The sequence below is a fragment of the Pogoniulus pusillus genome, chromosome 13 (genome assembly GCF_015220805.1).
Source record: "Pogoniulus pusillus isolate bPogPus1 chromosome 13, bPogPus1.pri, whole genome shotgun sequence".
Taxonomy (NCBI): Eukaryota; Metazoa; Chordata; class Aves; order Piciformes; family Lybiidae; genus Pogoniulus; species Pogoniulus pusillus.
The window spans coordinates 6,559,937-6,632,025 of NC_087276.1; the positions used below are offsets into that span (position 1 = coordinate 6,559,937).

The following is a 72,089-nucleotide window of genomic DNA, read 5'->3' on the forward strand; positions in this document are numbered from 1 at the left end:
CTGTGACAAGCAATGATCCAGTTGATGCTTACTGTTTGCTTCTGTAAATCCTAAATTCACTGGATCAATAAAAGCTCCATCTAAATGTTGCCTGAGTAAGACACTTTGCAGTTTAACACAAAACTGAGCAACTTCAGTTTAGTAATAGTTTTCTACATATAAATATCTGCCTCAACCACATTCTTCACATTTTTTGCCTTCCAAATCCTTTTTCTTCTGTACACTAAAATAAGATTGTACCACAGAATATCCAAAATCTGGTCACTGGCTTCTATAGTAGCTGAAGATACTGGACCAGCTGCAACAACACAAAGCATATTGGATCAAGGACAGCAATTTCCCTTCTGTTTTCTCTTTTGAGGATGTTTGTTTTGTGTTTTACTTTTATGAAGACAAGAAGATGCTTTTTTGCATTCTGAGAATGTCTGTACAAACATGCAATTCTGTCTGTACAAACATTTCCCTTGTCCTGAACTAAAAATAAAATGATTTTACATGAAAGCTTGGGAAAAAATGTGAATCAAAGTGAACCATGTGCCATAGTGCTCTTTGGAAATACAAGGCTAAATTCCCTGCTGGTATAAACTCATGCAGGTCTATTGAGCTCAGTACAGCTATTCTAGCCCACACTAGCAGTAAATTATGGAGCAGCTTGGATTTGCTACATAGACTAATGTGTACTAGATAATTAGAACTGCCAATTAAATTATGGACTGTGTATGTGATTCCTGTGAATACATAGGGTTGAGTATATACCATCAGAGATTACTTTTATGTTTCTGCTATAATATTCTGGAGGGACAAATAACACCTTGAGTCTTTGCAGCAATGGGAAGGTGTTCCATAAGGGCTGACAACAGCTCCAAAGACAACATCTATATCTTCAATATTTGTGTCTCAAACCCTATGAATCATGCAGTATTCAGACTCAGCTAAAGCAGTGTAATCCTTTATTGGCATAAAACTTGCATTTTCCTGCTACAGAAGGGGAAGAAAAGGACATCCTGGAAACAGCCTGAGAATTAGATTAAAGGATCCAACCTGCAAAGACACTGTAGGCAGGGCAAACAGTTTTCAGATTGTTATTTGAACTTCAGGAATTCCTCTCTTTTAAAAATTCCTATGCTCTACTCTGTGTTCAAAAAAAGTCTCATGTTAGAGATTGTGCTAGTTTGAAGCTAGCTAGAATGTTTTGGTGAGAAGGATTAGATTACAGGCTGCGAAAGGGAAACAAAGGTGGTGTCTACTTCACTCATAGGCTTGCTGAGATGTATAAGAACAAGAATCCATAGCTAAAGGAGTCACTCTTTGTTTGGGCTGTGGGCTGCATTTCTCTCTAACCTCACCCTCCACCTCTCTGATTAATCCACTTGCTTCCTAACCCCCCTGGCCGATCCTCCGTTCTTCCTTGGGGCACAAGGCAACATCTGGGCTAAGGTAGAGGGGTGGGAGGAAGGCAGGAGGGCAGTTGGTAGCCCCTGCTGGGGACTCAGGTTTCTGGGAGGGCTGCTGTGTTTCTGTATTACTTCTTAACTTGTATATTTCTGTCATAGCTGTATCTATTGTAAATAGCTGCTTGTATATTGTGCTAGGCTGTAAATATAAGCTTCACTTAAATTTCCAGAGCCAGCTGAGTCTAGTCTGGGTGATTTCCAAAGTGTGGGGGGAGCAGGTAACACCCAAACCACTACAGAGACTGAAAGCCTTTTGCTGTCCTCAATGTAAGGAAAGATATAATCAACCTTACTTTACAGCTACATCTGGCTTGTGAGCATAACTACATATCCCAGTAAACATTGGGAAAGCAAAGAAAAATGAGCTCTCTGTTCTTGTCTTCAACTCTCACTAGGGCAGAGACCTGAATCCCTCAGTATCTTGATTGATAAATGTGCCTTTCCATGGCTACTTGAGACAGTCAAGTGGAAAATCAGTGCAAATGATGCATGTTTAATTGGGCCACTACCAGAAACCCTGCATATCTGTCAACCTCTCTGGAAGACATTTGAATCTGCTTTGAAAGTCAACCAACAGTTTCTGGCAGAGCCAGAGACACCTAAGTCTATGAGAGTAAATAAGTAACATGCTCAATGGCTAGAGAAAATGTGAGCCATTCAAATTGCTTCAGGTCCTGTAAAGATATGGTGAAGAAAATATTAATTTACATATAGTTCAAATAGAGATTGGTAAAATTCATTCTTTGTTGTGAATAAATCAGCAACGACCACGTAACAATCACAGCCTAAGTCTGCTAATGGCATAGGTTGTGTTCATTTTGCTGCCCACTGAGAAACTGATTTCACAAACTCTTTCCTTGTGTCCCTCTTTGTGAATGCAACAGGCAAGGAGTTTATGCTTCCTTACTTTTCAACTCTGAGCCAGAGTCGCTGAGGAGAGATAAAAGCAAGTCCAGGTGTTGTAAAAATTGAAGCAGATGAAAGATATTTTGTATTGCTGAGTATGTCACACGTGTGGAATGATCCATCGCTTTTTTAAAGCAGTATTCTCAGAGAAAAGGATAGTAGCAAAATTGATTTTTGGAGTCATGTGGAGAAGGGTGATGAAGCTGGTGAGAGGCCTGGAACACAGACCCTATGAGGAGAGGCTGAGAGAGCTGGGGGTGTGCAGCCTGGAGAAGAGGAGGCTCAGGGGTGACCTCATTGCTGTCTGCAACTACCTGAAGGGAGGTTGTAGCCAGGTGGGGGTTGGTCTGTTCTGCCCAGTAAGCAGCAACAGAACAAGGGGACACAGTCTCAAGTTGTGCCAGGGGAGGTCTAGGCTGACTGTTAGGAAGAAGTTCTTCCCAGAGAGAGTAATTGGCATTGGAATGGACTGCCCAGGAAGGTGGTGGAGTCACCGTTGCTGGAGGTGTTTAAGTGCCTCATCCAGTCTTTTCTTGCTGCCATGGTCTAGTTGACTGGCTAGGGCTGGGTGCTAGGTTGGACTGGATGATCTTGTAGGTCTTTGCCAACCTTTTTGATTCTATGATTCTATGATTCTATTCTAAAACCCTACTGATCATTGTGCACCTGCTCAGTTTGGAGGACAGTAGCTCTTTGCAAATGAATTAACTATAGGTGAACTCTTTCAAGCAACCATATCACTTCACACAGGAGCAAAATACCAGTCAGAGAAAGCAAATATTATACAATCCGATCTCAAATAATATCATGCTATGGTCATGAAGTGTCAAGTATTTCAGCAAACAGACACAGTGACACCTTTTGTGCTACAAAGGTTCTCAGAAGCCATACCAACAAGGCTATGTCCCCACTCGAGTGTATTTCATCACTGAGATAGTCGTGTGCCTATTAAAAATACATTTCTATTTCTAGACAACTTGTGGCAACAGGTAAAGACATTTATGGCTAGGAGGAGCTGCTTGTTTGCTGAGCCTGTCAGAACACTTTTGTGTCAGTAGAGAAAATATATGTGCACAGCACTAATGGGGATCCCTTTATTGTAGCACCTTGTCATTCCCAGAGCGCCTTGCCCTCCATGCCCTGCGAGTATTTTTTACAGTCAAAATCAACATGCCTGAGTTCTTGTTTCCAACTTTCAGTAATGTTTATTATTGTTTGTCAGCAACTCAGCTCTGCTGGAAAAACCTCCTTTGGTGAATAATGAAGTCATTCCCACAGCGACTGCTGGGTTCCAAAATTTTCAGTGCTCTACCTATGGCTATTTAGCTGTACACGAGAGGCGCAGAAAATCTTACTTTTCATGGCCCATAAATAAACACTCAATCCAACACTTCAGCACATTTCTAATTGTAATGCAGCGTGTAATGTTTCAGTGCACAATACAGATGTTTCCAGTTATTACAAGAAGAGGAGACAATGATGGTTAAGTATGTGTTTGCATTATAGTCACGGCATGAAATCATTATGTTCAACTTTCCTGATCATTTTCTTCATAGAAAAAAAAATAAAATTCTGTTCAGCCATGATTCATTACCACATAGAACAAGTTGCAAAAAGTCAGATATTCACTTATAGCTCACTTGCTTATAGCAAAATAAAGCTCTGTTTAAACATTGGACTCTTTCTGTCCCTCTCCGTAACCATATAGCTGAAATGAACTCAAGGGGTAATAGGATATAAGCAAGGGTAGAGTTGTCCTGTGGGATTTTTATCCTCTGTGATAACAGCCTGATCAGCCATCTCCCTTGGTCCATCTCTGCTGAGGGTTTAAGAATCAATTGTCCTCAGTGAAACACCAAATTGCTCTCTTGCGAACACTGGGATACTACCAAGGCTAGCTCTTTGATATTGGTTCTCATTAGCTTTTGTCTGCTCTCAGTCCATCCATCTGTCCGTCCTTTCTTCCTTCCTTCCTTCCTTTCTTTCTTTCTTCCTTCCTTCCTTTCTTTCTTTCTTTCTTTCTTTCTTTCTTTCTTTCTTTCTTTCTTTCTTTCTTTCTTTCTTTCTTTCTTTCTTTCTTTCTTTCTTTCTTTCTTTCTTTCTTTCTTTCTCTCTTTCTTTCTCTCTTTCTTTCTCTCTTTCTTTCTCCTTCCTTCCTTCCTTCCTTCCTTCCTTCCTTCCTTCCTTCCTTCCTTCCTTCCTTCCTTCCTTCCTTCCTTCCTTCCTTCCTTCCTTCCTTCCTTCCTTCCTTCCTTCCTTCCTTTTTTCTTCCTTTCTTTCTCCCTCATCCTTCCTGACCATCCATCTCAGCAGTCTTTTGTAAAGTTAAACAACTACCCAACTAGACTTTCTGCTCTCATTTCCCTTCCTATTCTAGAGCTATCTCCCTTTATATCTAACTCCAGTAAAATATTACTTGATGAGAATAACTCATTAGCTCACTTATGAAAAAGCTTGTCTTCACAAACAGATCTTTTTTGTGTTCTATCTGTAAGCACAAGTTACTATTTTGGTTATGTGAACAAGCCACATGGATACACATAGACAGTAAATATCTGGGCAACTCCAGACCACAACTTGAGACCATTTTAACTTTAGAAAAATAAAACTTTAAATGGCAAAATTGTTTGATATTCCTAGATTGGCAGGGTTGGGTTTGTCTCTTCAAGAAGACATAGTATTAAATCATCTGTGATGTACACAACATAGAATCATGTTGGTTCAAAAAGACCTTTAAGATCACTAAGTCCAACCATTACCTAACTTCATCAAGTCTGGTGAAAAACTCAGCACTGCACTGATGCATCCTTTAAACATCTCCAGGGATGGTTATTCAGCCATCTCCCTGAGGAGCCTATTCCAGTGTTTGACAACCCTTTGCATGAAAAGTTTCTTCTAATACCCAATCTAAATCTTCCCTGGTGCAATTTGCCATTTCCTCTTGTCCTATCACTTATTACTAGCCAGAAGAGGCCAAAATCCACCTTGCTCCAACCTCCTTTCAGATAGTTGTAGAGAGAGAGAACATCTCCCCTCAGCCACCTTTTCTCTGGACTAAACAACCCCAGTTCCTTCAGCCACTCCTCACAGGAAGTGTTCTCCAGACTTTTCACCAGTTTCATTGTCCTCCTCTAGACCCACTCCAGCACCTCAATGTCTTACTTGTAGACAGAGGCTCAAAACTGAATCCCAGTACTCAAAGTGTGGCCTCACCAGTGCTGAGTGCAGGGAAACAGTCATTTTCCTGGTCCTGCTGCTCACACCACGCCTGACACAAGCCAGCATGCTGCTGGCCTTCTTAGCCACCTGGGCTCACTGCTGGCTCATGCTCAGCCAGCCATCAACCAACACTTCCAGGTCCTTTTCTGTCAGGCAGCTTCTAAGCCACTCTTCCCCAGGCCTGTAGTGTTGCACAGTGTTGGTGTGACCCAAGTACGGGACCTGCCACTTGTTGAATTCCATACAACTGGCCTTGACTCATCAATTGATTCTCTCCAGAATCCTCTGTAGAGCCTTCCTAACCTCAGGCAGATCAACATCACCCCCAAGCTTACTGTAATCAGCAGAGTTACTGAGGATGTGCTCAATCCCTTTGTCCACACCACAAATACAGATACTAAAGAGAACTGGCCCAAATACTGAGCCCTGGAGAACACCACTTGTGACTGGTCACCATGATGGTTTGGGAGTTACCTGCCCCTCCCCCCCCCCCAGAATCACCCAGACTACACTCAGTCAAGTTGGAACTTAAGGAATGAAGCTCTATTTACAGCTTAGCACAATTTACAAGCAGATATATACACAATATTCACAGTTATCTATAAGTTAAGAGTAACACAGAAACACAATACCCCTCCCAGAGCAATCAGAGTCCCCAGGAGGCTCCTGACCCAAACCTCCTCCCCCCTGCCTCTTTGCCTCTCTTCAGAAATAACCAGATCAATCTCCATATATCTCACATGATAAATCTGAAGATCTGAGGTAAGATGTCAAAGAGATGACAAGGAGGTTGGAGGAAAAAGGGTTAGGTCAGATTAAAGAGTTAAGGCAGAGGCAACCACACAGACCAGACCATCAGAGAGAAGGAACAGAAGTGAGAGCTGATGGAGAAGTGTGTGAGAAGTGAGCATCTTATCCATTCTTTGACTAGCTGTGTTTCTCAACAGAAGAATTAATGATACAGTCTACTGGGTTGTTTGGGTTTTTTCCCTTCTCACAGCTAAGGATTTAATTTCCCTCAACAAAATCTTCTAATTAGCCTCAAACCAGAACAGACACCAACTGAATTCACCTCCATTCACCACCACTCTTTGAGCCTGGCCACTGAGACAGTTTTTTACCCAGCAAAGCTTCCAGCCACCCAAGCCCTGAGCAGCCAGTTTCTCCAGAAGAATGCTGTTGGAGACAGCACTAAATGCTTTACTAAAGCCCAAGTAAACAACATCCACACCCTTCCCTCTCCCACTGAGGGAAAGCCCTTCATGAACCTGTGTTAACTGGGCTGATCACCTCTTTGCCTTGCACATGCTGCATAATGGCACTTGAGGTGATCTGCTCCATGGCCTTCACTGGCACTGTGGTTAGACTAAAAGGTCTGACTCACCCTCTGTAGCTTCCAGGATCTTCCTTCCAGCTCTTCTTGTAGAAAAGTGTCTCTTTTGTCAATCTCCACTCAACTGGGATCTCCTTCTTTAGCCAGGACTGCTGATAAATGATGAAAAGGGTGTTGGTGAGCACCTCTCTGCCAGCTCTCGGTATCCTCGGCTGTACGTCATGCAGCCCCATAGACTTGCGTGTGTCTAAGCAGTGCAGCAGGCTGCTAACCAGCTCCTCTTGGATTATGGGGCTTCATTCTGACCCACAGCCCTACCTTCCAGCTCAGGGGCTGGGGATCAAGCAAACAGCTTATCCTACTACTGCAATCTGAGGCAAAGGAGGTGCTGAGTACCTCAGCCTCTTCCTCGCCCTTGACCATCATGTTCCCGCCCTGCATCCAACAAAGGACAGAGCTTCTCCTGAGTCCTCCTTCTGTGGCTAACATATTTGTAGCAGCAATTCTTGTTGCCTTTAACAGCTGAAGTCAATTTCCAGCTTTTAGGTAGAATCATAGAATCATAGAATCAGTCAGGGTTGGAAGGGACCACAAGGATCAGCCAGTTCTAACTCCCCTGCCATAGGCAGGGACACCCTACCCTAGATCAGGCTGCCAACAGCCTCAGCCAGCCTGGCCTGAAACACCTCCAGGGATGGGGCCTCAACCACCTCCCTGGGCAACCCATTCCAGGCTCTCACCACTCTCATGGTGAAGATCTTCCTCCTCAAGTCCAGTCTGAATCTACCCACCTCCAGCTTTGCTTCATCCCACCTAGTCCTGTCACTCCCTGATAGTGTATCTCTCAAAATGATTTCCTACCCATTCTTCTTTCCATATGAATCCTGACCTTTAGTTTGTTCTCTAACAGTTTTCACTATTGAAAATATGTATAAAGTATTTCCCATGACTCTTATTCTACATGAACCAAAGCACACTTAGTGAATGCAATTTAAATTGGAAATAAATGGATTAATTGATAATGTCAGTGGATGTTACACAGTTCTACACAAGAGGCAAACTGCTTTCAGAAGACAGAAAACTAAAAGTGAGTATCTTCCCCACTGGCTGAAAATAAAAGAGGAAAAAATCCACCTTTGCCTCTCTAGGTGTCTGTGATGAATTCCCTTTGGCTTTGCCCTTCCCAGCTTCCTTTCTGCGTGGCCTCACAACAATGTCCGCTCCTTCTGAGAGGCCTGCGACCTCTTCCAAAGACCATAAGCTCTCATGTTCAACCTCAGCTGCAACCAAATGTCTCCACTCAGGCAGGCCAGCCTTCCCCTCCAACTGTCCTTGCCCCTTCAAGGCTTCCCTCTTAGAGAATGCCCAGCCTGCCTCAACTCCCAGCCCCTTCAGGACTGCCTCCCCAAGCCGATCTGTCAGATACCTTCCAAAACAGGCCAAAGTCTGCCCCTTGGGAGTCCAAGGGCCAGTTCTGCTGGCCACCCTCACTGCACTTGCAACAGTCAAGAAGAGCTCTATCATTTCATGATTGTTGTGCCCCAGACAGTCTACAACTGTCCCATCAATCACAAGTCCTCCTCTGTCCCCAGAGAGAAGGCCAGCAGGGAGCCTTCACTAGTAGGCCCTGTCAGCCTCAACTCCCAGGCCCTTCAGGACTGTGTCCTCCACGCAGTCTAGGAACCCCCAGGCCTGTTCCCTCTTTGCTGGAACCCCAAGCAGTGCTACAGGCTGGGGACTGAGTGGCTGAGAGCAGCCAGGAAGAAAGGGACCTGAGGGTGCTGGTAGATAGTAGCTGAAGATGAGCCAGCAGTGTGCCCAGGTGGCCAAGAGAGCCAATGGCATCCTGGCCTGGATCAGGAACAGTGTGGCCAGTAGGACAAGGGAGGTTATTCTGCCCCTGTACTCACCACTGGTCACACCACACCTTGAGTGCTGTGTCCAGTTCTGGGTCCCTCGATTCAAGAGAGATACTGAGGTGCTGGAACATGTCCAGAGAAGGGCAAGGAAGCTGGTGAGGGGCCTGGAGCACAGCCCTGTGAGGAGAGGCTGAGGGAGCTGGGGGTGTGCAGCCTGCAGAAGATGAGGCTCAGGGATGACCTCATTGCTGTCTACAACTACCTGAAGGGAGGCTGTAGCCAGGTGGGGTTGGTCTCTTCTCCCAGGCAACCAGCAACAGAACAAGGGGACACAGTCTCAAGTTGTGCTGGGGGAGGTCTAGGCTGGATGTTAGGAGGAAGTTGTTGTCAGAGTGATTGGCATTGGAATGGGCTGCCCAGGGAGGTGGTGGAGTCGCTGTCCCTGGAGGTGTTCCAAAAGAGCCTGGCTGAGGCACTTAGTGCCATGGTCTAGTTGCTTGGACAGGGCTGGGTGCTAGGTTGGACTGGGTGATGTTGGAGGTCTCTTCCAGCCTGGTTGATTTTATGACTCTATGAAAAGTACTCAGCCTTTCTAATTCAATAAAAGTTATTGCTGAAGTCAGGCTTTGGGCTCAATCTGGTATGCTGATATTGAAGTATAACAACTATCCTCATTAAGGCTTTCAACAAATTAGTCAAGTCCATTTATAATGTAAAGGGTTGGACTTGATGATCTGTGAGGTCTCTTCCAATCCTAATAATACTGTGATACTGTGATACTGTAATACTGCAATTCCAAAATAAAAATGGAACAGACTGACAAGGCAACACCTTTCTCAGAAGCAAACTGCTGGAAATAAGAGAAGTAATTTTATACTTTATGCTAACATATCTAGCCAAAATACATTAGTAGTTCAAGCATCAAAATACCTTAATCATAACTAAAATGTCTTTTTATTTGAACATGCAAATTGCTGGTGAGTTAAGGCTACATTACAGAGTGAGAATTCCTCACGATCAACAACTAACAACAATATTTTTTTGCCAAACCTGGAGAAAAGCAGCCAAACCATCTGACAAAGCCTAGGGCAGATGTAACCCCATCACTACAAATGACTGCAGAGCTTACAAAACAAGCCAGATGCTGCTTCTGGAAGGATTTCATCTATAATACCCGAACGGCATGACAGCCTATCACAACTCATGCTTGGCCTAAAGGTGTGCAGCGCTGGTGGAGCAGGCAAATAATGAGAGGAAACAGGAGTGGAGCCTTAATCCTAAATAAAGAGTGGGGAGAGGAGGGGGGAGAGGGATTGTTGTGTTTTGGTTTGGGGTGTTTTCATTTTAAAATTGCATTTTCAGACACTGGCACAGATAATGATTCTACAATGCACTGTTGTAATAAACTAGCTGTTTGCAGTGCTGCATTCATGTCCATATTCACGTGCAATTAGAATCATAGAATGGCTTAGGTTGGAAGGGACCTCAAAGATCATCCAGCTCCAACCCCCTGCCATAGGCAGCAACACCTCCCACTAGAACAGGTTGCTCAAGGCCTCATCTATCCTGGCCTTGAATACCTCCAGGTAGGGAGCAGCCACAACCTCCCTGGGCAACCTGTGCCAGTGTGTCACCACCCTCACTGCAAAGAATCCTTTCCTAACATCTACTTTAAATCTCCCCTCTGCCAGTTTAAACTCATTACCCTTCATCCTGTCATTATGAGACCTTGTCAATAGTCCCTCCCCAGCCTTCCTGTAGGTCCTCTTCATATACTGGAAGGCCACTCTAAGGTCTCCTCAAAGCCTTCTCTTCTCCAGGCTGCAGAGCCCCAACTCTTGTAGCCTGTCCTCATAGCAGAGCTGCTCCAGTCCTCTGAGCATCTTCGTGGCCCTCCTCTGGATTCACTGTAACAGTTCCATGTTCTTCTTGTGTTGGGGTCTCCAGAACTGCACAGTACTCCAGGTGGGGTCTGGTGAGAGCAGAGTAAAAGGAACCACCTTCCTTGCCCTGCTTCTCTTGATGCAGCAGAGCACACAGGTGAGTCTTCTATAGTGTCACTCAGGATTGGATCAAATGTAGAGAAGATGAGTGTCTCCTTGATGCATAATTCAGACTGGACATGAGGAGGAAGTTGTTCACCATGAGAGTGGTGAGAGCCTGGAATGGGTTGCCCAGGGAGGTGGTTGAGGCCCCACCCCTGGAGGTGTTTAAGGCCAGGCTGGATGAAGCTCTGGCCAGCCTGATTTGGGGTAGGATGTCCCTGCCCATGACAGGGGTGTTGGAATTAGATGGTCCTTGTGGTCTCTTCCAACACTGACTGATTCTATGATTCTATAATGAAGAAATTTGCCCCGAAGCTCTCTAGCAGGTGCAGCACCTGAGTTCTTAACCTCCTTCCTCAGGCAGTCATGTAGCTGCAAAGTGCAGCAACTGCTGAATAAATAGATTTTACAAAAAGGTTGAAAATGTGCACTAAGATCCAAGGATATTGATAAGGGTTGCACAATCCATCGATTCTGCGTTCATTTTCCCTTCTTGATTCCTTTGCAATGAGGCCACTAAGCAAGGCTGGAGACAGTCACCTAAAACTGCCCCCTGGTACTGAGATTTTAAGCAGAGAGATTTACTAGTTCCTGAGTTTGCTCCCTTGTTGCTTCTGACTGAGCATCCTGAAGTTATCTTTATGATAATCTTTCCTCACTGAGCAGTCATGGCTGTGTCTACCTTCAGCTTAGTCTTTCCACCAACTTGTATCACACTCTCAACATGCATTAAATGATACTTAGGAGGATTATTTGCATTTTGTTCAATTATTTTGCTGGTTTGTGGCTTCAGATTTCTCTAATCAGAAAAAAAATCACTGTGATTCCTAAAGGTAAACAAAACCTTCCCCTCTTTGTGACATTTAGGAAAGCTACTTCACCTCAACATTTATTAGCATAAGTTTATCACCATCAGGAATATTCTTAAATATGTCTGTGTTGCCTCTTGAGAAGCAAAATGAGTCATAAAAGATTTAATCCAAGAGACTTGCAGAACATCACAGGCAGGAAACGGCAGAAGAAACCATCATCTACTATAAAGTTGGGCTGTTCTGGGAACTTTAGGAACAGGGAATTGTGCTACAATTCCCCACACACACACATACACTTTTCTTTCTTTGTGCTCTTTCCTCTTTTTTTTCAGCCAAGAGATCTGTAAGCCCCTGCTAATAATGAAAGTTCTTGATGAAGAATCAGTCCCCCACATGGTATTCCACCCTCAGCTCATAGCAGCACACACATGCCCAGTCTCAATAAGAACTCCCATGAAAGATCTCCAACTTGCAGGTGGACACAGCAACAAATGATTCCTTCAAAAGGAGAATTCCTGTCTTGACTTTACTGATTACCTGAGAGGGAAACAAAGTACCAGTGGAGGATCTGGTCTTTCTACAATGATAGTTTAATGCAATTAGGCAACTCAGGGAAGTCAGAGAAGGTATGAATTTCCCATTACAAACAGCTTTCCACTGGATTATTTCACTTGCTCATACCCCAGAATAGACAATGCCTAAAATGACTGGAACTATTCCCTCTGAATCACAGGTATCATAGAAGAGGACTCATAGAATCAATCAGGTTGGAAGAGACCTCCAAGATCATCCACTCCAACCTAGCACCCAGTCCAATCCAGTCAACTAGACCATGGCACTAAGTGCCTCATCCAGGCTTTTCTTCAACACCTCCAGGGACAAATACACACTGAAATAAATACTTGAATTAAGAAAAGCCTGCCAGCTACATCTTATCCTCTAGTACAAAAGGTAATTAGTGAAACACAACCTGTAGGGTGAGGACACCATTACATAGATGCTATCTTTGGATAAGGAAATAACCTAGCAACAAGCAAGCATTGTGCAATATTCAGACCATGGAAAAAATCAAGGCCTTAATCAGCTGGAATCTGTGTCCTGCTGCAATTTGTAAAGACTCCATCTCTTGGTTATTGCCCTTTTTAGGTAGGTCCCAAAATCCTCAGGAATCAATGTGAGATGAGACTCTGCTGTCTGTCCATTCCTGACCATTACCCTAGTTGTGACCAGAAAAGGAAGAGGAGGACCTCTCACATCAGAAGAATATTTCAGATAGGAATCTGCACTGAGTTTTGAAGGTATCAGTTGGAATTAGTTGCCTTCTTGGATCGTAATCCAGAAGTTCAGCCCTTAAAAGTGAATACCCTTATTCAGCCCTGACTATGCAACTACACAGACACACCCTCGTGTGGATCAACTCGGCTCTGATCACAAACTTCATCCTTTCTAAAGCCAGGAAAGCCAAGAAAGCCTCAGCAGGCTGCATGTGGATGTGACATCAAGGAACACCACAAGCCTGCAGTAGAAATACCTTCCAGTCAGAACAATTTTTGTGCGTACTGGTAAAACCTTTCCTAATGGTTCCAACACCATTCAGTCTTTCTCAATTAGGATACTATATAATCACTGTCTTTTTACACAGTGTTTTCTGAAGAGGTTGGCTTGTACAGCATATAGCCAATGTGGCAAAAATAAGGAAAAGGGTAAAGTTATCAGGTGTCAGTGACATATCCCTGAAGAAGTTTTACAGTTTCTCTATACTCTACAAAGCAACAAAGTGAGATAGACCAAACATTTTGTAATGTCTGGCTCCTTCAAAACTCCTCATCTTTGCTATATAAAATCAAAGAATAATTAATGTTGGGAGGAACTTCTGGGAGGGATTTCTATGCATTTCTGCCCCTGTCAATTTTTTGTCAGAGGATACCATGTCTTTTAGTGCCAGCAACCACAGCAGGACTACTGCTAAACACGAACAGCCAGTTAGCTGGATAGCTATTAATCAGGTATTCTTAACTTATTCTTGACTGGGATGATCAGAGGGCTGGAGCACCTCTGCTATGAGGACAGAGTTGGGGATGTTCAGTCGGGAGAAGAGGAGGCTCCCAGGTGACCTTCTTGTGGCCTTCCAGTGTCTGAAGGGGGCCTACAAAAAAGCTGGGGAGGGACTTTTCAGGATATCAGGTAGCAACGGGACTAGGGGGAATGGAGTGAAGCTGGAGATGGGTAGGTTCAGACTGGATGTGAGGAGGAAGTTGTTCAGCATGAGAGTGGTGAGAGCCTGGACTGGGTTGCCCAGGGAGGTGGTTGAGGCCCCATGGCTGGAGGTGTTTAAGGCCAGGCTGGCTGAGGCTGTGTTCAGCCTGATCTGGGGTAGGGTGTCCCTACCCATGGCAGAGGGGTTGGAACTAGATGATCCTTGTGGTCCCCTCCAGCCCTGACTGATTCTATGATTTTAACTCGTGGGCATCATGTCAGACATTGATACAGAAGATCAGAGAGTTAAACCAAAATTACCACAGAGCATAAAGATGACTCACAGACTCTGCAGCTGCTTGTTTTCTCTGTGAAACAGCAAGGCATAGGGATCACTGCAATCGTGTACATCTTCTGTCCTGTAGATGTTTGCTAATAAAGACCTCAGCACATATGCAAAGAAGGGCCCAAACCAAGTAAATTGGGTTTTCACAATTTTCAAACTGCTTAAGGAACCCTTTCCATGTGAAAAGCAATTTTAGGCAAAGGAATTATGTCAATAGATACTCCCTGACTTCATCTTACCTGTTCTACTAAAATACAACGCCTATAATGCATGCACACATGTCGGCTCAGGGTTGTTTGTTATTCACTCTTTTCATGTACTGCCTGATGCATCTCTGTCATGATTCATTATTCTTAACAGCTATATCAAATGTTGCAATTACTGCACAACGCAGATTTAAGCCTATAATATTTCTAGGATGGAGAGAGAAAAATAATTTATTAAGTGCTTTTGATATCTTTATGTATAAGTTTGAGAATCATTAAATAGCTGTCACTCTTCCTTCCTCCTCGGCATCAATTACTCCACTCTGGTTTTACTTACTCCACTCTGTATAATGAGTCCCTAGAGCATGTTTCATTGCAGGAGAATGAACACATTCTTCACTTGCGGTCAGTGGGATGTGGTTAATTTGAAATCACTTAAACTATTATATCTGTCAAGCGTGGGTATTTTATTTTCAATTCACATCAGTGCTTTAGTATGCATGTTGGTTACTGGGTTAAACTGGCAGATTAATTTCCAAGCATTCTGTTGCAATGCTCTTCATCACTGTCTTTATATGTAGAATCCTGTTGAAAGCTAATATGTTCCCCTTAAAATTTACTTCAGAGATATCCTGGAAAAGAGGAGGCTCAGGGGTGATCTTATTACTGTCTACAACTACCTGAAGGGACATTGTAGCCAGGTGGGGGGTGGCCTCTTCTCCCAGGCAACCAGCAATAGAACAAGGGGACACAGTCTCAAGTTGTGCCAGGGTAGGTATAGGCTGGATATTAGGAAGAAGTTCTTCACAGAGAGAGTGATTTGCCATTGGAATGGGCTGCCCAGGGAGGTGGTGGAGGCACCGTCCCTGAGGGTCTTCAAGAAAAGACTGGATGAGGCACTTAGTGCCATGGTCTAGTTGATTGGTTAGGGCTGGGTGCTAGGTTGGACTGGCTGATCTTGGAGGTCTCTTCCAACCTGGTTGATTCTATGATTCTATGCTGAATATAAACAGTCACATGAGAAACACTCAGTAGTGAATCACAGAATCATAGAATGGTTTAGGTTGGAAGCGACCTCAAGGATCGTCCAGTTCCAACCCCACACTGTAGGCAAGGACACCTCCCACTAGAGCAGGTTGCTCAAGGTCTCATCCAACCTGGCCTTAAACACCTCCAGCAGGGAGCAGCCACAGCATCCCTGGGCAACCTGTGCCACTATCTCACTTTGCACCCTCACTGCAAAGAACTTCCTCCTAACACCAACTTCCCCTCTTCCAGTGTAAACCCATTCCCCCTTGTCCTGTCATCACAGATCTTGTCAATTGTCCCTCTCCAGCCTTCCTGTAGGTCCCCTTCAGATACTGGAATGCTGATGCTGATCTTGGAGGTCTCTTCCAACCTGGTTGATTCTATGATTCTACTGGAATGGGCTGCTCGGGGAGGTGGTGGAGTCGCCGTCCCTGGAGCTGTTCAAGGCAGGATTGGACGTGGCACTTGGTGCCATAGTCTAGCCTTGAGCTCTGTGGTAACAGGTTGGACTTGATGATCTATGAGGTCTCTTCCAATCTTGGTGATACTGTGATACTGTGGAAGGCTACTCTAAGGTCTCCTCGAATCCTTCTCTTCTCCAGGCTGCAAAGCCCCAGCTCTTGTAGCCTGTCCTCACAGCAGAGCTGCTGCAGCCCTCTCAGCATCTTCATGGCCCTCCTCTGGACTCACTCCAACAGTTCCATGTCCTTCTTGTGTTGGGGGCTCCAGAACTGCACACAGGACTCCAGGTGGGGTCTGATGAGAGCAGAGTATGAATGAAAGCTGGCAAAACCAGTGAACTTCCAGCTTTTCTCAGAAGCATCCAGAGCAGCTGGGATTTTGTGGGGTTTTGGTTTTGTTTTGGTTTGTTTTTTATGGTTCCATCTTTTGGAAATGCAATTTATATGCATTTGTGACAAAGAGAAAGTTGAGCAGCTAAGGGTTTCTCTGACACATTGGGCTTTTTTTTTTCCGCTGATATGTTTCCAGATTGTATTGCTCCAAAAAAAGCTGCAGGCGTCAGTTCAGCATGAGCAGATCCACAATTCACACTGTTTGGGGCGGGTTCTTTTTAAAACATTGTGCCTTGACATTTATAAGGAGTCAGAATTTGAAGATGCTGAAATACTGACTTCCACAGCCACTAATAAGACGGTGCTCATACAGAGAATTAGAGGAACCGACAATGGGCTTTTTATTACAGCAATATTGTACATATTACATGAATAAATTACATTGTTGCATTATGCAGCTGCTGCATCATCAGTTTAGAGAGTAGACTGCAATGCTAAGTATTCAGGGATGCAAGCTCATTATCTCTAAATCTATTTTGGTTACAGCCACAATATGATCCAAGCTAAAAGGCTTTCATATAACGTATTGCATATACCTAGGCGTAATCAGGTACACGGCTCAGAGATGGACTGATGAGTTTAGGTGCCTAATCAACTTCAGGGGGGGGAAAAAAAGAGCCTGTTTCTCTGAATCACACAAAATCTTTCACTTGGAAAGGTTATTAGGAAAACTATATTACCCATAAAAATACAAATCTGCATATGTTGTGAAACATCATTTTTGATTTGAAAGATACTGGTAGGGAAATATGCATTTATAGAACAAGAGTTCTCCCTGTAAAAAAAAAAAGACCTAAATTAAAAGAGAAACATCACAAAACTGTTTTCTCTCTCTCTCTTATTATGATGATAACTGCCTGCATTTGAATGCTGCCAAGGCGCTTCCTGAAATTCAGTTGGTTTTATCTTCTGCACATTGTTCTCTCATCCCATCAAACAAAACACAAATCTTAACGGTCTCCACAGCTGCAAATGTTTGCCTAAGACTTGTAGATCTGCATTTACATATTTTATATATTGAGGCAAATATCTTTGGCAAATCATATGCTGTCAGTTCTGATCCTTTTGTTGGATCCCTTTTTGTCTTCACCACAATGGCATCCTGACCTCTATCAGGATCAGTGTGGCCAGTAGGACAAGAGAAGTTATTCTGCCCCTGTACTCAGCACTGGTCAGGTCACACCTTGAGTGCTGTGTCCAGTTCTGGGCTCCTCAATTCAAGAGAGGTGTTGAGGTGCTGGAAGGTGTCCAGAGAAGGGCAAGGAAGCTGGTGAGGGCCCTGGAGCACAGCCCTGTGAGGAGAGGCTGAGGGAGCTGGGGGTGTTTAGTCTGGAGAAGAGGAGGCTCAGGGGTGACCTCACTGCTGTCTACAACTACCTGATGGGAGGCTGTAGCCAGGTGGGTGTTGGTCTCTTCTCCCAGACAACCAGCAACAGAACAAGGGGACACAGTCTCAAGTTGTGCCAGGGGAAGTACAGGCTGGATGTTAGGAGGAAGTTCTTCACAGAGAGAGAGATTGGGATTGGAATGGGCTGCCCAGGGAGGTGGTGGAGTCCCTGGAGGTGTTCAAGAAAAGATTGGATCAGGCACTTAGTGCCATGGTCTAGTTGACTGGCCAGAGCTGGGTGCTAGGTTGGACTGGATGATCTTGGAGGTGTCTTCCAACCTGATTGATTCTATGATTCTATGATTCTGTTTTTCACTTTGCTGTTGTTATTCCACTCTTCCAAAAGCACACAGACATCCCTTGCATCACTCACCTGCCTCACTGCACTCATCGCATCAAGAGAAATCCTGTGGCTGGAGAAATCGGTCAAGGTTTAACAGATAGCTTTAGGTTGGGCAATGTTTCACTACTGGGCTCTTTCTAGATAAGGCTGTTTGCTGTATGGCTTTTCCACATCTCTTTGAAAGGCTCCTAAAAGCTATCCAAATCATAGAGACAATAGTTGCATCTTTTTACACATCCATAATAAAATGAGGTGTGAGAAAATCACACACTTTTTGTCTAAACAGTCTTAGACTATATCAGCTGCTGCACAGGAGGTTCCACTTCTACACAAGAAGGGACTTCTTTACTGAAAGGGTCACAAAGCACTGGAACAGGCTGCCCAGAGAGGTTGTGGGGTCTCCTCTGGAGATTTTCAAGGCCTGTCTGGATGTGTTCCTCTGTGATCTGTGCTAGATTGTATGCTACCGCTTTGGCAGGGGAGTTGGACTCAATGATCTCCTTGGGTCCCTTCCAACTCCTGACATCCTATGATCCTGTGTGACTAGAAATGGCCATCATTTACATTCTGACTTTGGACACTGCTGCTTTGAATTAGGCTTAAGATCTAAGCCTAACGCAAAGTGATTAATTGGTCATAATGCATATATCAGGAGGGGCACTAGATGAGCATCCATGACTCATTTGTCTTCTACACACTGAAGAGTGTGGCCCAGCACTGATAAAACCAGAATCAGAAAAGAAAAGGTTTGAGGCTGTGTCTCCCTTGCATCTACACACGTTTCCGTGTAAGAAACATCCATGCTACACTTGAAAGAGGGAAGGGAGCAATGGAAGTGTTGATTCAGCCATCAATCATATGTCACTCCCCCACCTCCATGAAAAGCAAAGGCATCCTTTCCCTTGTAATTATTTAGAAGTATGGCATTCCCACATAAACATCTAAGCATTCTGCACCATGCAGTCTTTCCTAAACTTCAGGCTAAGACAGAATGATTCCTGCACCTCCCAAATACTACCACCTTTTTAGGAGCATTTATTAGCTACTTATCCACTGAAGCTGAGAAGACATAGATGAATACTAAAGAATACTACAGCATAAAGCAAAGACATCCTATATTAATAGTCACAGGACTTGCTACTGCTATTAGGCCTTTTTGGTCTGCATGTCTGGACAGAGGAATTTGAATGCCGTCCATACCTACAATTGACTCTGCCTTTTGTGACTTACAATAAAATCATTAAAGATTGTTTTTCCATTATCCACATTAAAGGAAAAAAACCAAGGTGGGGTCTTGAAAAATGTCAAAGAACACTTTTGTGTGAAAATGTGCTCAACCAACTGATCCTGGAGGGAGTATAAGAGGGGTGAGAAATGTAAATCTGTTAATGTAGTTGGCAGTATTCATGCATCTCCATGGAGATACATATCCCAGTGAAGAATGAAAATTCTCCTACATTTATAGGTGAGCCTGCCAAGGACCATCACTGATCTCCTATCCAAACCTAAATCCACTTCAGTGACAAAGTATTCTCAGTTTTCTCTCAGAATATACCTAATATTTCTAGGAAAGTAAAGAAAAGCCAAGTGGATAGCCTGTTTCAATTCTTTGGGAAGATAAAATTGGGAAAGGCATTATTTAGGTGAATGCTGTCATGCTCATACACACACACACATATATATGTGTATGTGTAGTGTACATATATATGTACATCATTTGAGAAGATAAAATTGGGAAAGGCATTTTTAGGTGAATGCTCTCATAAAACACACACACATATATATATATGTATATGTGTAATGTGCATATATATGCAAATCCTTTGGGAAGAGAAAACTGGGAAAGGCATTATGTAGGTGAATGCTGTCATACTCATTAAATATACACACATATATAAATGTAATGTACACATATACATATGTAATATACATATATATGCACATCATTTGGGAAGATAAAACTGGGAAAGGCATTATGTAGGTGAATGCTGTCATACTCATACACACACACATATATATGTGTATGTGTAGTGTACATATATATGTACATCATTTGAGAAGATAAAATTGGGAAAGGCATTATTTAGGTGAATGCTCTCATAAAACATATACACACACATATTTATATGTGTATTGTACATATATATGGACATCCTTTGGGAAGATAAAACTGGGAAAGGCATTATGTAGGTGAATGCTCTCATAAAATATACACACACACATATATATATATGTATATGTGTAATGTGCATATATAAGTACATCCTTTGGGAAGATAAAATTAGGAAAGGCATTATTTAGGTAAATGATGTCATACTCATAAAACATACACACACATACACATATATCTATGTATATGTGGAATCACAGAATCATAGAATCAACCGAGTTGGAAGAGACCTCCAAGATCATCCAGTCCAACCTATTCCCCAGCCCTAGCCAGTCAACTAGACCATGGCACTAAGTGTCTCATCCAGGCTTTTCTTCAACACCTCCAGGGATGGTGACTCCACCACCTCCCTGGGCAGCCCATTCCAATAGCAAATCACTCTCTGTGTGAAGAACTTCCTCCTAACATCCAGCCTATAATGTACATATATAGATGTGCACAAATATCTATCTATCTAAACATAATGTATATAGATGTGCCTAAATGTGTATCTATCTGAAAATATTCTATATAGATGTGCACATATAGGTATCTATATAAACATAATGTATATAGATGTGCACAAATGTGTATCTATCTGAAAATATTCTATATAGATGTGCACATATAGATGTGCACATATAGGTATCTATATAAACATAATGTATATAGATGTGCACAAATGTGTATCTATCTGAAAATATTCTATATAGATGTGCACATATAGATGTGCACATATAGGTATCTATATAAACATAATGTATATAGATGTGCACAAATGTGTATCTATCTGAAAATATTCTATATAGATGTGCACATATAGGTATCTATCTAAACATAATCTATATAGATGTGCACAAATGTGTATCTATCTAAAAATAGTCGATATAGATGTGCACAAATATGTATCTATATAAACATCATCTATATAGATGTGCACAAATTGGTATCTATATAAAAATAATCTATATAGATGTGCACAAATATGTATCTATATAAAACCAGATTCTATATAGATGTGCACAAATATATATCTATATAAATATAGTCTATATAGATGTGCACAGATGTGTATCTATCTGAAAATATTCGATATAGATGTGCACAAATAAGTATCTATATAAAAATAGATTCTATATAGATGTGCACAAATATATATCTATATAAATATATTCTATATAGATGTACACAAATGTATATCTATCTAAAAATATTCTATATAGATGTGCACAAACATGTATCTATCTAAAAATAGATTCTATATAGATGTGCACAAATATATCTATATAAATATATTCTATATAGATGTGCACAAATATGTATCTATATAAAAATAGATTCTATATAGATGTGCACAAATATATATCTATCTAAAAATATTCTATATAGACGTGCACAGATGTGTATCTATCTGAAAATATTCTACATAGATGTGCACAAATATGTATCTATATTAAAATAATCTATATAGATATATACAAATGTATATCTATCTAAAAATATTCTATATAGATGTGCACATCAATGTATCTAGCTAAAAATATTCTATATAGATGTGCACAAATATATATCTATCTAAAATGATTCTATATAGATGTGCACAGATGTGTATCTATCTGAAATCAGATTCTATATAGATGTGCACGAATGTGTATCTATCTAAAAGTAGATGCTTTAGTATACATTGTTTTTCAATCTGTTTTTTGCAAGGCCTTGAGTACATTCAGGAAAGCAAAGAACAGATGTCCTCAGGTATGCTACAGTAATTTCATCTGAATTTGGTCCACAATAATGAAGTTACAAGGAGGGATTTGGGGGTTGGGGTTGGTTGGGTTTTTTATTTGTCTTTCTATCAAAAACCGCTAAAGGGAGCTGGATCACAGCCACCTCTGGGTGACAGTGGTCATAACTGGATATGAAAATCTTTGATTGCAAAGATTATTGTGGGCAAAAGAGAATACCTTTCAGAATGGAAATGACTAGACAACCTTAGCTTAACTTTTATCACATGCAAACTAGAAAGGCAATCATCCTAACGGTAGCGTCTGATCTCTGCATGTCTCTTCAGAGTCAGTCAGTAACCAGTGCTGTGAGCAGCTGTAGAAAGTGAATTTAATTTTGCTTGTATGTGTGTTATGTGTATAAAGCAAATGTAAAGCTGAGGTTTTTTGGGGGGGGAATATTTTTAGTTCCTGAGCACAAAAAAAAAGCTGGCACACAAGTTGCCTGCGGTTACTGGGGTAAAGCAGTTAATGTGCAAGGGTTTTTTTCTTCCAAGCTGTAGTGAAAGATGAAGAAGTCCCATATGGGCCAGTAGTACAAAGAAAGCAGACAGTAACAGGAAAAGAAAGAGGGGGGGAAAGTGTGTTAAGGGCAACAGAGGGAAATAAGATTGAAAGAACAAAACAGCAACATTGTTAGTCATGACAAACAGACAGAAGGGAGGTATTGCCTGCTGACCATGTGTACCAATGCCAAAGAATCTTAAAAAATCAGCATCTGTGGTTTTGAATGGTCTCTCTCTAGATCTGAAAGGCAGCAGCAGATTGTTTTTATAGAAAGAAAAGGTGTCAGCAGAAAGGAAGGAGCGTGCACACATGGAAACATTTGCCGTAAGAAGCCACTTGAAAAACAACCAAGGAGCTGAGTGGAAGAAACATCTGCGAAACATGCACTAAGACCACCACTAGTGCTTCAGAGAAGAGGTGGGAACAGAAAGGAATACCCAGGCAGTGTTGGACAGAGCAACTTGTCAGAATGACAAGGAAATGTCAATGGTACTTCCAGAAAATCTAGCATCTTGTGAGTCTGAGGGGGAAAATACTTTGTCATCTGTGCGAGGTAGCAAAGGAGTAATCTTTGTATTTATCAAGAAGAAAACAAGTTAGGCTCACTGACCAAAGTCAAGCAAGGTTTGGGTGTTATCTGTGCCCTCACACTTTAGAAATCACCCAGACTAGACTCAGCCGGCTCTGGAAATATGAATGAAGCTTATATTTACATCTAGCAAAATAGACAAGCAGAGATTTACAGTATATACAGTTATAGACAGAAATAGACAAGGTAAAAGGAAATACAGAAACACAGCAGCCCTCCCAGAAACCTGAGTCCCCAGGAGGGGCTCTCAACCACTCCTTCACCTTCCCCCTACCCCTCTCAACCTTACCCCAGTCCCAAAGAAGAATGGAGGTTCAGCCAGGGGGTTAGGAAGCAAAGTGGATTAGTCCAAAATGGAGGGTGAGGTCAGAGAGTAAGATGCAGCTCAGCCAGCAGCCCAAGTGAGAGTGGTTATCTGTGCTTTATTTCTTGTTCCTATACACCTCAGCAAGCCTATGGGTGAAGTAGACATCACCACTGTTTCCCTTTCACAGCCTGTATTCTAGTTCTTCTCACCAAAACATTCTAGCCTGCTTCAAACTAGCACACAAGGAACATTATCTTTTAAGAAATTGCACCCTTCAGGCATATATTGGCAATTCTGCCTACTAGGATCAGGATACTTTGGATTCTTCTTCACTGGATTGTTTCTTGTTTTAGTAACATGCAAAGTCTTGATCAGCTTAACAGATTGCAATTTGTCACCAGTAGTCAACGGCAATGTAGTTTTGGGGTCAGTCAAAGCAGATGTGATGTGGAACATCAATATGTCCTATATCTTTCAGTTGTTTGGCCTAAATTTCATCATTCAGACTCTTTTGATTGGCAGAGGAAAGCAAAGTCTTCATCATATCAAGACCATATCTGAAGCCACCAGCTATTCCTCAGGAATAGAAACCATAGATTCCATCAGTCTAGATACAAAATAACCTGCCTATATCCCAAATGAAAGAAAGCACTGACTGGGAGAATTTTTATTTCTTTGAATTTGAGATATTCTTTACATAAAGCCTTTAATTGCATTTCAACATTACTGAGGGATGGAGCAGGAATGGTTATTTTGCTAGCTGACTGCCAGCCAGAGTTTTATGGAAAGCCCATGTGCTACCCAAAGGCCTCTTAAGGAGGTCACAGAAAAGATGAGTTATCATGTAACTGATTTCTACCAGATCATCTCTTCTTTTGCTCACTGCAGGAAAAACAAACTATGGAATGTGAAAGCACTTTGAAGTGACTGATGATCTTGCTGCTTATTTACCACACAGAAGCTGACCTTAGTAAAAAGTAAATGAAGGAAAGTGAGGAATAGGGACTGGATGCCTCATTCAGACCAGCTTAAAGACAAAGCAAACCTTTAACACTTCACTTCTTATACACAGGCCAATGGCAGCTCTCAGGGGAGAATAATATTGAGGAAAGAAGTCTGTACACTTTAATTTTCAACAAAATATGTACACTTTTTAATACACTTTGGATTTGTTTGCAAAAAATTATTTGAGTTTAAATGAAGAAGAAAGGAGGAGGAGGATGAGAAGGAGGAGGAAGAAGAAGAAGGAGGAGGAGAAGGAGGAGAAGGAGGAGGAGAAGAAGGAGGAGAAGGAGAAGGAGAAGGAGAAGGAGAAGGAGAAGGAGAAGGAGAAGGAGAAGGAGAAGGAGAAGGAGAAGGAGAAGGAGAAGGAGAAGGAGAAGGAGAAGGAGAAGGAGAAGGAGAAGGAGAAGGAGAAGGAGAAGGAGAAGGAGAAGGAGAAGGAGAAGGAGAAGGAGAAGGAGAAGGAGAAGGAGAAGGAGAAGGAGGAGAAGGAGGAGAAGGAGAAGGAGGAGAAGGAGGAGAAGGAGGAGAAGGAGGAGAAGGAGGAGAAGGAGGAGAAGGAGGAGAAGGAGGAGAAGGAGGAGAAGGAGGAGAAGGAGGAGAAGGAGGAGAAGGAGGAGAAGGAGGAGAAGGAGGAGAAGGAGGAGAAGGAGGAGAAGGAGGAGAAGGAGGAGAAGGAGGAGAAGGAGGAGAAGGAGGAGAAGGAGGAGAAGGAGGAGAAGGAGGAGGAGAAGGAGAAGGAGGAGAAGGAGGAGGAGAAGGAGAAGGAGAAGGAGAAGGAGAAGGAGAAGGAGAAGGAGAAGGAGAAGGAGAAGGAGAAGGAGAAGGAGAAGGAGAAGGAGAAGGAGAAGGAGAAGGAGAAGGAGAAGGAGAAGGAGAAGGAGAAGGAGAAGGAGAAGGAGAAGGAGAAGGAGAAGGAGGAGGAGGAGGAGGAGGAGGAGGAGGAGGAGGAGGAGGAGGAGGGGGGGAGGAGAACAACAACAAGAAAAACAATAAGAAGAAAAGAACAACAAAAAGAACAAGAAAAACAATAAGAAGATAAGAAGAAAAGAAGAACAACAAGAAAAACAAAAGGAAGAAAAAGAAGAAAAACAAGAAGAACAAGAACAACAAGAACAAAAACAATGACAAGAACAAGAAAAACAAGCAGAAAAACAAGAAGAAAAAGAAAACAAAAAAGAACAAGAACGCCAAGAACAAGAACAAGAAAAACAAGCAGAAGATGAAAAGAAAAAAAAAGAGAAGAACACTAACAAGAAAAACAAGGAGAAAAACAAGAAAACCAATAAGAAAACCAAGAAAAACAAGAAGAGAGGAACAAGAAGAAGAAGAAAAACAAAAAGAACAACAAGAACAACAAGAAGAACAGAAACACTTCTTCTTTTCCTCCTCCACAAACTAATGGGTTTTTTTTTTCATGCATTTTTTTGGTGCTTTCATGGGAAAAAAAGTCCACTTTCAGTGAAACATACAATTTAAATAACAAATGAAAGTCCAGGAGGAAAGAATGATTCTTCAGAAAGAAGCAACCTCTATCTGCAGTAAGTTCCAGGTAACTTTTTTCGTACTTAGAGGCTAGCAAAGATTGCTTTGAAGTAAGTAGAAGAGATTTATATAGTCCTTAAGAATTCATGATTGAAGAATCTGTGGCTGAACAAAAAACCTTCCTCAAATCACTTGTTAATGAACCTCTATATTATGTTCTTCTAAATCTTTCTCTTTGAAAAAATAGAAATCTAACAAAAAATATGATTTCTTTTTCTTTATATTGTCTGCTACAGTGTTCCTTAAATTTCCTTTTTGTTGTTATTATCCTGACCATAGCCTCCCTGCAGCCTTCAATACACTCACAGACTGGGAAGCTAAAAACCTGCTGCACCTGCAGTCAGTGAGCAGCTAGGAAGTAATGTAGGTCCCAAGGGTCTTGGAGCATCAGATCATTGGTTGTGACTCAGTGAAATCGAGCCTGCTTTAGGAGAGAGGTATGTCATCTCACACATCTAAACCTTAATCCAAATGCCTGGCAGAGCACACTGGTCTTGACAGGTACTGAGCCAGCTTGCCACTTGGCAGATTAAAAAGGACTGCCTCCTGGAGATTAGATGGCTTGGCACAGCGAGAACGCAGAGGTCAAACTATGATGTTTGCCGTCCAAAAAAGATCCTCTCATTTTCCCACTCTATTGCTGTTCCCTGGATAAGCATTTTTGGCCTTTTGCCTTAGTTTGAAGGCAAGACTTGTTAGGATTTAGCCTGAGGGACATGCTTTACTGTGAAGGTCAAGCTAGATTTTGACTGTTGTGAAGCCCTGATAAGGTAAGGTCATATTCTTCCTCGTTAGGGCTGATCTCTCAAGGCTCTAGGTGACTCCTGGTACATCATCAAGAATGGAAATTATTCCACATCTTGCTGAGACCAATTCCTGATGGTTTTTTATGTTCCAGTTTCATGAAATAGAGGCAATTTTCCTTGAGATTGCAGCAGAATAGAACACACACATTTTGTTTCTTGTAGGATTTCAGGACATGAACATTTGGATTTTTCCCAGCGATTGTCTTGACTGCATCTCATTATTTGCATAATTAATCTTAATTATGTATGGTTTTGAAATAGAAGTAGTTAGACTCTAAAAATATTGAAACCAGACTGATTAGAAGGCATTTAATAATCAATGAAACAACAGACTGAAGACAATCCTATTGTTTTTCTAACAAATGCTGTCATGCATCAGTGGCTGTTTATTGTTTAGTTTTTTCTGAAGCTAACATCAGTATTCCAATGATGCTTTTCTGGTCTGGGCACTCCCTCTGCCTGTTTGGTGCTCAGTAGCACACTATCCCTGCATCACGCATTTGTGAGCATCAGACACTCTGCAAAGAAGTTTCCTGGTATGTTTTATAGCTCTACTCAGAGCCAAGGCTTCAGCAGCAGCACAGAAACACGTTTTCACAATCTTCTGTTTCAGTCATTTGGGTGTTGCCACAGTGTGATAAAAATTTACTCCATTCTCAACTCAGGCTGTTGAGGAGAGCACCATTTGATACAACTCCAAATTCACAGTGCTGATCTTAGAATCATAGAATCAACCAGGTTGGAAGAGACCTCCAAGATCACCCAGTCCAACCTAGCACCCAGCTCTAGCCAGTCAACCAGACCATGGCACCAAGTGCCTCATCCAGTTCTTTCTTGAAGACCTCAAGGAACAGTGCCTCCACCACCTCCCTGGGCAGCCCATTCCAATGCCAATCACTCTCTCTGACAACAACTTCCTCCTCACATCCAGCCTAGACCTCCCCCAGCACAGCTTGAGACTGTGTCCCCTTGTTCTGTTGCTGGTTGCCTGGCAGAAGAGACCAACCCCACCTAGCTACAGCCTCCCTTCAGGTAGTTGTAGACAGCAATGAGGTCTGCCCTGAGCCCCCTATTCTCCAGGCTAAACAACCCCAGCTCCCTCAGCCTCTCCTCATAGGGTGGGTGTCTTTTATGAAAACAAAGTATATCAGAAACAGAACAGCTGTTCTGAAGTGTAACAAAAGAAACTTCCACAGTATGTGTTCTCCCTGCATATGTTTTTATTCTTCATCTGTCTTGTTGCAACAGACCGTGCAGTAGGGTGGAAGTTTTATCTACCTATGAACTCACAGTTCATCCAGACCTCACATCACCTGTTTACAGCTACAGTTTCTTGTCATTGTGAAGGAGTTTACAGGAACTAAGAATATAGCTGCTCTTCCAGAAGCATGACAATCAGTCCCTTCCTCAGACATTGCTTTGAAAGTGTCTTCTGATTGTGACATTACTGAATCATAGCATCATAGAATTAAAAAGGATATAAGAGCAGTGTGGCCAGTAGGACAAGGGAGGTTATTCTGCCCCTATATTCAACACCAGTCAGGCCATACCTAGAGTCCTGTGTCCAGTTCTGGGCCCCTCAATTCAAGAGAGATGTTGAGGTGCTGGAATGTGTCCAGAGAAGGGCAACAAAGCTGGTGAGGGGCCTGGAGCACAGCCCTGTGAGGAGGGGCTGAGGGAGCTGGGGGTGTGCAGCCTGGAGAAGAGGAGGCTCAGGGGTGACCTCATTGCTGTCTACAACTACCTGATGGGAGGCTGTAGCCAGGTGGGGTTGGTCTCTTCTGCCAGGCAACCAGCAACAGAACGAGGGGACACAGTCTCAAGTTGTGCCGGGGGAGGTCTAGGCTGGATGTTAGGAGGAAGTTGTTGGCAGAGAGAGTGATTGGCATTGGAATGGGCTGCCCAGGGAGGTGGTGGAGTCACTGTCCCTGGAGGTGTTGAAGCAAAGCCTGGCTGAGGCATTTAGTGCTATAGTCTATTTGATTGGACAGGGCTGGGTACTAGGTTAGACTGGATGATCTTGGAGGCTTCTTCCAACCTGGTTGATTCTATGATTCTTTTGAGAAAATATGGTAATCATACCCACAGCAATGAATCTTTGAGAAAATGTAATTAGTACCAAGAGAAGTACTGCCAAGATATCTGCAGCAGGAGCAAAACTAGGGAATAAATGCATAGAATCAATGTCTAAAGGAGTTGTGATGGTTTGGGTGTTATCCACCCCCCCACTGTAATGAAATTGCCCAGACTAGACTCAGCCAAGCTGGAATTTAAGGACTGAAGCTATATTTACAGCTTAGTACATTATACAATCAGATATATATATACATATACACCGTTATATACAAGTTAAAAGTAATATAGAAACACAATATCTCTCCCAGAACAATCAGAGTCCTCAGGAGGGCTCCTAACCCAAACTCTATTCGCCCTGCCTCTTTCCCTCCCTTCAGAAATAACCAAATCAATCCATATATATCTCACATGATAAATCTGGAGAGATATGAGGTGAGATGTCAAAAAAAAAAAGAAGAGAAGGAGGTAAGAGGAAAAAGAGTTAGGTCAGATTAGAGTTAAGGCAGAGACAGCCACACAGATTGCCAGAAAGAAGGAACAGCCAGAAGTGAGAGCTGGGAAGTGTGAGAGAATTGAGTGTCTTATCTATATTTTGACTAGTTGCATTTCTCAGCAGCAAATTGAGTGACATAGATTATTGTTGTTTTTCTTCTTTCTTCTCACAGCTAAAGATTTAATTTCTCTCAGTAAAATACTCCAATTAGCCTCAAACCAGTGCAGGGACATATCTGGACGGGGATTTTTTTTCTCCTTTTGTGGTGTGATATAGACACCACTGCACTGCAGGAAAAGTAGCCACAAGAGTAGAGTTCACAAGGACCTCAGTTACTAAAAAGGGTCAGGTAAGTACTAGCTGTATGTATGCTTTAAAACAGAAAAGATTAAAAGCCAAACAGGGGCCTCAGAAGCCTATGAGTCTCACTGAAATCAGTGGGAAGATGCATGCATATCTGAAGGCAGGGTTTGGCCTCAGCAAGCAAAGCTCACATCACAAAGGATCAAGGCTCCTGCAATCCTTGATTTCACGTCAGCCACAGAAAGAGAGTAGAAAGAAAAGCAGAGGAAGGTCCATGTACAAAAGGAATTGAGGTGGAATGTCTTTGCACACAGATTGCTGCAGAAGTGATTATGGTGAATAAGGCAAATATGGCTACTATAAGGTCTTTTAAAAAGCACATGGCAGTTCTCACAGGAAAAGGCTCATTTTTGTTGTGTACAGCTACTAATGCAAAGCATGGGGCAGGGCTGGCAGGGCACCCTGTCCTCCTCCTGTCAGAAAAAGAAAACAAAACAAAAGAAAACCCATCTTCACATAGCATCAGCATTTAAGCAGGTATTAAACATGACAACTTTCAGTTGTCATGTTTAATACCTGGTTTCATACTATTTCAGTGTCTCCTCCAGATCAGGAAAGATATATTCTGTGAGATCTCAGCGTTTCACCAAACCAGTGGTGCAATGTGAATGAGTCAAGCTCTCCAAATGAAATGTAAAGGCAGAGGGACATGCTTAAAGTGATGTGGTGTCCGTTAGGCGAATTGCGGCGGCTGCGGGACCGATGCAGCCACCAAGACTCTAAGCTGACATCAAAGCAGGGAAAGAATCAGCTGAAATGACAGCAGCAGCTGCAGCATCCGCCTCTAAATTAGGCTGTGTTTCAAAGTCTGGACTCAACTGCTAAGCAGTATAAAGACCCAGGAGGAAGGCTGCCCAAGAAAAAGAGTTAGATTTCTAACCTAACACATCAAAGTAACACATGCTTAGAAGAGCAATAAATGCATATGGCACACATTCACATGCTGCCTAATTGCAGTGGGCTCCTGAAGCCAAGACAAACCTTCAGCTGATTCTGACTTTTAGAGAGGATTTGAATCCTTTTCTAATGCAGAAAGCTGACACAAATTGGTAGCAGATTAGAGCCTGGCATTGTGATAATACATCCCATAATTGCAAAAGATGACTATTTTTTTATATCATGAGGTACCTTCGAAATACTGAGCTGCTTATTATATAATTTATACCTCTGCCAGATTACAGAATATCCACAACAATGCAATTCATTTTTTTAAAAGCCTTTTTCTCTCAAGATTCAGGAATGGAAATTCAGAAATAAAACATAAACCCATCAATTTCACTCTTAATTTGTTTACATACCAATTGACTCACACTCGTGGGAAGAGTGAGAAATACACAATTCAGTGGAATACATTACTGAATGTTTTAGCAATAAAACGCAGTGATTCAGGGAAAAAAAACCACTCAGGTTTTGGTATGCACTTTCATTTTAGTGTATTGCATCCATTTAAGGAAACTGTTTGTGGGTTTATTGACAATGGATAGATTGATTAAGAAAGCAACTGGAAATAAGTGTGAATGTGTGAGTACTTTAGTATGTACACCAAACAAAACTGTAGCAAAAACTGCATGTACTCATAATTGTAGTGATTTGATTTGATATTTTTATTTCAGGCAACCTTGCTCCCTTTCTACTCTGCCCTGGTGATGCCACATCTCGAATGCTGGGTCCAGTTCCAGGCCACTCACTTCAAGGGGGACCTCAGGGAACTGCTTTAAAGAGTCCAGCTCAGAGCCACAAGGATGATTAAGGGAGTGGAACATCTTCCGTACAAGGAGAGACTGAGGGAGCTGAGGCTCTTTAGCTTTGTGATGGTTTGGGTGTTAGCTGCCCCAACACGCTTAAGAAAATCACCCAGACTAGACTCAGCAGCTGGCAGCTAAGGATTGAAGCTTTGTATTTGCAGCTTAGCACAACAGACAAGCAGATATTACAGAAATGGACAAGTTAAAAAGGTAATACAGAAACACAACAGCCCTCCCACAAACCAGAGTCCCCAGGAGGGGCTCCCAACTGCCCTTCCACCTCCTTTCCACCCCTCTACCTTATCCCAGACTTTGCCTTACATTTGAGGTGAGTTTGGAGAATCAGTGAGGGAGGTTAGGAAGCAGAAGGAGTAATCACATGAACAGCAGGTTAGAGAGAGAAGTGCATGTAGTCAGAGCCCATGAGCAACTCTGTTATCTCAATTTATGTTCTTGCTTTTATACATCTCAGCAAACCTATGGGTGAAGTAGCCATCACCACTGTTTCCTTTTCACAGCCTGTAATCTAATTCCTCTCACCAAAATATCCCAGCTAGGTTCAGACTAGCACAAGCTTGGAAAAGAGGAGACTGAGAGGTGACCTCATTAATGTTTATAAATATGCAAAGGGTGAGTGCCAAGAGGATGGACCCAGGCTCTGCTCAGTGATGCTCAATGACAGGACAAGGGGCAATGGGTGCAAGTTAAGGCATAGGAAGTTCCATGAGAATTTTTTTTCCCTGTGAGGGTGACAGAACACAGGACCAGGCTGCCATGGGGGAGTTGTGGAGTCTACCTATCTGGAGATATTCATAACTCACCTGGACATGTTGCTGTGTGATCTGGTATGAATGATCCTGCTCTGGCAGGGGAGTTGGACTGAATGAGCTTTCAAGATCGCTTCCAGCCCCTGACATTCTGTGATACTGTGATTCTGTAAATGAAGTTAATCACTTGAGATGTTTATCAAAATTCCTATGCAATTGCAGAGCAGTGGTGAATTTGTGAGCTATCTCAAACTTATACCTCCCTCACTTGCCTCACCAAAATAAATATATAAGAGAAACACAAATGTATATATTTTAATGCTATATAATTCTCATTAATTGATATTTAATGATATATAAACCTCTGAGATCCTTCCTCTACAGCTTTCAATTAATGCACTTTTACAAAGGGTTAAAACTGCAAGCAACAGCAATCATCCACAGTGGCACTCTCTTAACTTGTGCATTAAGAAAAACAATTCCACAAGAAATGATGCAATAACCCTGACACAGTGTCATTATTACTCATGAAGTAATATTGCTTTTTATGCTTATAGACTTCTGTTTGAGGACATCAACACCAAATACAGTGGTACAGCAGTTATCATTAAAACAATCAAAGATGCTAAAAAAGGAAAAAGCCTCTAAATGTGCAGCACTCAAGGGAAAGCAGAAGCACAAACGCCTGTACATATGTTGTACTTAGAGAGTGTCCTATCTCGTCCAAAAACCAATTGATACAATCTATCTTGTTGAAATTATTCATCTGGAAACAAAAATGGTTTAGAAGCAAACACTCAGTGTGCTGGTTTGAAGCTAGCTAGAATGTTTTGCTGAGAAGACCTAGATTACAGGCTGTGAAAGGAAACAGTGGTGATGGCTACTTCACCCATAGGCTTGCTGAGATGTAAAAAAGCAAGAACATAGAGATAACAGAGTTGCTCATGGGCTCTGGCTGCATGCACTTCTCTCTCTAACCTGCTGTTCATGTGATTACTCCTTCTGCTTCTTAAACCCCCTGGCTGATTCTCCAAACTCACTTCGAACGTAAGGCGAAGTCTGGGATAAGGTAGAGGGGTGGAAAGGAGGTGGAAGGGTGGTTGGGAGCCCCTCCTGAGGACTCTGGTTTGTGGGAGGGCTGTTGTGTTTCTGTATTACCTTTTTAACTTGTCCATTTCTGTAATATCTGCTTGTCTGTTGTGCTAAGCTGCAAATACAAAGCTTCAATCCTTAACTGCCAGCTGCTGAGTCTAGTCTGGGTGATTTTCTTAAGCGTGGTGGGGCAGCTAACACCCAAACCATCACAAAGCTAAAGAGCCTCAGCTCCCTCAGTCTCTCCTTGTACAGAAGATGTTCCACTCCCTTAATCATCCTTGTGGCTCTGAGCTGGACTCTTTAAAGCAGTTCCCTGAGGTCCCCCTTGAAGTGAGTGGCCTGGAACTGGACCCAGCATTCGAGATGTGGCATCACCAGGGCAGAGTAGAAAGGGAGCAAGGTTGTATGAAATAAAAATATCAAATCACTACAATTATGAATACATGCTTACTGAGATGTACAAAGAACATAAATATAGATAACAGAGTCACTCTCTGTCTCTCTGGGGCTCAACCTCTCTCTCTAACCTAACCTGCTGTCTGTGTGACTAATCCATCTGCTTCCTAATCCCTCTGGCCAACCCTCAAAACTACCTTAAACATAAGGCAAGATTATCTCCTTTACAGACTATTTCCCATATAAATTTGGGAAAGGGGGAAATTTTCCCAGCTTTCTGCTGAACATTTACCTTATTTTGTACTCCCACTGTGCTCCAGGGAGCATTTGGAAATCTCACAGAATCTAGGAAGAGATTCTCTACAGCCTTAGTAGTTTCCCTCTACTACCAACTATGTTATTAACCACCCTAACCCCAAATGAGCTTAAATATAGACTCCTCCACATTTAATGAGCTGTAATTATCTCATCAACTTCTGACAAGTCTAAATAGACTTGTTAGGGAATGACAAGTTTAGTCAGTCTCACAGTAGAATGGCTGTCATCTCCCCAACTCAACATGCCAAGGAAGGAAATAAATCTCTTAAAGGTGGTTTGGATGGTTTTCAGTCTCCTCCAATAACCTAAAAGGAGGGAACCTGGTTTAGGTCACTCTTCTTCTATTCTGTGCTTTTAAAGTTTGCAGAGATTTGCACAAAAACAACCAAGATAAGGAGAATGTAGACTTCTAGGCTTATTTCCCTGCAGTTGCCAGAGTCAAAATTAGCTCATCAGCTCCTGGTGACCCATGCTGATGTTACTGTTTAAAATGTTAATAACTCTTAAAATAATAAGAGTCTAATCATCTAATCTTTATTTCTCTATACTACAGCTTAACTAGATGAGTCCAGGGAGCCAAAACTTATTCCATTTATTCCAGGTTCCTTATTTATTTAACCAGGGAATGCAAAAGTGGCACAGATTAACAGTACATTTGGGCTGCTGAAAAATGTCTTCCCTGTGCAAAAGAACTCAAAAAAAGTATCTCATACTTTTTGGAAGCTGGTGGCTTATACTGGTGCTTTGATAGTTACATGATTCAAAACTACAAGTCTGAAAACTGGGCCAGTATTTGCAAACGTTGAGAAATGGAATCATAGAATCACAGAATCAACCAGGTTGGAAGAGACCTCCAACATCATCCAGTCCAACCTACACCCCAGCCCTAGAGGGTCCATCATCTAAAACTATTTTATGTGCACACCTGATGTTAGCCTTCTTTAGATATATAAACCTTAATAGTGACATGTCTGTTTCAGGGTCTATGCAGTTTAGGTGCTTGTCTGTCTAAATGTTATTTCAGGATCTAGCTCCTAAAGTAAGAAAGATATTACCCCAAAACAACATTGCTTGGCTGGGTAGAGCTCCTCCTGAAGTATCATAGAATCAACAAGGTTGGAAGAGATCTCCAACATCATCCAGTCCAACCTAGCACCCAGCCCTAGCCACTCAACTAGACCATGGCACTAAGTGCCTCAGTCAGGCTTTGCTTGAACACCTCCAAGGATGGCAACTCCACCACCTCCCTGGGCAGCCCATTCCAATGCCAATCACTCTCTCTGCCAACAACTTCCTCCTAACATCCAGCCTAGACCTCCCCTGGCACAACTTGAGACTGTGTCCCCTTGTTCTGTTGCTGCTTGCCTGTCAGAAGAGACCAACCCTCACCTGGCTACAACCTCCCTTTAGGTTATTGTAGACAGCAATGAGGTCACCCCGAGCCTCCTCCTCTTCTCCAGGCTAAACAGCAGTGCCACAAAAAGCCTACAGAGAAATTAAAAATCCTGATAATAAAATGATTCTGAACTCATGAAACTGCAGTAAAATTAGTATGATTCTCCTTTCCCTTTTTAGCAGTTATTGCATCTCACTTTCTGGAAAATATCTATCTTTTGTTTCCAAGCTATGCTCGTACAGTAAAACTCTGCCCTAGGAGAATCTTAGCACTGATTTACAAATCTCTGAACCCAGAGAATTTCAACAAAAATCTTTATTCATTCCTAACTAGTTTGGGTTTAACACTAACACTGTAATTAAATTGTGCTTTCTTCACTTTTCCCCTGCTGTTTGAGAGAGAATGTGTTTAGCTTGCTGGTACACAATGAGAACTAAGTGAATGCTAATCTATTTTAACCTCCGTGGATTTGAAGGAAAAGACAGACTTTGATTTTATTAATTGTTTTCTAAAATAAGGCTTTTAGGGAAAAAAAACTCAGGGCAGTGCCTTCACATTCTTCTCAGGGATTTCAAATGAAAGGCCTGTTTTCATCAGCCTAGCACAAGAACAGCAATTCATTCTGTCAGACTTTAATTGAAGCACCTAGTGCATGTCAAAATATTATTTTTTTTATCAAGCCTTCATTTATAAAGTCAAAGTTAATGAGAGGCAATGTGCCTTCTGCTGTCCCAAACAGCCTTAAAATTGGCTAGACACAACATCTTCTCTGCTACCATCATCACACACTACGCTATCTAAATTACCACAAGGTTGGAAGTGCTCCCTTGAGGCAACAAATAAGATTGGTGTGTTCAACTGCTGCTATGTTTTGTTGTTTTTGCAAGTGAATATTGGCAAGCCATGGCTCAGGCATGACTGGAAGGGAATAAGTACTGGCAGGTGACCCTGGCCACAGGGACACAGGTATCAATGCAAGTGATGGAAATGAGTCTAAGTGTCTTAAATAAAATTTGGAAAGACAAATTTGACATAGAACCATAGAATCAAACAGGTTGGAAGAGACCTCCAAGATCAGCCAGTCCAACCTAGCACCCAGCCCTAGCCAATAAATAGACTATGGCACTAAGTGCCTCATCCAAGCTTTGCTTGAACACCTCCAGGGACAGTGACTCCAGCACCTCCCTGGGCAACCCATTCCATTGACATGTTATCTTCTCCCTGATGATAAACTGACTTCCTAATGACAAACTGAAGAGTCCTATGTTTTTGGGAAGCCACTAGCACTGGATAGGCATTATAGAAAGGCTGGGGTTGTATGTGAAATAGACACAGGTTTCCTGTTCAACCTGTTTACACTCACACACAGAGACAACACTTTGATCAGTTGACACAGACCAAGACACTTTGTTGGTCAAGAAGCTGGTATGCCTGTCACTAGGCCATTTGACATGCCTTGGCAATCAGAGTAGTTTGTCAAACTGACCTCCTCCATCCCTTCCACCGTGTGACAGATCTGGAACACACATTTCACAGAATCATAGAAGCAAAGAGTCATAGACTGGGAAGGGACCTCAAAGATCATCCAGCTCCAACCCCCTGCCATAGGCAGGGACACCTCCCGCTAGAACAGGTTGCTCAAGGCCTCATCCAACCTGGCCTTGAACACCTCCAGGGAGGGAGCAGCCACAACCTCCCTGGGCAACCTGTGCCAGTGTCTCACCACCCTCACTGCAAAGAACCCAAATCTCCTCTCTGCCAGTTTAAACCCATTCCCCCTTGTCCTGTCATACAAGACCTTGTCAATAGTCCCTCCCCAGTCTTCCTGCAGGCCCCCTTCAGATACTGGAAGGCCACTCTATGGTCTCCTCAAAGCCTTCTCTTCTCCAGGCTGAAGAGCTCCAACTCTCATTGCCTGTCCTCATAGCAGAGGTGCTGCAGCCCTCTGAGCATCTTTGTGGCCCTCCTGTGGACTCGCTCTAACAGTTCCACATCCCTCTTGTGTTGGGGGCTCCAGAACTATACACAGCACTCCCGGTGGGGTCTGACAAGAGCAGAGTAAAGGGGGAGAATCCCCTCCCTTGCCCTGCTGGCCACACTGCTCTTCATGTTCTGCAAACGGATTTGGTTACAGTAGGAAAAACCCCAGAATTCTCCAACTTCTTTCCATTACCCATATTGAGATTTTCTGTACATTAAAGAGGTTTCAGGAAACAGACAATGAGTTATAGCATTCATTTCATGGGGGTGGTATCAACTTAAAGTGTCTAGGAACAAAACTGGGCATGCAGATAGAATCAACACAATCGTTTTACAGGACAGGGCTGGGTGCTAGGTTGGCCTAGATGAGCTTGGAGGTCTCTTCCAACCTGGCTGATTCTGTGATTCTATGACATCCTATTTGTAAGATTGGCCTTTTGCATTTCTATTTAAAGACATATGTAATAAGACAGACTGCTGATCATTTTTGTCCTTGCTTGTGAGCTATGTAGCACCAGCTCCCTAAGAAAAACACTACCTAATTATACTGAGGGAAATAAACTTTAATGACTTGCTGAGAATCACTGAGCTGCCTGGCCCAATTCATAAATGAAACACTCTATTTCTAGTGAGTAGAAACTTAGAGTCTATGGGTATAGCCTTTGTGTATCTCTACACTGTGTCTTGACCTCAAAGAAGTGAGTAGAATACTTTCTAGGTCTACAACCAAGCAGAATAATTCTTTTGGAACAAATTACTTGGCAAAAAGAACCTGTGGAAATTAGTTTGGGTTTGGTGGTTTTTTTTTTTATGATAACCAGAAGCTTCCCACTTCAGTGTTAATTACTTAGAAGATAAAGACCACACAGCTAAACATTTTGTGCAGTAATGTGTGATCATCTGGAGCACAACATCCCAGTCACTCAGGGCATCGTGTCACCAGGCTTTCCATGGTGGGATGTTCTCTGACTGATCTGAGACTCCCTTACCACTTCAATTGGCCACGTGGTCACTCAGCAGTCTGCCCCTTTTATTATCTTTCCTCTCAATGTCACTGCTTTACTGTGATTTCCTGATTTCAAACAAACAAAAAAATCCAATAAATTCAGTTCTTGAAGGTTTCTTCCTAACCTGGCGTATAAACTGAGTACAAAGATCTTAAAGGCTTTCAAATATATTTTTTTCCAAGCATCTTGAAGGTATGGAAAACACATATTTTGTGCTGGGCTTCAGCTTAAATGTGTTCAGTTCTGGGCCCCCCAGTTTAGGAGGGACATTGAGATGCTTGAGCGTGTCCAGATAAGGGCAACGAGGCTGGGGAGAGGCCTCGAGCACAGCCCTACGAGGAGAGGCTGAGGGAGCTGGGATTGGTTAGCCTGGAGAAGAGGAGGCTCAGGGGAGGCCTTATTGCTGTCTGCAACTACCTGAGGGGTGGTTGTGGCCAGGAGGAGGTTGCTCTCTTCTCTCAGGTGGCCAGCACCAGAACAAGAGGACACAGCCTCAAGCTAAGCCAGGGGAAATTTAGGCTGGAGGTGAGGAGAAAGTTCTTCCCTGAGAGAGTCATTGGACACTGGAATGGGCTGCCCGGGGAGGTGGTGGAGTCGCCGTCCCTGGAGCTGTTCAAGGCAGGATTGGACGTGGCACTTGGTGCCATGGTCTAGCCTTGAGCTCTGTGGTAAAGGGTTGGACTTGATGATCTGTGAGGTCTCTTCCAACCCTGATGATACTGTGATACTGTGATAAATCACATCTACTCTATTCAGCTCAGAACCAGGAGACATACAGGAAACAGCAGAAAATCTCTTTGAATCTTCCCCTCGATAAATATTGTTTTCTCTAATCTTAAAAGGCTACATCCTAACTACCCTTTCATCCCCAAACTCAAACAATCTTTTTGCTTTCCCATGAATAAAGGCAAAAAAAATGCCAAGCTGCCTTTGAAGCCATGATGTGTTGGCCATAAAAACATCCGTAGGCTGTGTTTTAAGACCTGTATCAAGTGGGGGGGGTGTGGAAAAAGTACACTGGAAGGTATGTTTATTGGGGTGTAAGTGACAAACTCAAAGCGCATCTCTGAAACGAGCGAGTCGTTTTTGTTTAAGGAGCATTCCCGGTGAAGTTCAGCAGGCTGCCATTAGAGGGCAGGAAAGAGCAGTTTTGTAGAGAAGGGAGCACAGCCTCAAGCCAGCCAAGGAAAATAAATGGCATCAGAATGAAAGAAGGGAAACGTTTTTAGTGAATCATCTCTACTCGACAATCACCTCGGGATGTCAGTTCTGCAAAAACACATCCTCTGCAGTACTGGGTGCAGTTCTGGAGCACCCAACACAAGAAGGATATTGAACTGTCAGAGCGAGTCCAGAGGAGGGCCACAAAGATGCTCAGAGGGCTGCAGCAGCTCTGCTATGAGGACAGGCTATAAGAGTTGGGGCTCTTCAGCCTGGAGAAGAGAAGGATTACAGGAGACCTTATAGTGGCCTCCTGTATCTGAATGAGGTCTGCAGGAAGGCTGGAGAGGGACTACTGACAAGGTCTTGTAATGACAGGATGAGGGGGAATGGGTTTAAACTGGCAGAGGGGAGATTATCAAACTAGATGTTAGAAAACAGCTAGACCTATGCTAGATTGTGTGGTCCTGCTCTAGCAGGGGATTAGACTCTCTTCCAGCCTCTAACATCCTGTGATCCTGTGAAAAAGTTCTTTGCAGTGAGGGTGGTGAGACACTGGCACAGGTTGCCCAGGGAGGTTGTGGCTGCTCCCTGCCTGGAGGTGTTCAAGGCCAGGTTGGATGAGTCCTTGAGTGTCCTGCTCTAGCGGGAGGTGTCCCTGCCTATGGCAGGGGGTTGGAACTGGATGATGCTTGAGGTCCCTTCCAACCTAAACCATTCTATGATTCCTCTTCCTTCTTGAGTCTCATGTCACTGAAAGGAATGGGTCTTGACTACTAGCAAAAGCAAGATCAGACCCACTTTGATCTACCAGCAACAGTGAATTTCTTCTGGAACTTTTATGTCATGCATAGAAGAAGACACAAACCTAAAGCTTCAGTAATCTAACTGCTGTGCCAGTGAAACAGAGAAATCAGAGGAATTGCAAGTGCTCAATACAAGGAGAGAAGGTGATGTCTAAAAGGCTCAGTAAAATAATAAAGACATTTGCACCAGGAAGAAGCCACAACAACATGAGAAATGCATTTTGGAAGTATTTAACAGATTCCTACTCATCCCCTGGACTGTTGGAAAAGACCTGTGGAAATAGAAGGATGTATTGCAGAACCACCAGTTGCAGAGAATGTTAGTTAAATGCAGTTCCAGCTTTCTGAGAGACCTGGAGGAGAATAAAAGATCTATCACCATTTTATCCTATGTAGCTCAGAGCACAGCTGAACTGACACATAAAGGAAATCATTTACTGCACTCCACTCCCCCTAGTAATAAAAAAATAGAGAAATAAAACAAATACTTATATAATTTCTATTCCTGTCAATTGGGAAGGCACTATTATCACTGTCCAAAACTCCTAGTAGAGTACAGTGACTCCTTTGCTAATATTAGGGCTACCTTGTGCCTAAGTGCTGGTTTGGTCTGTCTTATTTTTCCTCCTCTGAAGGTCTATCTAAACCATTTTTCCCAAAGGCAATGCCATTACACCTGCATTGTCCACACTGAGAGATTAATCTTTCCCTTATGTCACTCTTGTGTTTTCTGGCTGCTGCATTCAGTTATTTCTCATCTACAGGCTGTCTCATTTCTTCATGCAAAACAAGGTTGGTAAGGAGCAAAGTGCTGTATAAAGACTATTTGTCTGTGTTTAGGAATGAAAATTCTCTCGTGTCTGCTCCATAGCAGGATGTTCAAATCACAGAATCACAGAATGGCTTAAGTAGGAATGGATCTTAAGAGGTCATCTAATCCAACCTCCCTGGCATGGCCAGGGATGCCTCTCAACTAGACTCAGCTGCTCAAGACACAGCCCCAGGCAGGAGGCATCCACAGCTGTTTGCCATTTTACAAGATGTCAGCATTAGCTGTCCTGTTCAGAGATGCACAAAGGGGCAAAAAAGCATCCTTTGGAAATAGATGTAGTCCAGCTACTGTCTTCTGCTTTTGTATTTTGTTGTTTGCCAGGGGCTAGCAGAAGAGTGTAGGCAATGGACACACAAAACCATACATCCAAACGTATATTTGGACATACAAACCATACATACATCACAAACATACAGGAAACAAGTTCGTTTAGAGTCAAGAAAGAGAAAGGTCCTCAAGAGCTGCTGACCTCCTCCACAAAGCTGTGAGGGGCAGAAATGCAAGTTCTTCTGCAAGCACAGCCTCAAGAGCTGCTGATCACCTCCACAAAGCTGTGAGGGGCAGAAAAGCTGTGCAAGTCCTTCTCCAAGCACAGCCTCAACAGCTGCTGACCACCTCCACAAAGCTGTGAGGGGCAGAAAAGCTGTGCAAGTCCTTCTCCAAGCACAGCCTCAACAGCTGCTGACCACCTCCACAAAGCTGTGAGGGGCAGAAAAGCTGTGCAAGTCCTTCTCCAAGCACAGCCTCAACAGCTGCTGACCACCTCCACAAAGCTGTGAGGGGCAGAAAAGCTGTGCAAGTCCTTCTGCAAGCACAGCCTCAAGAGCTGCTGATCACCTCCACAAAGCTGTGAGGGGCAGAAAAGCTGTGCAAGTCCTTCTCCAAGCACAGCCTCAACAGCTGCTGACCACCTCCACAAAGCTGTGAGGGGCAGAAAAGCTGTGCAAGTCCTTCTCCAAGCACAGCCTCAACAGCTGCTGACCACCTCCACAAAGCTGTGAGGGGCAGAAAAGCTGTGCAAGTTCTTCTGCAAGCACAGCCTCAAGAGCTGCTGACCTCCTCCACAAAGCTGTGAGGGGCAGAAAAGCTGTGCAAGCCCTTCTCCAAGCACAGCCCTGAAGCATCAGAGCAGAGCTATACACAGTCCTAACCAGAAGTGAGACTGGAAAACGGCAGGCAGTCATTTCCTTCAATCCTGCTGCATCTTACCACAAACCCATCTCCTGCCAGTGCCACTCCTGCTGTTCAGTTACATGCACTGGTAGACCCTTTGTGAATTCCTTGCACATCTTGAACCCTGAAAAGTGTGAAGGGGGATTTGGGGACTAACTTCATCCTTCCTTCCTGTCCAGGGAAGGAGACCTCTCTGGGGAGCCTGTTCCAGTGTTCTGGGACCCTTACAGTAAAGAAGTTCCCCCTTGTGTTGAGGCAGAACCTCTTGTGCTGCAACTTACACCCATTGCTCCTTGTCCTATCACAGGGAGCAAGTGAGCAGAGCCTGTCCCCCCCATCCTGACCCCCAGCCCTCAGATGTTTATAAACATTTATTAAATCCCCTCTAAGTCTTCTCTTCTCCAGACTAAGCAGCCCCAGGTCCCTCAGCCTCTCCTCCTCTCCTCTCCTTTCAAATTAAATTAATTCCTTCCTTTTGATGCAACTGAAAAAGCATTTATGTTGCACTAGAATAAAACTGTGATTCATTTTCCCAGAGGAAAATGACTTGGCCAAATTGTAGGTTATATAAAGCCATGAACTTATTTAATGCCTATTTTTAAGCAATTTGAGAACTACATTACCTGCAACAATCTTTTGACATTTCCACTCAAAGGAACTATTAAAAATCATTTGTCTTGCTGCACTGCTGGACATACACCTCTTTTCAGTAAGATCCAAAGTGAATTTGAGGGTTTTCACATGTGGGTTTTTTGTAATAGCAATGTGGCATTAAAAAAGTCTGAACTCCTGAAGCTTGATAGTGCCATTTAGCATCTCCAATCTTCCACCTCCATGAGGCTGATTCCTCTGGAAATCCTCATTCTCAATCATAGAATCAACCAGGTTGGAAAAGACCTCCAAGATCATCCAGTCCAACCTATGCCCCAGCCCAGTCAACTAGACCATGGCACTAAGTTCAAGAGCAGTAGATTTGTAGACAACAGATTTTCTTAGTTATGTCACTTGCTTCTTTAGTTAAGCCATTTGTATCTTTGTGAAAAACAAACATACAACAAATTGGTCTCTCCTTTTCTGTGACTAGAACTTGGCCCTTGAGAAGCTGAATGAATCTGATTCATATGAAGAATATACAATGTGAGGAAGTAGCTGTATAAAATAACTTCTGCTCTCAGTATCTGCCAGTTAAGTTCCATTCCTTCCACGAAGTTTTGTTATTTTATGCTAGTTTGAACCTTTAGTCCAAAGCTGCTTAATGATAGGTTATAAGAGATAACTCTAATTCTGCAATATCCTGTGAAATGCTTTGTTTAACATGGGCCTTGCTTTGAGACTGGTAGCATAAGTGGTGTTGGGAACGGTAGGACTTTTAGTGCTGTGCAGTTGCTTGATCTTGACCTACTGGAACATAAGCCATGGGTTCAGAATGTATGCAGGGGAAAAGTACTGAGCTAAGTAAAAGAGAGGGTCAAAATGACTTTAGAGAATGTTGCAGCAGACAAAACTATGTAAAGCACAAACCTGCAGTTTTGTTAACCTTTGCTTATCTAGTTGCTAACGTACGAGGTCTGTCTGATGAGGCATGTACTGGGGTCTGTCTTTACGACCAGTTAGGATTTGGCATGATCTTTCAGCTTGCATGTTAAGGCATATAACCAAGTGCTGAAAGTACAATAAAGGGAACTTAGCTTGCATCAAGCTGCTTCCCCATCTCTCATCGCAGCAAAGTTGGGCTTGGTTCTATACCTTGCTGGTAGACACAGACTTTTTGGTTGGTTGGGTTGGTTTTTGTTAAGCCCATTATCTTGAGAATCAGGCCACTGACAATAACTTCTTGATGCAAGTGGCAGATGAGACAACTGGGAGTGGATCTCATATTCACTAACAAGAAGAGGCTCGTTGAAGCAATGAAGGTTGAGGGCAGCCTTGGCTGCAGCAACCATGAAATAGTGGAGTACAGGATCTTGTACGATAGGAACAGAATACCAAGAATCACAACCCTGTACTTCAGCAGGCCAAATTTTTTCAAGCAGTTGCTAGGGGAGTGCAGTTTTTAATAGTCATCTCTTATTGATCCATTCTTAAGTGCCTGGGTTTTTTTCCAAGTGTAAGAGGGAAGAGTTGCTTTGTGTGTGATCAGAAGTTACAACAAGCCGATGATCAGCAGGTTACTAAAGATAAGATCCAGGGGAAGCAGGGCCTGCAGGGATGTGCATGAGCAGTAGGGAAAGATGGTATTCCAAATAAAGGAGGAGTTTGATTCTCCTTGGTTCAGATTTCTGGGATGCACTGGACACAGGTCACAGAATTCTGAACACATCTAAACAGAGAGCGTGGGTAGGCGAGTTGGAGCAGCACCACTCTGACCACCATGATGCCCACTGGGGATGCCTACCTGCTGAGATGGCAGCCAACCAGCTCTGCTACCTACTCATCTTGGGAGCTCTGCTGGCCAGGGGGATAGGGTGAGTACAGCCTGCCCTTTGATCAATAGAGCTACTTGGGATTGTTTGTCATGTCTTTTCAGCACTGTAGTTCCTCCCTATGGCTGTAGCAGGTGAGCCATAGGTATATGTATATACCTTTATCATGATGGTTTTAGTATTTAAGCTATAATATAGTATTGAAACTGTACCCAGAGCAGGGGTATCCATATGTGAGACCATTCCCCGGTCCCAAAGAACTCACTGGAACACCAAGGCACACAACTTTGCCACAATTACAGCTGAGTCTGCTAGGTGACAGGAAGACAATGCAGATGAGTGCAGCCCTACTGAATGGTAAGTAATTCCAATGCCTGAAAAGAAAATGTTTCCATCCACTGCACCCACCCCTGGTAAACATTAGGGCAAAATCATTGAAGGCTGTGGTGCTACACTAGCCCTGCAAATAAAGAGGTTACTTTACAAGACAGGCTAACCCACTGTCTGCTAGTCTCTCCATGTGGTTATACTAAAGCCTTTGTTCCTCAATTTCCAAGCCATACATCATATTAGCCTAAGATACCATGGATCACCTCCCAAGATATCGCCATCCCATTGAGTTCTCAAAAGCCAAAGGTAAAAAAAGCAAAGTTAGAACTATGGAAGACAAAGCTCTCCAGACCACTTACCGACAGCGACACGTCTCCCTCCTCAAAGAGGTGAGCTCTTCTGGGAATCCCAGCATTTTCAGACCAAAGTATAAAATTCACCTCTTAACATGATCTTCCCTCTAAATAAAAGATTAAAAAACCCTGTTGTTGAGGAGTTTACAAGAGAGCTATGGGGCTCTGCAATGCATTTACTTTTAGGGTCTGGAAATGTGTCGACAAAGCACAATGTTGGAGTATGGTGAAACTGCTTCAGCAGGCAGGGAGTTCATTAATAGCACGTTTCTGCCTGGGAAAAGGCTAAACAGGCACAGAGGGATTGGGTGGGGTGGGGGGAGCGGGTCTCACTGTGGTTTAATTGTAACAAATTACTTTGGTGGTCTCTGTCTTGCACTGTACTCAGGGTGGTCTACATAAATTGGCAGGACTGGCTTTGGCTCGTGAAGTTTTTCAGTCTTTCCCTCTCTCAGATAAAAGGCATATTTTCAGATCCAGAAGCTGTGGTTGATACTTCCTGTGCCAATGTATTTCATTTCGTACACCCTTTGCAGAGGAAAGCAGGGTTGCATGTGAAATACAAAGGTTAACTCCTAGTTCTATGATGGCTTTTATTTGGCCCCACTGTACGCTTTTCAGCACAGCCACACTCTCAGTATATATTTTGCCTGCATGTATTCATCCGCTCCAAAATAGCTGTCTTCATGGTGCATGTGCAAAACAAGAATCATCAGAAGGAACTTCTCAAATGTCAGTGTTTCTGATGCCAGAATTAGTAAAAACTTAGTGTAAAGGGTTAACCCTCCTGGGCGAGTGGTCTTGACCCTGACCCCAGGTGGTCCTGACCCCTCCCCGGGGGTAGGTCTGAACTCTACCAGGTGTGGTGGTTAGCCCACTCCCATGTCCTGTCTAAAATCAGTATAAAAGCAGGGGAAGTTCCTGTTTCTCTCTCTCACCCTGCCTCCCTGCCTGACAGTGTCACCATCCTGTTTCCTGGTGCTCTTTGTTTTACCACGTGGCCATAACCCACTGCCATCAAATCCAATTGTATTTATATACTTTGACCTTGTTTTCCCTTCCCTATACCTTTTGTATATATACAACCCTATGAGGAGAGGCTGAGGGTGTTTAGCCTAGAAAAGAGGAGGCTCAAGGGTGATCTCATTGCTGTCTACAACTACCTGAAGGGACACTGTAGTCAGGTGGGGGGTTGGTCTCTTCTCCCAGGCAACCAGCAATAGAGCAAGGGGACACAGTCTCAAGTTGTGCTGGGGGAGGTCTAGGCTGGATGTTAGGAGGAAGTTCTTCACAGAGAGAGTGATTGGCATTGGAATGGACTGCCCAGGGAGGTGGTGGAGTCACCATCCCTGGAGGTGTTCAAGAAAAGAATGGCTGAGGCACTCGGTGCCATGGTCTAGTTGACTGGATAGGGCTGGGTGCTAGATTGGACTGGACGATCTTGGAGGTCTCTTCCAAACTGGTTGATTCTATGATTCTATGATTGTAACTTCCCTACATCAAATACCCTTTTATTTATTGTTAAAATTTTCTTCTTTTAACTTCCAAATCAAAGTGAGATTTTTTTATTTCTTTATTTATTGATACCTTTCCTCTCTCTCCATCTAATTCCTTTTCTTTGGGAAAGAAGGGGGAAGAGGGAAAGGCATCCTATAAACTGTTATGGGTTCTATCAACTATCTTTGAGTCTCAGGGAAATCTACACTTAGTAAATCCCACGTAAATCATTTAAACTATACACGGCCAGAAACGGTGTGAATTAACACAACAGTAAACTACCCAGGTAACTAAGATTGCACTGCTATTCCCTTGCTGAGCTTTAGTTTCAATTTTGCTCTGTAAAGTGGGAGTTTCGAAAGAATTTACCTCTCTGCAGTCATGAGTAGGTTCGAACTCCTACTCCGTCACTCACAGAAAAGCAGCACATCTGAGACAAACTGAGGAGCGTTTACACTACAGACTGCTGTACTGCAAAAGTGCCTCTGTAGGCTCTACAGATCTAACACTGCATAATCTCTACACTTTTTAAACCAGCTAGAACCAGCATCTTGCCCTGCCAAGACAGCTGCTGACATCTGAACCATTTTGACTCCTTTCTACTACAGGGATTGTCAAATAGTCACAAGCATGAAGTCAGACTTTTGTTCATTCTGTTTTGTGGTTCATGCTATTTTGTTCATCTGGGATTTTTGTTCCTTGGATCTAATTATGAAGAACAGGTTTTAATGAGGGCCTTGAACCTGCTTAGCCTAGCCTCCATGATTAACCCAGCTGAACATCCATGGAGTTTCTCAGGAGCACACAGCTAGGCACATACCTGCACTTTTGCAGGTTTCAGGCCTCTGCTGTCCATGTATTTGCACCATCCATTTGTGGTTACATATATTATTTGTTAGAGCTCCTCTAAGACTTAAAATTAGTGTGCACCCCAGACATATAATTAAACTATACACTGGGCTAAATCCTAATTCCAGGTAAATCAGCATAAAATAAAGAGCAGTGTAATTGAGATAAGGCTGCTGATTTCAAGTACACTACTTTGGATTTTCACTGGTGTGGCAGGAATTAAAACCTGGCCTATAGCAGCTATTGTTTCTATCCTGAAAAAGAAACCTTCTCCACAGTGATTTTTTTTTCTTTGCACTGATAGGGCAGTAAATAAGTACTTAGCCCATAAAATGAATATGGCACATGAAATTCTTTGTAAGCTTGCAATGTATGTCGCCTAATACAAGCACAGAAATGGATTAGGCATTCCTCTTTAGTTAAGAGATATATCAGTGCATAAAGTCACAGTCTGGGTTCATTTAGCCTTTTCATTTGTAGTGCTCCATATTACATGAGTGCAGATCTATTTGAATCTCTTTAATATTCATGATCCTCTCACCAGTCTGAGTGAAAGAGATAAAGCTTTTGATAGCAATCTCAGCAACTTGATTAACAATGCACTAATCATCACTACCATTGACCTGATTCAGAAATGTTTTCAATTCATCCATCACTTTATAACCCAAGATGATTGCATTACCTTACCATTTTTGATTTAAATAAAACCACATGAGCTGTAAATATCTTCCCATTTTACTAACTGCACCTCGGCACCAAATTAATTTATTTTTTAAACTAAATACCAAAATGACCTATAACAACCAATTAGAGCAGGAGCAGGGGGAAAGCGTTAGCACAAGTGGTCTGCAATAAAATCAATTCACTTTGACTTCACATCAATAAATGTTAAATTGTGCCAAGGAATTAATTTTGCAATAAATTGTTATTGTTGTTATAAAATCTAACTAACGCATATTACCAGGAGTAATTATCCATATATCAGAATGCATTGAAAGTAGACTGTGCACTATAATTACTCCCAAAATTGCTTATCATTCAAATGGTAATTTTAGGGATAATGTTTCTTTAACTATAACTTTATAAATTTCATCTGAAAATTATTTTTTTTTTCAGGGTGTTTCTTTTCTTTCCGTGGTAACTGCAAAGGAACCACAAAATGGACTGTGAAGATTTCAACAGATTATAAATATGCTAATGTAGTTTAATCAGTGTTTCTTACTTTTACATATAATTGCCAAAGGTTGCAACAGTATTAGGGAAGGGAGATACATCATTTTGAGTGGAATTTCCTTCATGAGTGCTAACTGGAATCTCTAAACCTGTTCACAGCATAGGTAGAGAGCAGTACGGCAAAAAGTGTTAGCATCATCTCTGTATGAGTATTAAACTTGTAGTGATCAATAAATTTTAGTATGAGTTTTTCAATAGCAAATCTTCATAGCAATAGGTAGACAACAGTGCTGCAAAAGATATCAGCATCTGTCTAGAGTATTAAACTTGTTCTGATCACTAAATGTTAGTATGAGTTTCTCAATAGCAAATGTTCATAGCAATAGGTAGACAACAGCACTGAAAAAAATATTAGCATCATCCATGTATGAATATTAAACTTGTAGTGATCATTAAATGTTAGTATGAGTTTCTCAATAGCAAATGTTCATAGCAATAGGTAGACAACAGTACTGCAAAAAATATTAGCATCATCTCTGCATGAATATTAAACTTGTAGTGATCAATAAATTTTAATATGAGTTTTTCAACAGCAAATCTTCATAGCAATAGGTAGACAACAGTGCTGCAAAAAATATTAGCATCATCCATGTATGAATATTAAACTTGTAGTGATCATTAAATGTTAGTATGAGTTTCTCAATAGCAAATGCTCATAGCAATAAGCAGCCAACAGTGCTGCAAAAAATATTAGCATCTGTCTAGGAGTATTAAACTTGTTCTGATCACTAAATGTTAGTATGAGTTTTTCAATAGCAAATGTCCATATCAATAGGTAGACAACAGTACTGAAAAAAAATTAGCATCTCTGTATGAGTATTAAACTTCTTGTGATCACTAAATGTTAGTATGAGTTTTTCAATAGCAAATGTTCATAGCAATAGACAGAAGTACTGCAAAAATATTAGCATCATCTCTGTATGAGTATTAAACTTGTTGTGATCATTAAATGTTAGTACAGGTTTTTCAGTAACAAATGTTCATAGCAATAGGTAGAGAGCAGTACTGCAAAAAATATTAGCATCATCTCTGTATGAATATAAAACCTGTAGTGATCACTAAATGTTAGCATAGGTTTTTCAATGGCAAATGTTCATAGCAATAAGTAGACAACAGTACTGCAAAAAATATTAGCATCATCTCTGTATGAATATTAAACTTGTAGTGACCACTAAATGTTAGTATGAGTTTTCCAATAGCAAATGTTCATAGCAATAGATAGACAGAAGTACTGCAAAAAATATTAGCATCTCTGTATGAGTATTAAACTTGTTCTGATCACTAAATGTTAGCATGAGTTTTTCAACTGCAAATGTTCATATCAATAGGTAGACAACAGTACTGCAAAAAATATTAGCATCATCTCTGCATGAATATAAAACCTGTAGTGATCATTAATTGTTAGTATGAGTATTTTTATTATTGTTATCATCATAATTGGGTTCACCCTTAAGTCCACTCACACAGGGGTTTGGCTCAAAATTGTGAATTATTTTTTTTCTCCCAAACAAAAACGACAGGAGAAAAAAAAAGTAGAAAATATAGGAAAAAAACCTTCTTTTTCTTTTGTACCACTAGATAGATGAGGAATTTCCTTCCCCCTGTTGTTTTGCAGGTCGTGGATATCATTCCTGTGATGTACTGGCAATTGTTGGAGACTAGGACAAACCAAAGCACCATTCTCCCACAGTCAGTCATGAAATCAGAATCACAGAATCAACCAGGTTGGAAGGGACCTCCAAGATCATCCAGTCCAACCTAGCACCCAGGCCTATCCAGTCAACTAGACCATGGCACTAAGTGCCTCAGCCAGGCTGTTCTTCAACACCTCCAGGCACAACGACCCCACCACCTCCCTGGGCAGCCCATTCCAATGCCAATCACTCTCTCTGTGAAGAACTTCCTCCTAACATCCAGCCTAGACCTCCCCTGGCACAACTTGAGACTGTGTCCCCTTGTTCTATCGCTGGTTGTCTGGCAGAAGAGACCAACCCCCACCTGGCTACAGCCTCCCTTCAGGTAGTTGTAGACAGCAATGAGGTCACCCCTGAGCCTCCTCTTCTCCAGACAGCACACCCCCAGCTCCCTCTGCCTCTCCTCATAGGGTTTGTGTTCCAGGCCCCTCACCAGCTTTGTTGCCCTTCTCTGGACATGTTCCAGCACCTCAACATCTCTCTTGAATTGAGGAGCTCAGAACTGGACACAGCACTCGAGGTGTGGCCTGACCAGTGCTGAGTACAGGGGCAGAATAACCTCTCTTGTCCTACTGGCCACACTGTTCCTGATGCAGGCCAGGATGCCATTGGCTCTCCTGGCCACCTGGGCACACTGCTGGCTCATCTTCAGTCTACTCTCTATCAGTACCCCCAGGTCACTTTCTTCCTGGCTACTCTCCAGACACTCTGCCCCCCCCGTAGTACTGCTTGGGGTTGTTGTGGCCAAAGTGTAGAACCCTGCACTTGGCCTTGTTCAATCTCATCCCATTGGCCTCTGCCCACCCATCCAGCCTGGCCAGGTCCCTCTGCAGGGCTCTCCTACCTTCCAACAGACCCACACCTGCTCCTAGCTTGGTGTCATCTGCAAACTTACTGCTGCTGGACTCAATCCCCTGGTCCAGATCATCAATAAAGATATTGAACAGGACTGGGCCCAGCACTGATCCTTGGGGAACACCACTAGTGACTGGCTGCCAAGACTCACAAGACTATATATAGCACTTAAAGCCTCTATTTATGAACCAGAGAATGCACTTTTCATTTCTCATAGGTGCTCCTGATTCATTCAGTTGGTAGGTTTGATAAATAGTTACTTTTCCTATGACTTTAAGACCCTTCTGAAGTAAACAATTTTATCCAAGGTGCAATTTCTCAAAAAGATCATCTAGATTTAATTTTGATAAAGAAAAATGTGCATCAGTCATTTAATATGAAGATACATGGCCTAGAGAAATGTTATTTTAAAGCTGTTTGCCTTTTAAATTGTAACAGTCTATATATCTATTTGTCTAGACTCCATCAAGGGGACTATTGTAGCTGGAGGCATTGGTTTGAAGAAGACTAAAGGGCTACATCATGTCAAAGCCTCAAGTAGGAATTATTGCCTTTCTTGCCTTAGTTCCCAGTTGTATTATGTCACCAAATCACATCACAGTGTAATCAAAGATGAATAAAATATTTTTTTTTCTTTACCTTAACTGCTTTCCCTGTCAATTACAATCAAAGGACATGATTTCAAGTCTGTCAGTTTGCTGCCTTCTCTCCTACTGATGACTCCAAAACGGTAATCTGCTAAATATAAAATGAATCAGAAAAGTCTTAGAATGGTTCTGCTATTAAGAAGACGAATGTTTTTCTCCCACAGGGGACAGGAAAGTAATTGGTCTTTAAAGAACAAAATCAAAGATGTTAAAAAATTACCTTTTTTTTTTTTTCCCTTGGTCCTTTCCTCTCCACCCTTGGCTTTTTGGATTTTTCCTGTGCTAAACCCTCAGCCACTCAGTATTCTCCTGTTAAGAAGATAGGCATAAGTATCCTAATCAAATCTGACCAGTTTTGTGTGCCATTAGAGTAAACATTTAACTGGCATCTTGTTTGCTACATTGCACCTCCCAGCCTCCCCCCCCCCCATTACTGTCGATTAGGTGCTTTGTAATGGGCAGGCTGTACAGCTTCTGCAAGTCCAACTTCTAGGCAGTTTACTGGCTTGATTACATCATTAACCATAATCAAAAACATTTCCCCAGAATGATTTTAGCCTGGTAGTAAGGATTGCTTCCTTTGATCTCAGTAGCATCATTTTACAATAGGTTGCTCCTCATTTACACTACAAATGCTGGCAAAAATGAAAGTGGTATCTTCACTAGTAATACCAGATAAAACAAAATAACTGGTTTAGCAGTCATGCCAGCTGCTTTCATCAATGAACAATTGCTTTTTGCCTTGTAAGAAAAAGTATTTATATACAGATATATATATATATGTATGTGCCTGCATGTGTTACTCTGTGTACTGCAATTCTTTAATGTATATCCTTGCACTACACTTAAGGACACGTGCCTTTTCAGCACTTAAAATGTGGTTAAAAGCATGTCGTTGGAGTGCAGCCTTGCAAAATGTTTTCAGTCACACACCTGTATTGCTTACACACAGACCACAAGTTTAGTTTAGAGCACTGCAGTTTTATCAGAAGCCTCACAGACAGCAGATTTAGATCCTGTGATTTCTTGTGCTAGTTTGAAGCAGGTTAGAATGTTCTGGTGAGAAGAATTAGATTGCAGGCTGTGAAAGGAAACCAGTGGTGATGTCTACTTCACTCATAGGCTTGCTGAGATGTATAAGAACATAAGTCAAAACATAGATAACTCACTCGGCATCACTCTCAGGCTGCTGGCTGGGTTGCATCTTACTCTCTAACCTCACCCTCCATTTTGGACTAATCCACTTTGCTTCCTAACCCCCTGGCTGAACCTCCATGCTTCCTTGGGACTGGGATAAGGTTGAGAGGGGTAGGGGGAAGGTGAAGGGGTGGTTTAGAGCCCCTCCTGGGGACTCAGGTTTCTGGGAGGGCTGTTGTGTTTCTGTAGAATCATAGAATCAACCTCCAAGATCATCCAGGCCAACCTAGCACCCAGCCCTAGCCAGTCAACCAGACCATGGCACTAAGTGCCTCACCCAGTCTTTTCTTGAACACCTCCAGGGACGGTGCCTCCACCACCTCCCTGGGCAGCCCATTCCAATGCCAGTCACTCTCTCTGTGAAGAACTTCCTCCTAACATCCAGCCTACACCTACCCCAGCACAACTTGAGACTGTGTATTACCTTTTACCTTGTATATTTCTGTATATAACTGTATATACTGTAAATATCTGCTTGTCTATTGTGCTATCTGTAAATAGAAGCTTCATTCATATTTCCAGAGCCAGCTGAGTCTAGTCTGAGTGATTTCTAAAGTGGGTGAAACACCCAAACCATCGCATTTCTAATTGCTCATGTCCTTATCATAAGAGCAGTTCCATAGTTACAGCTCACATCAGTCACCTGCACTATGAAAACATCAGTTGAGTAACCACTCCAAAACTGAAAACCTTGATGGCAGATTTACCTACTGCAGTGAAATTATACATGTGCTATCCTAGAACACTAACAGCAATACACCAGATGCATACAATAAAAATCACCTTTGATCTGTACTGTCTCCAGGACTGTGCTAGAGCTGACCCATGTGGGTGGAACAGACAGAGGATGTTCAAAGACCTTTATACTGGCAATGCCCTTGATCTCTCCTGTGCTCTTCCTGTCATATTTTACAGTTAGAGCTTTTGGTCTAAAGTTTACTAGAAGCTGGGAAATGTTTTGTGGCCTGCAGCATGTGTCAGATGGAAAGAAAGAGGAAGATGCTTTTGTGGACTTCTCCAAGCTGTACATGTATGCTTGACTTCCAGGGATTAGGTTTGTTGTCCTAGCTGGTGCTGTTCAGTTCTGTGTTCCTACTTTACACCCATTCAGCTGCTCCATGTACTGCAGGGTCACAATAGAAGATTTATCACAGTATCACAGTATTATTAGGGTTGGAAGAGACCTCATGGATCATCAAGTCCAACCCTTTACCACAGAGCTCAAGGCCAGACCATGGCACCAAGTGCCACGTCCAATCCTGCCTTGAACAGCTCCAGGGACGGCGACTCCACCACCTCCCCGGGCAGCCCATTCCAGTGTCCAATGACTCTCTCAGGGAAGAACTTTCTCCTCACCTCCAGCCTAAATTTCCCCTGGCGTAGCCTGAGGCTGTGTCCTCTTGTTCTGGTGCTGGCCACCTGAGAGAAGAGAGCAACCTCCTCCTGGCCACAACCACCCCTCAGGTAGTTGTAGACAGCAATGAGGTCTCCCCTGAGCCTCCTCTTCTCCAGGATAACCAATCCCAGCTCCCTCAGCCTCTCCTCGTAGGGCTGTGCTCAAGGCCTCTCCCCAGCCTCGTCGCCCTTCTCTGGACACGCTCAAGCATCTCAGTGTCCCTCCTAAACTGGGGGGCCCAGAACTGAACACAGGACTCAAGGTGTGGTCTAATCAGTGCAGAGTACAGGGGCAGAATGACCTCCCTGCTCCTGCTGACCACACCACTTCTGATGCAGGCCAGGATGCCACTGGCTCTCTCCTTTCACCTTCTCCTGTTAGAGCTGGACAGCCAGGAGATGGGAACTTCTCATAAACTTAGATCCCAAGATTCCCTTGAAAGTGTATTTTGCAGCTGAATAGATTCCCCAAATAGTTATTTATTTATTTATTTATAGCCTTATTCCCATGTTAAAGCAAAAAGTGCTGCACTTTACAGAAATGTGTTACAGGCACTTGCCTTCCATATGGTTGCTTAAGGAGCAGTAGCAAAGAAAAAGGAGATTAGTGTCATCTCTTTGGTTACATCAAGAGCATTTGTTTGATGCTCTTCAGTAGCTGATAGCTTTGCAGACTCTAATACACGCCTGAAAGTTACAGCATTAAAAAAACTCAAAAGCTGAGAATATGGTGAAGCTGTCAGCAGTTTATGCTGCCCACAGTGGCAGAGGACTAGGGGTTTCTAGTGATACACTTCCCATTTTTAGAGATGCCAGTGAACAAAGGAAGGGTCACAAGTGGGTGCAGACTCTAATACATGACTGAAAGTTACAGCATTAAAAAAAACCAAAAGCTGAGAATATGGTGAAGCTGTCAGCAGTTTATGCTGCCCACAGTGGCAGAGGACTAGGGGTTTCTAGTGATACACTTCCCATTTTTAGAGATGCCAGTGAATAAAGGAAGGGTCACAAGTGGGTGCCAATGAATAACGCAACAGTAGTGACTGAGTCTTTCCTTGGCTGGTGTCCAAGCAAGCCATGATGTATTTGCATGGATATTCCCTGGCTTTTCATTAAAAACATTTAAAAAAAGAAGAAGAAGAAGAAAAAAGAAACAAAGAGATTCTCCAGGGGCCAAGCCTAAAACAGTCACTGCCTTCAGCAGGATGATGCACTGCACAATCTACAAACACGGAGACACGGGAAGCAGACTGCCTGCATCCATCAACTGAGTAAATGCCTCCAGATTAGCAGAAATATTTTGAAACAGCCAATAATTACAAAAGAGTTGCTTGCCATTGCATAATTATTTTATAAACCACATAACATACAACTGTTACTTAGTCACAGAGGCCCTCTTCACACTGTACCATATGGCTAATGGCTTCTATCGCACATCACACCATACTGAGTACTCCTTCTCATCATACTGTATTGGCTACTGTCTCAGTTTGCTGCTAATGTCTGTGTTACCCTTTCACTGCATGTTTATTTTATGAAATTGTGGCATCTGTTTTGGGTGTTTGTTCTAAAATGACAGAGTGCTACATTTCCAACCCTAGCCTGAAAATTACCTCAGTATTAATTTCCCAAGGTAGATTTAAAACTATATTTTTGTTGTCTTTTTCTTGAGTCTTCTGACAAACAAATTCTGACCTTTGTTGCATTTTTGTTTCAAAGCAAGGGGGTGTTTGTTTGGTTATTTCTTGAATTTTGGTCCTGAATGATTTGCATTGCCTAATATTTGATCTTTTGCTTCTGTTGGTGAGAGACATGTATTGCCTACACTGACAAAACTGCCAAAGTATTAAACTCTAAACAGCCTTTTTCATTCAGCTCCAAAACACCTTCATAACCTTTTTGTAGCCAGTATCTAATTCGAGTATGAAAACATTACTACAGGACCAGGGTGATGAAGCTGGTGAGGGGCCTGGAACACAAACCCTATGAGTAGAGGCTGAGGGAGCTGGGGGTGTTTAACTTGGAGAAGAGGAGGCTCAGGGCAGACCTCATTGCTGTCTACAACTACCTGAAGGGAGGCTGTAGCCAGGTGGGGTTGGTCTCTTCTGCCAGGCAACCACCAATAGAACAAGGGGACACAGTCTCAAGTTGTGCCGGGGGAAGTATAGGCTGGATGTTAGGAGGAAGTTGTTGGCAGAGAGAGTGATTTGCATTGGAATGGGCTGCCCAGGGAGGTGGTGGAGTCACTGTCCCTGGAGGTCTTCAAGAAAAGCCTGGATGAGGCACTTAGTGCCATGGTTTAGTTGATTGGCTAGGGCTGGGTGCTAGGTTGGACTGGATGAGCTTGGAGGTCTCCTCCAACCTGGTTGATTCTATGATTCTATGAAAAAAACAAACATTTTTCTATGCTTCACTGGTATCATAGCAGCTGGAATATAATTTCAAGCAAAATAATTAAGAACAGCAATGGTAGGCTATATTTTAAACTTTCTTAACAATACTTTGAATGAGTGATTACAACTGATGTGGCCCTACAGATTTTAGTTTCCTGTCATCAACCAATGGGTCCAGTTCAGGCAAAACACTGATTGAAGCCCAGATACCAACAAGAATTAAAGGCACAGATTCGCATTGGAGTTCTAACTGAAGACATGCTTGACATTGGCCAAAAGCATGATGTGGAGCTGGACTGTTTGCAGGCACTTTCTCACAAACAAATGCTGCAATCTATTCTGCAGCCACAGACACCCCATGACAACAGAAGCAGTAACAGTCTTTGGGGCAAGACACACTGGTAGAGGGTAGCTACAAAGCAAACACTCTATGCTGGGTTAGGAACTGGCTGGAGGGCCAGACACAGAGAGCGGTGGTGAATGGTGCCACATCCAGCTGGTGGCTGTCACTAGTGGTGTCCCTCAGGGATCAGTGCTGGGCCCCATCCTCTTTAACATCTTCTTAGATGATCTGGATGAGGGCATGGAGTCAGTCATCAGCAAGTTTGCAGATGACACCAAGCTGGGGGCAGATGTGACTGAGTTGGAAAGCAGAAGGGCTCTGCAGCAGGACCTTGACCGCTTGGACAGATGGGCAGAGTCCAAGGGGATGGCTTCAATAGCTCGAAGTGCAGGGTGCTGCACTTTGGCCACAACAACCCCATGCAGAGATACAGGCTGGGGTCAGAGTGGCTGGAGAGCAGCCAGACAGAGAGGGATCTGGGGGTGCTGATTGATACCCGCCTGAACATGAGCCAGCAGTGTGCCCAGGTGGCCAAGAGAGCCAGTGGCATCCTGGCCTGCATCAGGAATGGTGTGGCCAGCAGGAGCAGGGAGGTCATTCTGCCCCTGTACTCTGCACTGATTAGACCACACCTTGAGTCCTGTGTTCAGTTCTGGGCCCCCCAGTTTAGGAGGGACACTGAGATGCTTGAGCGTGTCCAGAGAAGGGCGACGAGGCTGGGGAGAGGCCTTGAGCACAGCCCTACGAGGAGAGGCTGAGGGAGCTGGGATTGGTTAGCCTGGAGAAGAGGAGGCTCAGGGGAGACCTCATTGCTGTCTACAACTACCTGAGGGGTGGTTGTGGCCAGGAGGAGGTTGCTCTCTTCTCTCAGGTGGCCAGCACCAGAACGAGAGGACACAGCCTCAAGCTAGGCCAGGGGAAATTTAGGCTCGAGGTGAGGAGAAAGTTCTTCACTGAGAGAGTCATTGGACACTGGAATGGGCTGCCCGGGGAGGTGGTGGAGTCGCCGTCCCTGGAGCTGTTCAAGGCAGGATTGGACGTGGCACTTGGTGCCATGGTCTGGCCTTGAGCTCTGTGGTAAAGGGTTGGACTTGATGATCTGTGAGGTCTCTTCCAACCCTGATGATACTGTGATACTGTAATGTTATGCACCCTCTCCTTCAAAGTGAATCACACAGGAATGTGGTGGTAACCACCTGCCTGCAAGTTTCATGCTGTTGGCCCATGGTCTAAGCCTCCTCACTATAAGATCATGAAGTCTAGTTTTAGTATCTGATCCTGCTCTTGTAAAAATGTGGTGCCTTTTCTCCCAAATGCCTCAGCAGGATCGGAATGGGAGCTCTGAAGGCCAATCCAAATTCAAGTTTCTTGGTGTCTGTTCACTTCAATGTGAATTGTCCATAAGCAGTGTTCCTGGGATGGACCCAAGTGGCCTTGCATGGCCTGGGGACTGACTGACTCACCAACTCAGAGGTCACCTCATCTTCCAACACGGTTGCCCCACAAATGCCCTGTTCTCTTACCCTGCAGATCAGTACTAAGCTAAAGTCTGTCTGCTCAGCCAGTCTATCTGCTGACAGATGACAGTTACAGAGAGCTAGTTCAGGCATTTGCAACACTGGGCAAAATCACTCAAATTTACTCAAGTATTTTTGAAGCTGTCTCTGCTGATCATGCTGATCTTTGGGCACTCAGAGAAAGAGAAGACAGACCCATTCCAGTACCAGCTCTTTGCTGAATGCTGTATGCAGAGCCTTAACTACTTCTTAGTAGGTGTTTTAATTGACCTGTTCTCATTTAAATTGGGTTATCTTCTGTCTGTACTTTTTTTTTTCATCTGTCCTGCTGTGAAATTGCTTCAGCGAGGCAGAGTGAAAGAGTCATGCAAAATGTGTGGAGAATTCCCATGCATCAGTCTGCACATGGAGCTGGCTACACTTCCAATCCATCACCTGGAAAAAAGCTAGTCATGAGAAAAGAGGAAAACATCCTGACAACAACAAGGAAGAAGAAAGTGGGTTTTAAGTGCCTGATGGACGCTTGGTGAACTTTGGATCTGATTTCATTCAAAATCCTTGTTTCCTTGAGTGCAGATTATTACTTAGGAGCATGACCTAGTGTTTGGTGAATATTTGTTTGATATTCACAGAATCACAGAATCAGGGAGTTTTTGAAACAGAATAGAAGAAACCAATATGATACACTGAACTGTATAAGTAAAGGAAAAGGAAAAGGAAAAGGAAAAGGAAAAGGAAGTAACAAAATAAAACAAAATCTTCTGAATATTCTTGGGTAAATAAGGAAAAATCAAATTCATAATATATTATCCAGAGACTCTGCCTCTGGATAATATATTGGACTCTTTGCAGTTCTCCCAGTACTACTAAACCCCTACTGGAGTGTATACTGGAATGCAAAGGCCCTGGTGAGATCTCATCTTGAGTACTGCATTTACTTTTGGGCTCTCCAGTTGGAGAAGAACAGGATCTGCTGGAGAGAGTCCACAGAGGGCTACAAGGATGATTAGGGGACTGGAGCACTGCCTGATGAAGAGAGGCTGAGGGATCTGGGGCTGCTTAGTCAGGAGAAGAGGAAGACTGAGAGTGGATTTAATATATGTTTATAAACATCTGAGGACTGGGGGTCAGGAGAGGGGGGACAGGCTCTGCTCACTTGCTCCCTGTCATAGGACAAGGAACAATGGGTGTAAGTTGCAGCACAAGAGGTTCTGCCTCAACACAAGGGGGAACTTCTTTACTGTAAGGGTCCCAGAGCACTGGAACAGGCTCCCCAGAGAGGTTGTGGAGTCTCCCAAGGCCTGTCTGGATGTGTTCCTCTGTGATCTATGTTAGATAGTATTGTCCTGCTCTGGCAAGGGGGTTGGACTCAATGATCTCCTTGGGTCCCTTCCAACCCCTAACATCCTGTGAGCCTGTGAACATGGCTTTCATGATATGCAGATTCATCACGGAGCCAATAGGTAATCGAAGTGATACAAGCAGTCATCAAACAAAGGACCTTCAAAAGTGAAAATAAGAGAGCCTTATACTTACATCAGACTTTGTGGGGAAACATCTTTACATCACCCACTTTGTTCTGCAGAGCCATGGAGACAGACTTTGCTGCACGTCGTTGTTGTCACACACGTTGTAGAATCGCCCTGTGAAACAAAGTTTGACTTTACCTTATTATTTCCTTTGCATCTACAATATTTGAATTAAGGGTTATTCAAAAGTTATGCCTCATTTCCTTCCATACCTCCATCTTCAGAGTGCTGTCAAGTATTATTTATTAACTCTATTATAGTACCACATTGAGAACCTAATCAAGATTATACCCCTACTGTGTTAAATTCTGTACATTACGAAATAAAAGATAATCCTTCTTCCAAATTCTTGCATCAGCATAAGGGAAAGATCTTAGTACAACATCTCATGATAGCATGAAAAGAACTTAAGGGTCTTGACCAATGGCCACTGGCTAAGTCAGCAGCCAAGACCAACAACAGCTTCCCAGCTCCAGCCCCCTCAGGTCAACCAGCAAAGATGTAAGAAGAATGATGGCAACAATGTATGGAAACTTCTTTTTTGCAAGAAGGCAAAGAGCTTCACAACTTCATTTTACTGTTTTTAAACAGCTACCTGAAATAGCCTTTGTGGCAGATACCTCTTTGCCTTAGAATCATAGAATCATAGAATCACTCAGGGTTGGAAGGGACCACAAGGATCAACCAGTTCCAACCCCCCTGCCATGCCCAGGGACAGCCTACCCTAGAGCAGGCTGCCCAGAGCATCATCCAGCCTGGTCTTAGACACCTCCAGGCATGGGGCCTCAACTACCTCCCTGGGCTCTCACCACTCATTCCAGGCTCTCACCACTCTCATGATGAAGAACTTCCTCCTCATGTCCAGGCTGAACCTACCTATCTCCAGCTTTGCTCCATTCCCCCTAGTCCAGTCACTACCTGATAGCCTAAAAAGTCTCTTCCCAGCTGTTTTGCAGGCCCCCTTCAGATACTGGAAGGCCATGAGAAGGCCATCTGGGAGCCTCCTCTTCTGCAGACTGAACAGCCCCAACTCTTTCAGTCTGTCCTCACAGCAGAGGTCCTCCAGCCCTCTGAGCATCCTCGTGGCCCTTCTCTGGACAAGCTCCATCATCTCTATATCCCTTTTGTAATGGAGTCTCCAGAACTGGGCACAGTACTCCAGGTGGGGTCTCACCAAAGAGGAGTAGAGGGGAAGAATCACCTCTCTCAACCTGCTGGGCACACTCCTCCTGATGCAGCCCAGGATATGTTTGGCCCCCTGGGCTGCAGAAATAAAGTAGAATGTGACAGAATGCTTATTGATGGGGGGAGGGGCAGGAGGAGTCCTTCTTTACATTAGTTAAAAAGTCATTCCTATGAGAGCAAATATCTATCCTACAGTGTCTAGCATTCTTCCCTTCTCAGTGCCCAAGATCCACTGTGTTGTTGCATTTTTTTCTCTCACTGTACTTCATACAAGATGGGGCAGAGGCTCCTTGGTTTCTCTGATCAACCAGAGCAACAAAGACATTCACATTGAAAGAGTGTGGATACTCTAAGAAGGGAAAACAGATCCCTTTCCAGATTCAGCCTCTGGTTTTTAAGAGATACAGGACTCAGTAGCAGACAAATAGTAGAATATCTTACTGTCATGGCAAGAGATTTTAACAACTATTACATCTCCTTAGGGGGAGCTGTATTTAGTGCTTAGGGTGTTAATTTGAGCAGCACACATCACTGAATTTCTTCATCTTAATTTCCTTTAAAATAAGGACAATTAGTACAGAAAGGTAGCTCTTCACAATAGAAATTGATTTCCTGTTGATGACCTTCCTTGACTACAAGACAAAAAGGAAGAATCTTTCTTGGTGACATGGACAGTGGGATTGCGTGCATCCCCAGCAAGTTTGCCAGCATCAAGCTGTGTGATCAGGTTGACATGGAGGGAAAGAATGGCATCCAAAGGTACTTCAACAAGCTTGAGAGGTGCATCCACACAAACTTAATGAAACTCAGCATGACAAAGTTCAAAGTCCTGCACCTGGGTTGCAGCAAAATCAAGCAGAAATACAGGCTGGGCAATGAGTGGCTTGAGAGTAGCCCTGGAGGGGACTCGAGGGTGTTGGTGGATGAAAAAGGGAAGCGTTCAAAGCCAGACTGGATGGAGCTGTGAGTAACCTAATCTATTGGTAGATGTTCCAGCCCATGGCAAGGGGGTTGGAACTAGATGATGTTTAAGATCTCTTTCAAGCAGAGCTGGGATGATCATTTAAGACTACTTCTTAATGCGGACACAGTAGAGACAAAGAAATTCTGCCACAAAATAATCCCTGTTCAATAATTCTTGGAGTAGCTCAACTTAGTCGAGAACTTAGAGACAAAATCAGACAAATCCTACTGCCTGCAAGTAGGTCTAGGCATCTGCATTTAACAAGAACCTCAAAACCTTATACAGATGAATTGTGGCTGAGATATATGCAGGATGAAGAGCTCTTCAGAGTCTGTTCCAATGAAAATATTGTCTAAGTACATAAGCATTAGAGCTGAACAAATAATTCTCAATGAATAATTTATCTGATTGATTTCCTCTTTTTTATTCTTTCCCTCTTCAGAAGCTATGCAAAGACAGAACAAAAAGTATATTGAATTTATTCATTATTTGAAATGATTCACAATCTTGTTCAGTGAATAATTCTAGGCCTGCAAATCCTTTGAACTGGGGACTTTGAGTAGCTAATTTGCAGCTCACACCATAAAGTGCGTAATAACGAACTGACTCGCTAGCCAAGCACAGGTTTTTAATTGCAAGAGTCTGACATCTGAATGAGTCCTGTTTGAAATTCAGTTCAGTAAGTGTACAAATGCTCTAGCTAAAAAGTCATTTTTCACAGGCATTTTCCCTACTTCAGTGCTAGTGCTCCGAAGATGCATTTGAAGTATATGAAGGATGTAAGGATGCTCGTTCACCTAGTTCTGGCAGTCCCTTTTTTTCTTCTTCTTCTAATGAACCTTAGCAATTAATAAATTAACTTATTTAGCAGCAGAAGCATTCAACTTCCTGTCAAAGTGTATATTAGTCAGAAGGTTTGGGTGATATTTTTTGCTTTACTGAGAGCTTAGTCAGACAAAGAAGGGAAAGGAAAAAGAATATTGCCCTGAACAAGTGAAAACACCGAGTTGAGTCTGGCAAGTCTCCATAGAGCCAGAACCACAGTCATTTCTCATTCTTTCTTCCTTCTCTGCTCTATTGTCCTTGACAATATCAGTTTTAAAAGTGAACTTCTTCTGGGTCTCCATATCACTCTTCTCCTTGAAAGACTGGCTACAGAGAGCTGATCAAAACAGAGGGCAAGTAGACAACTAGAGCAGGATTTCAAGAAAGGCTTTAGCATGCTTTAAAGTGTTTCAGCTAGGGGCGTGCTGAGGTCAGAGGCAGCATTAACTGGAATTTGTCTATCACTTCTTTGGTGTTTCTGGGTGTCCCTAGAGACTTTCTCATATCCTACTTTTGAACTTCAGACTTTTAGCATGCTGCCGTATATCTCGGTCCACAATTCTGACTGTGAATCTAGCCAAAGAAAGAAGTTTATTTACCACCCATCAATCAGCAAATAAATTATTTACAGATGTGTTCATTTCTTTGACTCTTTCATTTATTTACTTATGACTACAGCAAATACCACCACCAGACAGAGTCCAGATGGAAAACAATTACCTCACACTGGAACCGTATGCTTCCTAAGAGAACCTGGGAAAGCATTTGGTAGTTGGACAGAAACACTTAGAAGTTCAGGCTTGATTTTGCTAAAAAGAAAAATCCCCTTTGGACACAGTTGCTATTACATCTTTCTGCCATGTCAAAAATAAATGTAAAAAGAGAGACAGAGAGAGAAAGAGAAAAAAGGAGAGAGGGGGAAAAGAAAAAGAGAGAGGAAAAAAAAAGAGAGAGAGAAAAAAAGAGATAGGGGAAAAAAAAGAGATAGGGGGAAAAAAGAGATGGGGGGGAAAAGAGAGAGAAAAAGAGAGAAAAAGAGAGATAAAAAAAGAGAGAAAAAAGAGGAAAAAAGAGAGAGAAAAAGAGAGAGAGAGAAAAGAGTAAAAAAGGAGGGGAAAAAAAGAGAAGGGGGAAAAAAAGAAGGAAAAAAGGAGGAAAAAGGAGTGGAGGAAAAAAAAAAGAGGAAGAAAAAAAGAAAATTCGATTTGACCTTCAAAAAGAGGCTTAGGATCCTGGAGTCCAAGGTGAATGGTAATCCTGTGTAAATGGCAACTCAAGAGTAATCTCTAATCCTTTGAAAAGTTGCCCTGTGCACTGTGTCAAGTGTAAGAGTAACGGTGATGGTTTGGGTGTTATCCACCCCCACACACTTAAGAAAATCACCCAGACTAGACTCAGCCACTCTGGAAATAGGAAGGAAACTTTGTATTTACAGCTTAGCACAATATACAAGCAGAGATTTGCATTATATACAGCTATAGACAGAAATACACAAGGTAAAAAGTAATACAGAAACACAGCAGCCCTCCCAGAAACCTGAGTCCCCAGAAGGGGCTCCTAACAACCCTTCCACCTTCTCCCCACCCCTCTACCTTACCCCAGACTTTGCCTTATATTTAAGGTGAGTTTGAAGGGTCAGCCAGGGGAGTTAGGAAGTAGAAGGATTAGTCAGGCAAGTTAGAGAGAGAAGTGCATCCCCAAAGATAGAGAGCAAACAACTGCCTAATCTATGTTTATGTTCTTGTTCTTACGCATCTCAGCAAGCCTATGAGTGAAGCAGACTGTTTTCTTTTCAAAGCCTATCATCTAATTCTTCTCACCAAAATATCCCAGCTAGGCTCAAACTAGCACAGCAACCAACCCACATTGCTTATTTAAATACACCTCACTTAAAACTCAGAATATTGCTAGGTGTAGTATGTCAGAATTTAGTAGGATAGGAGAAGCCCTTTGATTAATTTGGTAAAGAAGTGCATTCATACTACCAGATCAAATCTGAATATAAAACCTTGTAGTATCTGAAGCTGCTTAATCAAATTCAAACTACTTACAACATTCCTCATTGCTGCTTACAACTACCCGAGGTGGGGGTTGGTCTCTTCTGCCAGGCAACCAGCAACAGAAGAAGGGCACACAAGCTCAAGTTGTGCCAGGGGAGGTCTAGGCTGGATGTTAGGAGGAAGTTGTTGGCAGAGAGAGTGATTGGCATTGGAATGGGCTGCCCAGGGAGGTGGTGGAGTCATCATCCCTGGAGGTGTTCAAGAAGAGCCTGGCTGAGGCATTTAGTGCCATGGTCTAGTTGACTGGCTAGGGCTGGGTGCTAGGTTGGACTGGATGTGCTTGGAAGTCTCTTCCAACCTGGCTGATTCTGTGATTCTCTAATTATAACTACTGATTCAATATGTGAGCATAATGAGACTGATTTAACATAGATCAGTACAGATGACAAGGAAGAATATATCTCTGTGTTCCTCACTGGTGTCTCACACATCTCCCAAATCCCAGGAAGCTGCAGCTCTGCAGCAACAGCCAACACCAGGAATTTTCAGTTTGAGATCTTCTTCTCTGTGTCTCCATATTGTGCTGAAACAGAATCCAGCTTATCACCATTACAGTCCGAAACTCTACAGGCCTCACATCATTGCTCAAATGGTAGAAACAACTTTCATCTGCACTCCTCCAAATCCAGATGCACTCTCATTTGCTCCTGCTGTGGCACTGCATTCTGAACTTTGTGTTTCACTAGGTTGTGCCTTCCAGTCAAAATGGATCCCTTTAAAATCTAGAGAAGAACTGAATCAATTCCACTTCCAGACATCTTTTTAAGATGTTTGTGTTCCCAGCTATGTGATCATTTGAACTCCATGTCTTTCCAGCCGTGGTTTTCATTCTGTTACTTTCTTTCAGGTGATAGAATTCTCCCAAAGAATGGTATTAGAAGACAGCTCAAAATTGAATGCAGTGCTTGGGTGTTTAAATAACTAAGAATTCAGGAAACAGATTCCACATACTATAAAGAGCACAGCCCTCTGCTAGAAAGAACTGTATGAGCATCTTGTTTAAATAAGAGAAAAGATGATGATCAACATCATGCCTTATTAGTAATAAAACTGGAAGTAATAACTATGGAATTAATCTATCTTGGAGGGAACAGAATATTCCTGTATTTCCTGCCTTGGAGGAAAGAGCAGATTTTTGCCACAACAACTCCCTTCTACATCCAAAAAGATGGGTTTCATCAGAAAGCTTATTTCTTGTTGTAAAGAAGCTGAAATGGTTTGGAGATTTGCCAGACATCATGAAAAAGGATTTCATCAAACCAAGGAGTATGAGTCTCACTAATAAGAGAATGAAAAAAAAATATATATATTAAAGTCTTTAAAATCTTTAATCACACACACACCACTTCATTCTTTTAAGAGATTCTAAGGTGTTTCCCAAAGCAGAAAGAAGCAGCAACTTTTTGTTTGTTAAACCAAAAGTCATTTGGACAGGGACACCAAACACACAAGAAATTCTGAAGGCTTAGAGTCAGAGAGGCAAAGAGACCATTCAGTTTCACTGATCCAGGAACTGGCTTTGCCTGGATTGACCTTCACTGACAGAATACAGATCAGCATGGGGTATTTCTGGACAGTTAGGACAAGGAGCAATGGGTGTAAGTTGCAGCACAAGAGGTTCCGCCTCCACACAAGGGGGAACTTCTTTACTGTGAGGGTTCCAGAGCACTGGAACAGGCTCCCCAGAGAGGTTGTGGAGTCTCCTTCTCTGGAGACTTCCAAGGCCTGTCTGGATGTGTTCCTCTGTGATCTGTGTTAGATAGTATTATCCTGCTCTGGCAGGGGGGTTGGACCCAATGATGTCCTTGGGTCCCTTCCAACCCCTAACACCCTGTGATCCTGCGACTAGACCATGGCTTGTCAAGCCTAGATTGCAGCTGGTACGTACGTAAGTTAACAGCTATGAATCCCTTCACTTGCCAAACACAGGAACTGCCATTATGTAGACAGAAAGTGATCACCATAAAATTAACATCTTACAGATTGTTTTTTCTGGTTTTCATAGCCTTTTACATCTTCAGTTTAGAAAGGTACAAGTGGGATTCACTAACTAACTATCATAGAAGCGAAACAAACTTCTGCTCTCCACTGTACTCCAGTACTAGTTTTAAAATGTCAAGTTAAGCCACTGATCATCAGGTAAATTAAAGATGACTTGGAAACATCCTGCAGGTTTTTAAATACCTATTTCCTTTTCTCTTTTGTTGTTTTGTTTGTGTGATACAGAATTGCTTTTTCTAAGGCTAAATAAATAGCAGATGGGTCAGTCTTCAGGTTGCAAGTTGTATTTTTTCACTGCCAGGCAATATTCATAGCACAGCAGGGCTAAATGATGCTTTACAGTTTGAGGGCATTTGATGGAATCTTTGCAGCAATTACTTTAAACGATGACATTTAAGTGGCATGAAGTGGACATCTGAAGGTTTGTATTTTGGAATGAAAACTGTTGTGAGAACGTATTTTCAATGGCACAAGTGAGAATCAGCCACCTTCCTTTTTTGACTAACCTTATTTGCCTGAATCAAAAATCAAACTATTCAAGTCACTTATCTCGACACCTCTAACATCTTTTGAAGGCTTGTGTAGCTTTTCACTTTATAATGTTACCCTCTGAATAAGGGAACCCAAAACTGGAGACAGCAGCCCAGGTGGGTCCTCACAGGTACCAAGAGGAAGAATCGCCTCCCTCCATCCTCTGGCAATACCCTCCCTAATGAATTGCTGGCTGATGTCCAATTTGATGTTCACCAGGCCCTCTAGGCTCTTCTCTGTAAAGCTGCTTTCCAGATGGACTTCAGCTTGTGCCCATACCTGAAATGATTCCTCCCCAGCAGTAGGACTTTGTATTTCTTTTTCTTGAATCCCATGAGATTCCTGTTTGTCCTAGCTAGTGATGCCCAAGTGAATATCAACACACCCATATGTTGAATCAAACACTCCAACAAGTTTTGTGTCACCCATGAACTTGCTGAAGGTGGACCTCCATTCAATATCAAACATTACTGGCATCACTACTGACCTGTGGAGTACAGCACTGGCCTTCAGCTGGGCATCATAGAATCATAAAATCAACCAGGTTGGAAGAGACCTCCAAGATCAGCCAGTCCAACCTAGCACCCAGCCCTAGCCAGTCAACCAGACCATGGCACTAAGTGCCTCAGCCAGGCTTTGCTTCAACACCTCCAGGGATGGTGACTCCACCACCTCCCTGGGCAGCCCATTCCAATGCCAATCACTCTCTCTGGCAACAACTTCCTCCTAACACCCAGCCTAGACCTCCGCCAGCACAACTTGAGACTGTGTCCCCTTGTTCTGTTGCTGGTTACTTGGGAGAAGAGACCAACCCCCACCTGGCTACAACCTCCCTTCTGGTAGTTGTAGACAGCAATGAGGTCTGCCCTGAGCCTCCTCTTCTCCAGGCTGTACACCCAAAGCTCCCTCAGCCTCTCCTCACAGGGCTGTGTTCCAGGTCCCTCCTTCTCTGGACACGTTCCAGTACCTCAACATCCCTCTTGAATTGAGGGGCCCAGAACTGGTCTGAGGGCTCTTCTCTTGCCCACTAAACAAACAACTTCATTGTAGAAGGCTGTCAGGTTCGTGAAAAAAATATTTCCCCTTTATAAATCAATACAAACTACTCAAAGTTACCTTCTTGCCTTTATTTCCATTCAGCAGCAATGGGTTTTTTTCTTGGTCTGTCAGAAGCAGGCACATCCTGCCCTATGAGGAGAGGCTGAGGGAGCTGCAATTGGTTAGCCTACAGAAGAGGAGGCTCAGAGGTGAACTCTGAGTACCTGAGGGGTGAACTCAATGCACCTGAAGGGACATTGTAGCCAGGTGGGGGTTGGTCTCTTCTGCCAGGCAACCAGCAAGAGTACAAGGGGACAGAGTCTCAAGTTGTGCCGGGGGAGGTCTAGGCTGGATGTTAGGAGGAAGTTGTTGTCAGAGAGAGTGATGGCCATTGGAATGGGCTGCCCAGGGAGGTGGTGGAGTCACCATCCCTGGAGGTGTTCAAAAAAAGCCTGGATGAGGCACTTAGTGCCATGATCTAGTTGATTGGACAGGGCTGGGTGCTAGGTTGGACTGGATGATCTTGGAGGTCTCTTCCAACCTGGTTGATTCTATGACTCTATGAAATGCTGCAGGAATCAGGGGACCTTGAAAAAGTTTGCCACTGCCTATGTCTTGTGCTGCCAGCCTCTGGTTTTATTGGTAACTCAGGGTCTGGCTGACACATTGGCAGTGATTTTCAGATTCCATGCACTCTTTTGATACTTAAGCACTGTGACTGAATAGCTTTTCCTTAGCAGGTTTCCTCAATAAAGCACCAACCAGGCTGAAAGAAATTGTTTAAATCCATGACTTGGTCTAAGGCCAGGTCAAGTTGGTCTCATTTATTATCTTTTTAAGGGGTGGAGCTTTTAAAGAACAGACAGATGATACAGCTTGAAGTGTTGGAATCCATATGGAGAAGGTATGGCTCCATTACCATTAACAAGTCGTTGTTAATACCTCTTTGCCAAAGTAGCAGAACACAGCGCCTGGTCAAACATAAAAGCCTTTGAAGCTTCTTATGGGAATTCAGTTAGACTTTGGCTGTGTAAATGCACAATTTGTTTCTACTATATAGACCTTGAAATGAGGTAGATCCCAAAGCCTATAGCAAAACATCTGCAAGATCCTGCACGGGTCAAATATTCTACTGATGTGACTTTCTCTTTGAAAATTGGTTTACAGATGGTTAGCAAGGTGTTCACAGTGTTTAGCTTTATGATTTCACTGTTGACATTTGCGGCCAGGGCTCTGAAAACAACTTTGTGAATTCAGTACAATAATTGCTGCCTTAAGGAAACATTATTCAGTTACATGAGGAAATTAAAGTGAGACATTTCATTTCTTTTATTACCATTTATAAACTTTTCTCCATATGCAAAGCGTCAGAGCATTTAGAGGGCACTTGCAGAAGAATTGCTCTTTATGCAGTCCAATCTTGGGTTTTAAATCCTACTTTTACTTTCAGGCTTGGCATTAGCCAGATTTATCCATCAGATTATACAAAAACAAAGCTTCATCCCAACGTGTATAACCACTGAATTCTGGCTCTTCACCAATACAGCTAGCCCAGGGAGAGCAGCACCACTCAAACAGTGACCATCAGGGGAAGAACAGCTAATTTAAGAGCGCTTATACTAGGAAACAAGCACTATGCATATGGACATTCTCTACAGACAAGAGGAAGAAGTTCTTCACAGAGAGAGTGATTTCCCATTGGAATGGGCTGCCCAGGGAGGTGGTGGAGGCACCGTCCTTGGGGCTCTTCAAGAAAAGACTGGATGAGGCACTTAGTGCCATGGTCTAGTTGATTGGTTAGGGCTGGGTGATAGGTTGGACTGGATGATCTTGGAGGTCTCTTCCAACCTGGTTGATTCTATGATTCTATGATAAGGAAATGCTAGGTTCAAAAGAAATATGATTTTTCTCTGTGACAAGAAGGGGAGTAGTTTCTCAAGTTGTTGTTTACTGTGGAGAATACTTTGAAAGAGTGAACATGTTCACAGAATCATAGAATCAACCAGGTTGGAAGGGACCTCCAAGACTGCCTTATGTCCCTGGAGAAAAAAAAAAAATCAGGGCAATTGGGCTACAGCTCTAATCTCTGTTTCAAACTAGGAGCTGATTTAAATTAGAGCAGGGAGCTGGGGTTATTTAGCCTGGAGAAGAGGAGGCTCAGGGGGGACCTCATTGCTGTCTACAACTACCTGAAGGGAGGCTGTAGCCAGGAGGGGCGTGGTCTCTTCTCCCAGGCAAGCAGCAATAGAACAAGGGGACACAGTCACAAGTTGTGCCTGGGAAAGTATAGGCTGGATGTCAGGAGGAAGTTGTTGCCAGAGAGAGAGTGATTGGCATTGGAATGGGCTGCCCAGGGAGGTGGTGGAGTCACCGTCCCTGGAGGCATTCAAAAAGGGACTGGATGAGGCACTTAGTGCCTTGGTCTACATGACTGGCTAGGGCTGGGTGCTAGGTTGGACTGGATGATGTTGGAGGTCTCTTCCAACCTGGCTGATTCTATGATCCTTAAAAGGTCTCCATTTACTTTGTAATAGCAATGCAGGGCTCTCGAATATATAAATGCAGACATGAAGTTAGGTGTGTTCTGTGGCAAACAGCCAAGAAAATCCAGTGTCAAATCTCAATAATAATAAATCTGAAAAATTAATGCACTGATCAGCATGACAATCTCCTGTCATGTTAAAAAAAAAGTTATTTGATAGGTAAAAATTAGTCATTGATTTCTGATTGTTGTACCTGCATGCAGCCATTTTAGATACAGGGAAAGCTGGACAAGAAAGACTGACTTTGCCCTTCTTATTTCCCTTGTTTATTAAAAATATATGTGAGAAATAAAATCTGAGGGGAGGGGAGAAGAAAACATATTCTGGCTCAAAGGAAAGAGAAATTTGCTGGATACAACAGGAAAAAAGAATGGGGTGGGTTTTTTTCCCATGTGGAAATAATA

At 42.9% G+C, this 72,089-nt stretch overlaps 1 long non-coding RNA gene across 1 annotated transcript; it reads right to left on the reverse strand.

The window, feature by feature from the left end:
* Positions 1-16,630: 16,630 nt before the first annotated feature.
* Positions 16,631-60,648, reverse strand: LOC135180434 (uncharacterized). The gene is made up of 3 exons (XR_010304429.1): positions 60,546-60,648; positions 45,396-45,496; positions 16,631-17,034 (listed from the first exon to the last, which is right to left on the reverse strand). It is a non-coding gene; the product is annotated as an uncharacterized LOC135180434 (long non-coding RNA).
* Between the last annotated feature and the right edge of the window lie 11,441 nt (positions 60,649-72,089).